Source organism: Nuphar pumila, chromosome 10 (assembly GCF_984573655.1).
Source record: "Nuphar pumila chromosome 10, dmNupPumi1.hap1.1, whole genome shotgun sequence".
In the NCBI taxonomy this organism is placed as follows: domain Eukaryota; kingdom Viridiplantae; phylum Streptophyta; class Magnoliopsida; order Nymphaeales; family Nymphaeaceae; genus Nuphar; species Nuphar pumila.
In genome coordinates, this window is record NC_143258.1 from 90,120,916 (window position 1) to 90,193,004 (window position 72,089).

The window sequence follows — 72,089 nt, forward strand, 5'->3', positions numbered from 1 at the left end:
TTTTTTATGAGGGAACCCTGTCGTGGGTTTTTTGGGGGCTCAAAATTATTTTTTTGGCCTTAAATACAAAATCGTTTCTTGCTTTGATGCACTCCATAATCACGGTTGTTGCCATATTTACTGGTGGTGCAAACAGCTCGTCGTTTTAGCCTAGGTCTAAACTGGATTCAACTCTCATTAACTGATCTAGATGTCTGAATTTAGTTCAGATCTTGGAATAAATAAAATCAGGGTTTATTCAGATTCTGAATAGAAACAGATAGGCATGTGTGGACGATTCTAGGTCATAATTAGGCCAAACTTGACTGGTTTTTTATTTTTCTTTAAAAATTAGTGTGTTTTATCCGTTTTCCTAGATCCAGTAATATAGTCTCATGTTTGAACTAGATCCTGAACTTTATTGTTCGATTCAAGCTGGACTCTGAAACCTAACCCACCCTTTAAAAGTTAGGATCGGTAGAGGTCTATCTTAACCTGACCCTTTAAAAGTTAGAATAGGCCAGCCCATTTTCCACAGTATTATTTATGAGGGTGTAACTAGGTTGGGACAGGTAGGTTCTTATCATAACCATACCTGAATTAGATCTAAAAACTACACAAAAAACCTACCCAATATGAGTTAAGTTTGGACTCTTTTTTTGGTATGATTTTGATATATTGAATGGATTCTGTTTTAATTAGACCCATTTTTCACATCACGTTTAAAAGTAAGCGTAAACAAACCAGAATTGATATTCAGCAGGTTTTGAACTTGGGTAATAGAAATGCTTAATGGGTCAGATTTTCCTATCAGTCTGAATCCGATCTGATCCACATTGTTATATCAAGATACTATATATATATTCAAATCCAGGATCCCAAAAAGCTGGAACGGCTGGGCTTGATGGGGCCCACACATGAGGTGCCAATTGTTTTTGGTAGCTAGGCTTGGTGGGGCCACCATTCTCTTCCCCTATTTTTAGTGATGCTTGAGGGGCGTGAAGCCTTGTTGAAGGTGGGGGGGTAAGTGGATAGTAAGAATGAAAAATTGTGGACAGGAGCTTGACTGTTTTTGGATGACGGGATTCCAAAATTAGTCAAATCAATTTGGTGTTCACGAAGACTTAACCAAAATTAGGAGCATCTTAAGTATTTCATGCAACTTGTGTCAAGAATTTATGAGGCTCTCCTATGCTTATATATGGTCTTGTATTTTTCATTGTTGAACATAAACTATAAACTAAGTTGAACTCGTGGTAACCTATTTCAGCCCACTTAAATCCTGGAGTTCCTGAAAATCAAAACTGACTTAAAAAAAAAAAAATCTCTAGTCCAAATTGTAAGGAGTTTGGTCCTAATTTTTGAATCCTATATACTTCATTGTGTCCTTGGTCAATTTTACAATATTCAGGATTTATTGAGTCCTCAATATTGAGCACCAAATTTTACAAAGCTTGAACCCTAACTTACTTGCTCCTGTCCTGTTTTGAATTTTTGAGCCACTTTAAAAATCTGTATCTCCATGTTCTCGTGTCTTTTGGCCTTGAAATTTGAACTGAACCTACGTTAAGGTGTCTAAAACTATTTCTCTAAATTTGAGATTTTTTTGGTGTACTAATTGAGATAATTAATTTTTCCCCCCCAAAGCTGTCTGAACCCACACACCCTATCTACTCAATTTTGACTTAACCCTAAACTATTTCTCTAAATTTGAGATTTTTTTGGTGTACTAATTGAGATAATTAATTTTTCCCCCCCAAAGCTGTCTGAACCCACACACCCTATCTACTCAATTTTGACTTAACCCTACCAATGTTCAAACTGCTTGAACAGGCTCAAACAAGCATTACATTGAAAAACTATGTGGTCATACTGGAAATAGATCAGGTCATGCTGAAAATGAGTAGAAGGTTCACGGTAAAATCGTGGCTGACCATTACACATTTTGAATGGTCACCACGTGGCCCTTAATGCTCTTCCTTTAAGTTTTGCTTTTTCATAAAGTTTTTTTTTCAAACAATAAAATATTTGATGGGACTATCGTACTAACTCCGAAAAGACATTGCTACTATCAGCATCTCTTATTTCGATTCTCGTTCTTTGTTCTCTCTCTCTCATAGATGACCTCGCCTCTTGGTCACTCTCTAGCCCGCCATTAACGAAGCTCGTCTCTTGTTCCCATCTCTCTTTGTCTCTCTTACCATTAACAATGGGAACGTTTTACTCTCTCATCTCCTTCCCCCTTCGTCTTCCTCTCTCTCTCTTTGCTTCTTGGTTTCTCATTTCTGTATGGGGTTTCGACTGAAAGTTGTCACCGACTGTTTTAGGGTCTCTTCATGCCTAAAACACCCACCGGTCAGTGACAGCTTTCTGCCGAAAGATCAAAAGGGGTTTCGCGCTCGTTGCGATCGACAGAGGTCACTGATTCCATCCGACTGTCCACGATGCTCTTGGCGATCACGAACAGTCAAGATCGTCCTTTCGCCAGTCGAAATACCCTCCGTCCCTTTGCGATAGTTAAAAGAAGACCATATTTTTTTCCTTTGAGAGGGGTAAACCCTTCGAAAGGTATGTCTCCTTCTCGTCTTCCTCTTTCCCATTAATGGTTCTTAACTTTTTTTGTTTGGTTCTATGTTTTCCTTCTTTAACTAAATCTTTAGAAAAAAAATGAAAAAATGGTCATATGGTTTTGGGTGGTGTATGTTCTCCCCCGATGATTCACTGAATCCCACGTCTGTGTTCGGGGGTCTGAATGAGCACCATGTATACAAGCACATGAGGCTCGTATTCCCGTGTATGTTGGCATCACTTAGCATTGGAGTCTGGTGTGGTTGCAAAGACTTAAGTACCCTTTCTTGTTATTCTTCTCATAAAACGATGGTTTAAGAAAATGACAAAAATGCCTTTCATTCAAAAAAGAAAAAACAAACAGTTCAAAAAAAAGGACAAACATGTCCTCCATCCAGAAAGTCGAGGATGATGTTGACCTGAGCCATAAAAAATGTCTGTTTGAACTTTTTATCGTCATTTTCTTCTTCTTCATTCTCCGTAAAACACTGTAAAACTCTCTCTCTCTCTCTAGAGAAGAAATCAAGGGAGGCAAAGAGTTCCCCCTGGAGAAGGCCATGAACATCAACCCTCTCACTCTCTCTCCCTTCTCTCTCTACTCCTGTGCACATCCAACAAATGATCCTACATTGCTTCATCAAACACGGATTGACCTGCACACTGACTGTAGCATCGTTCAATTTGATGAGTTGTGGAGCCTAATTCATAGTTTTTGCCCTTACAGAAGGGGGTTTGGGGGCTCCTCCCAGTGTGAATAACATCATTCAACTTGATGAGTTATGGAGCCTGATTTAGAGTTTTTGCCCTTACAGGAGGAGAGTCTAAAGGCTCCCTTGACGCGGATCCAACAACGATTTATAGTATTATCGGGCTTTCCTATAGTGATTTGTAGTATTTTTGGGTCTCCAACGAGCCCCACAACGATTTATAGTGTCTTCCGCAAATCACTATAGCGATTTATAGTATTTTTGGGTCTCCAACGAGCCCAACAGCGATTTATAGTGTTGTTGGATCTCACTATAGCGATTTGTAATGTCTTCCGCAAATCACTATAGAGATTTGTAGTGTTATTCAGTAAGCAAATCGATGTAAATCGCTAACCGAATTAGGACCAACTTGTCAGGGCCATATCTCCATAACCGGAGATCATATTCCAAATCCGTAAAAAATAGTGTCTTTGTTATTGAGTCCAGTTTATTCTTGTAAAATTTCAGTGATTTCTATTGTCATTTCATTCCCCATTTTAACTAAAAACCATACCCCTATTATTTTGTGTTATTTGAGTTGTACAACACCATTCTCGCTTGACATCCACATCTTGATTCGGGCATGCTCCTTGTTGAATTTTTCATTGATTTCTTCCAACCTTGCTTGGAACAAACATGTCTTTCTCACTGCGACACTCTGTGCATTTTTTGACCACGACACCCGGGACCCGTGTCGGGGGGAAGCCCCCGGACCCCCCTCCTGTAAGGGCAAAAACTCTAAATCAGGCTCCACAACGAATCAAGTTGAACGATGCTACCCACGCTGGGAGGAACCTCCAAACCTCCCTTTTGTAAGGGTAAAAACTATGAACCATGCTCCACAACGAATCAAGTTGAACGATGCTATCCACGCTGGGAGGAGCCCCCAAACACTCTTTATATAAGGGCAAAAACTCTAAATCAAGCTCCACAACTCATCAAGTTGAATGATGCTACCCACGCTGGGAGGAGCCCTCCGACTCCCCTTCTGTAAGGGTAACAACTCTGAATCAGACTCCACAACTCTTCAAGTTGAATAATGTTACTCACGCTGAGAGGAGCCCCCAAACCCCTCTACTGTAAGGGTAAAAACTCTGAATCAGGATCTATAACTCATTTAGTTGAATGATGCTACATACGCTGGGAGGAGCCCCCAAACCCTCCTCATGTAAGGGTAAAAACTCTGAATCAGGCTCCACAACAGTCAATGTGCAGGTCAATCGGTGCTTGATGGAGCAATGTAGGATCTTCTGCTGGATGTGCACAGAAGCAAAAAGAGAAGGGAGAGAGAGAGTGAGAGGGTTGATGTTCATGGCCTCCTCGAAGAGAGATTTCTTTCTCGGATAATCCTGCAGTGCAGAGACTGGGTCTTAAATAATCATCTTCGGGGCACTTAAGTCTTTACCATCACTTCTTTTCTAGAATCGATATTTTTTTGGCACCAATGGAGGAGAGGGTACTTAAGTATTTGCAATCACATCAAACTCCAATGCTAATTAATGCTGACAAACATGGGATACGAGATGCAAAGGCTTAAATACGTGGTGCTTTTTGGGACCCCCGAACATGAGATGCCCTATTCGGGGTGGGGAACATATAACCTGCTTCGCTTTTAAGTATCATTTTTCAAGTGGTGGTGTGAACTTTTTTTACCATTTTTGTTATGATGGGCTCAAGTTCTGCTAATGTCATATTGAGCTGCTAAGAAACTTGGAACTGAAGCAACAAAAAAAGAATTAGAATTTGCTAAGAAGATACAATCCAGTGATGCTAAGAACTATGATGCCTGGTCTCACAGGCAAGTAAGGTGTTTACTTTTTGAATTTCTTCTTATAATTCTGTTACTTGGTTTCTTGTTGAAGAATCCAGACTGAATGTTTTTAATGTGAAACATGCTAGTGTTGAGAGATTGATTGTGTCTTTTCTTGTCCCATTTGGTATATGTTTTTTCAAATTATCATTTAGTTGTCTTAGTCCTAATTCTTGATATTTCTGCGTTTAAGATATTTTTTGAAATGAATTTGTCTTTCATGCAGTGGGTTCTCTAAGCATTAGGTAGATACGGGTGTGGGTACGGTGCGGATGTGGCAATGCAGCACTTTAAAAAAAATTGGGTGCAGGGTGGGGGGAAGATATATATATATATATATAACAGTTTTAAGTCAAGACTATGTGTATGTGTGTGCATTTATGCATTTATATATATAATATAGATAAAAATATTGCTTATCATGGTTTCTAAGTTTTCCTCCAAAATGCATGAAGTTCCTTTGGAGGATTGGTTTTTATCCTGGAATTGCTAAGTATGGTGGCATACACATGACATATTCATCATTTTTTGGCCTCATACATATTTTAGTCTTAAAAATAAAGTTCAAACAAATGAGTTCTGTTGTGTTGTTGATATAATATGAACAACTTTTTCTGTCTTAATCGTGATTCTCATGTTCAAGATGTTGACAGAACTGGTGCATACATGAATCACACTGTTCTTCCTGAAGCATTGGAAAAGTGGAGTCAAGAGATCATGCAGAAGCTACTCCCAAGACATGTTGAGATCATAGAAAGGATTGATGAAGAGGTTGGTTATGACAATAAGTCTTAGCTCTTGCATGATTTTAAAACTTCTTTGTGTGCTTTCTTATTATTGTTATTAATTTTGTGCATGTCTTGCAGCTGATTGGTAGACTTGTTACAGAGTATGGGACAAAGGATCTTGAGTTATTGCAGAAGAAGATTTCAGGAATGAGAATACTAGAAAATTCTCCTTTGGATGTGGATATTGATGAGAACGGTTGGATGTGGATCTGATGCATGCATAAGGTTCTTTCTTTTATTTTTTTTATTTTTTGATAGGCGAGCTTGACTCTTTCTTTCTTTCCTTCTTTTTGAATGAATGCAAAGTGTTATACAAAATATAATCAGAACATGGTCGGTACACAGACTCAGTAACAAGAAATAGGAAACAAGATATTCTCAAAAAGAAATTAAAAGAAAAAAAAGGAACAAGAGAAACCATAAACCTAAACTACAGGTGCAATGTCACTAAACCCCTAACACCCAATCCAAGATAAGTCTTTTTTTTCTCTTTTATGAGCAAGCTTAAGAATAACCACGTGGGATTCGAACCGGACACCCCATGGTTATGGTTATGGCAGTACCACCTAACCATCCAGCTAGGGGTGTCAATGGGTCTGGTTTACCCGGACCAAACCCTATAGGATCCGAGTACAGTGACAAATAAGAAAAAACGATTAAGACTCTGTGGACCCAAAGATCCGATTAATACATAGACCTGGGGTATAGTTTGTGAAATTTTATAACAGACCTGGGCACGACCCGAGTTCCTTACCGGGTATGGTCTGGGTCTGGTCCATGTAGTTATTATCGGGTCCAGGTATGGTTTCTCTTTATAGTAGACCTAATTAGACCGGGTCTGGACCTGATATCATACCCAAAAATCTGATCCAAGTCTGATTCCACTTGAGTCCGAAACATACTCGATCCGTTGACACCCCTACATCCAGCCATCTCATTTAGCCCCTAATCCAAAATAAATTTTGGTCATCTCATAATGCACAACAACAGCACGGAGACTTTTTTTTTTCTTTCAGGGGTACTGGTTTCTCAATGCAAATGTACCTACAAGCATAAATTCTGAACCTCCACACGGAAAACCATTTCTTATCTACACTCGGAGAGGTAGAGCGCAATCATGTTTCACAAAAAAGTGTGATCCTCTGCCTCACGTTACAACACGTGTACAATTTTAACTCCCATCAACACGTGTCGTGCAGTTAGGCAAAGCATGATTTTTCTATGCGAAATGTAATTGCACCTAACGCCCCTTCCTAAGGGGTTGGATGTCGAAGGCTAGCAATAATTAGTGGTAAATAAATTATTTGTTTATGTGCAAAGATCTCCCAAGCATCCGCAGTTGGACTCACCAAAACTTGAGCAAAAACAAGGTTAGAAATAAATGAATTTGCTCTTAGATACTCTCTCTCTCTCTCTCTCTCTCTCTCTCTCTCTCTCTCTCTCTCTCCTTGTTCAGTTCATGGGCTCAACATTTTGTTGATCTTTATGAGTGGTAATGTTGAATTACTTTCGGCTCTCTCTCTCTCTCTGCGTATGCTTGTTTCAAGTTTCAACGGAAAGTGACAATTATACAAGCCCAACTTACATATAGATAATATATAAATCAATTGCCGGTGATAATTTAATGAAACTATTGAATCAGCAACACCAATTTGCTAGTCAATTAGCTTAATATCATACTGCACATCACTTTCTTCAAAATGAAAAATATTGCCCACCACCTTTTTCTTCTTCTTCTTCTTCTTCTTTCGTTACAAAGATCATACATCATACACTTTCTTCTTCCGAGGACCTTTTTTTTTTAATTTATAACCTGCCCGGCACGCGTTGGCTCAGCCTGCCGTACCTATGTTTGTCATGCTGGCAGTGTAAATCTCCGAGGCTAGAACCCCTGCCCCCGGGGCCCATGCTACTCATTGTCTACGCTCATGAGAATTTGACTGCCAGTCAAGAAGCCAAGGCCCCAACCCACTACACCAACAGATCAGGTTTATACAATTTTTTAGGAAAGCAGATCAGGTCATGATGAACATGAGCTTTTTTGCTCATGCCAACATCGTGGCCGTCCGTTTTGTATTTTGAAAAGTCAAAGGAAAAAGTTATATGCTAGGTGGCATTCATCCAAAGTGCAAACAGACGGCCACGATGTTGGCATGAGCAATTTCGAGGCTTGGTCCTCCCCTCTTGAATAATTTACCGAGAAACAAAAAACCAAGAAGTCATCCTTTTTAAAGTCTGCTCCCTCATGCTGCAAACGAATCTACCTCCTGTTATCACAAAACCAAGAGCCTTTTTTTGTCTTTCATAGAGGAAAATATGGTTCTCCTTGTTAGCACCTTAGTGAAAACCTTCTGTGCTGTGGTCAATCTGGCATCCATGGCCATCTTCAAATCAGTAGCTGCGTTGCTGGTCCTAGCAATCCATGCACTGAAGGTCCCCAGCTTTGCCATAGGTGTCATTCTCAAGCAAGTTGCAGAGATCCCTCAGTTTGCGGTCAGCTTCATGGTTCAATTCCTGTTGAATTTGCTCTTCAATATTGCCAACGCCCTTGTGGAGATCCTGCTGAACTCCGTCACCGGCCTGGCCGCAGCTGTCAGATCTGGCGGGACAGGGCTCATGGGGATGACCAAAAGTTCATTGGCAGATATAACATCGATGGTAACTGAGCTCATCCACGGCTTGTCTGGTGTGATTTACTCGATCTCGGTTGTGTGGAATAATTTCTTGGGGGCTGTTCAGTATTTCATGAAGAAGGCTTGAAGTTAATTTGTAGGTGCCTTTCTTCCTTTTTCAAACCATAACCTGTACAAGTATTAAGTTTTACAAGTATCATGTATTAAGTTTCATAAAAAATATTTGTATAAGTATGGCTCCTCAGTTTCTGAACTCTCTCTCTCTCTCTCTCTCTCTCAAAAGATTTAGTTGTACAAGGGGTCAAAGATATTGGTATTTTCCATTTATGTGTTTAGCACTCGGTATGTTCCCTACGGTTGGATGTGGATCTTGATGCATGCATAAGGTTCTTTCTTTATTTTTTATTCCTTTTTTTTTATAGGCCACCTTGGTTCTTTCTTTCTTTTGAATGATTGCAAAGTGTTACACAATATATAATCAGAACATAGCCGTACACAGACTCGGTAACACGAAATATAGGAAACAAGATATTCTCAAAAAGAAAAAAAAAAAGAAACAAGAGAAACCACAATCCTAAAATACAGGTGCGATGTCACTGAACCCCTAAACCCCAATCCAAGATAAGTCTTTTTTTTCTCTTTTATGTGCAAGCTTAAGAATAACCACGCGGGATTCGAACCGGACACCCCATAATGGTTAGGACAGTACCACCTAACCATCCAGCTAGGGGTGTCAATGGGTCTGATTTACCCGGACCAAATCCGATAAGGTCCGGGTACAGTGACAAATAAGAAAACCCGATTAAGACCCGGGTCTGAACCCGAAGGTCCGATTAATACATAGATCTGGGGTATAGTTTGTGAAATTTTATAACAGACCCGGGCCCGACCCGAGTTCCCATTAAAACCCACAATTTTTCAATGTAAAAATGATAAAAAATATTATTTTACCAGGTATGGTCTGGGTCTGGTTCATGCAGTTCTTATCGGGACCGGGTAAAATTTCTGTTATAGTAGACCTGATTGGGTCCGGACTTGATATCATACCCGAAAATCTGGTCCAAGTCCGGTTGCACCTTAGTCCGAACCAAACCCTGCCCATTGACGACACCCCTACATCCAGCTATCTCATTCAACCCCTAATCCAAAATAAATCTTGATCATCTCATAATGCACAAAAACACCACGGAGACTTTTTTCTTTCTTTCAAGAATACGGGTTTCTCTATGCAAATGTACCTACAAAATTCTGAACTTCCACAGGGAAAACCATTTCTTATCTACACTCAGCGAGGGAGAGCGCAATCATGTTTCACAAAAAAAGTGTGATACTCTGCCTCACGTTACAACACGTGTCCTATAATCCACCGTCTCAACAATTTTAACTCCCATCAACACGTGTCGTGCAGTTAGGCAAAGCATGACTTTTCTCTGTGAAATGTAATTGCACCTAACGCCCCTTGCCTAAGGGATTAGATGTCAGAGGCTAGTAATAAGTGGTAAATAAATTATTTGCTTATGTTCAAAAATCTCCTAAGCGTCCGCAATTTCTCTCTCTCTACGTTTGCTTGTTTGAAGTTTCAACGGAAAGTGACAATTATACAAACCCAACTTCCACATAGATAATATATATAAATCAATTGCCGGTGATAATTTAATGAAACTATTGAATCAGCAACACCAATTTGCTAGTTAATTAGCTTAATATCATACTGCACATCACTTTCTTCAAAATGAAAAATATTGCCCACTGCACCAAAGGCGTAGCTAGGGGGAGGCAGGACTGGGCTGTAGCCCAGTCCTGCCTCCCGAAACAGTTAATTTTTTTTTTTTTTAAAGCCCAGTCCTAGCCCAGCCCTGACTGCAGCAAATAGTTTGATTCGTCCATATGAAATAGACTTTTATTAATAATTATAGCCATTTTTTATTTTATCTCAAATTTTTTTTTTCATGATATGTCCCCAATCTAGCTTACGATGCTGTTGAGGAATCTCAAAGCTAGAAAATAAGAGTGGGAAAGCCAATTCTTAATGCAGAGGGCAAAGATGGTACTGTTTCGTAGTCCTATACCATCGAGTTATATAGTCTCGTCAACTCAGTCTTGGTCTAAAATATGTGGACTAGATTGCATATAGCTTTTACTTGGACAATGTACACAAAGATAGCATATTCAAATCCATCGCCATTGCTAAAATATTGACAATAAGCTATGAATGCTAACATCATTTATTTTAAATATCATAATTTTTCGGACCCACTTTTACCTAATATTCATTCAGAGACTCGATCTTACCATTAAAAAGACTCCAGTTTTCTGAAAAGTCATTTTAGGAACCTTTGCCTTAAAAATTATGGTGTCAATGGGTCTAATTTGACCCAGACCCGACCCACATCAAAGCCTATAGGGTCAGGGTTTGGTGATAAACAAAGAGTTTCAAATAGAATCTGGGTCAGACTCGAAAGGTCTGATTAATATATGGAGCTGGTATGGTTTGTGAAATTTCATACCAAACTCGGGCCTGAGACCCAAGTTCGGACTAAGATCTGCAATTTTTCAGTGTAATAAAATAATTATTATTTTACCGGGTATGGCCCGGATCTGGTTCATGTAATCCTTATAGGACCCGGGTATGGTTTGTCTTATGGTGGGTCCAATTGAACCTTGATCCAAACCGATACCAGCATCTCAAATAAGATCTGGGATTGGTCCCACCTGGGTCCAAACCAAACCCGACACATTGACACCCTACTTAAAAATGTGTTTAAACTATTTTATTATGCACCAGAAAGGTGGCCCCGTCCAAGGCTGGGCACTAATAAAAAAAAGTAGATATCTAACTATACATTAACAAAAGTTTAATATTTATTGAAATATAATAGTACGAGGTAGATAAAAAAATAAAAGAATAAAAGGGCATTTCATTAACTATCCCATCCAAATAATGTTTATCTTAAAATAAAGAGACATATAAATAGCATTCATTTTACAATTTTAGTATTACTCATCAAAAGAGATCTAATATAGAATTAATCTAACTTCAATTTCGGTTTTCTTTTTCATTCAAATGGGAATGTCTACAACGACATAATGGATATATAATTAAGTGAAAATGACTTCAAACTATGCTAATTATAATTTACCAATATTGGGTATCCGGTTCTTCTCAAATTGAATCGAAGCCCTCTTGGTGTGGAAGAGCTTGTCCTCCTACAAATAAAATTTGCATAATTTTCAAAAAAATAAGACACACAAACATGGATTTTTTATTATTTAAATGATTAAAAAATGTTTTATGTAGCATGTATGCAGAACTGATTTATTGTAACATATGTTTTCAACATAATAGTGAAAACATCAAAAAATGTGGTAGGGATATGGAATTGGGCATGAATTCACCTAGCCATAACCCATAAAAATATCAGCTTCATCTTGGAAGGATTTGGATGAAGATTGACCCTAAAGCAACCTGCCTAAATTCAATCCAAATAGGCAATGCCAAATTACCTATTTGGATGAAGGATTTGGAAGGCTTTTAGCCTATGTGCAAGTTACAACAATTCAATCCAAATAGGCAATGTCAAATTGGATGCCTAAATTCATATTTAGATGCCTAATAATTTAAATGTCAATAATCTCAACAAGCATAAATGAAATCTAGGCAAAAGAATACCAATTAATAATCGAAAGATATCACCATATTCTCTATTTAATAATGAAACCAAGGGCTAATTCAATTGACACCCCAAGTAGAATATGTATTGCTTTTCTCGAAATCCCCAAGATAGATACAAATAGAGACCTGCATCTAAATCAGATCATATCCGAATTTGGATAAGTAATTAAACGCATAATATAGAAAAAAGTAAAAAGGAACAGTCATATGGCAACATCACAAACATGCAAATTAAGTAACCAGATCCAAACTTGAATTTGATACAACACATCAATCCAAACTTGCCATGTCTCACAGGATCTAAAAGGAAATATCAGAATCTGATCCGTATAACCATTGAGTAATATCCTTAGAATATAAAACTGGAAAAAAATGTCAGTTCGTGGGTCTGATGAACTTGATCTGTCACCGCAAAATCACCAAAATTATACAACATTTGGTTTCCAATAATATATTAGCAGATAGAAAAATTTGGAAATAGATAAATATAAATAAAATATAAATATAAATACAAATAACAAAGCAAGAACAATGTGCATGTATCCCCCACATAATCATCATCCTAATAGTTGATTCATGTAAACAAAACAAGGCATACCTTGGACTTGCAACATGCAGGATCCAAACTAGCGACAGAGGGCTGTAGTTTGAACCAATAAATGAACAATGGAGGCTGGAAATAGAGGCCTCATTCTTCGGAAGATGCAGGACATAGGTAAGGACCAAGGAAGATGAACCAAATGGCCCCTGCAAGATCTTGGAAACCTTCTCAATGAGAAACTAAATAATTAACTACTATTAATTACTATTAATCTTTTCAATAAAAGCAATATAGTTGGCGGTTTTAGTATTAGCCAACCATTATCACAACTCGTCATGCATAAGGGACTGGCATGACCAACCCCATGCATAGCAAAAATTTTCTTATTTTTGGCCTGTAAGAGCATGAATGAAAGATAGAAAATGTTAGAAAAAATGACTACTTTTCCAACCATTCCAATTTTTTTGAAAAGAAAGTTTTTCCAAAAAGTGTGATTTTGATAGAAAAAATTCCTCCACCCAATTTTTTTCTAACAAAAATTCTTTTTTATTATGGCAACCATTTGCATACAACACATCTTATACCATGGCCAAGGTTGTCAAAAGCGTCGAAGCGAGGCAGCGCGTTACAGCCTCGATGAAGCGATGCATAAGTATCAAGGCATTGAAGCTCAAGCGTCAGAAAAATGAGTAGCACAAGATAAGAAAACATGCAACTATACAATAAAATACAAAATAAATAAATAATTATGTATTTTACTAACAATAACTTGTGAGAACATATAATTTTTTATGTAAAAAGATCACATTCGTACACACACAAAGTACATTCAAACACATTGGCATATGAAAGATTAAGAACTAAATTCTCAATTTTTTACATGTCATGAGTTTTGATTCAAATCTCAATTCATAAGTAAATTGAAAATATGCATAACTCATGTTGAGCTTTCAAAGATTTGGTTGATAGAAAAAAATCACAAGTGAAGTAGATGAGCATGTCATGGTTTGGGTTATAGTGTTTTGTATTTTACTTGAGCATATATATATACAAAAAATATATATATATATATATATTTGGTCAAGTTATTCTAATATTAGAGAAACTTATGTACATAGTAGATTCAAAATCACCATTTAAATTGCAATGCCTTGTGAGTCAGACAATGCAAAAAAAAGCCCAACCTGATAACCATCTACAACTTTCATAAGAAACAAGAAAAATAACATCCATTCGTATCTCAAATTGAAAGAGCATGATATGCAACATGAGAAGAAATCTCCCAAATTAGACTTCCTTTTAATGAACAATGAGGGACGTTTGAACCAAACTCAAAATTAGGGTTCGTTTGCTCGAAAAGAGAATCTCCAAAACTCACAAAATTTTGAGAATTGATATATATATATATATATATATATATATATATATATATAGAGAGAGAGAGAGAGAGAGAGAGAAACCCGTACCAAGAGGCAAGAAAAAGAAGCATATTTGACTTTTAGAAAAATGAAAAGGCATGTTGCCCTTAATGCACACAATTGCCAATGTAATTCACCTTACGTGAATGCCTAAAATATTACCTTTTTACATGAATGCCTTTTAAATATATGAGGTGTGCGCTCCTCCTCAATATGCGCCTCAAACACTAAGGTGCATGCCTCATAAACAACAATGCCTCAATGCTACACCTCAAGGCATGGAGGCTCACCTTGCACTTGAGGCATGCACTTCACGCCTCGAAGCTTAGGTACTTAACAACATTGCCATGGGCTGCCACAAGAAGAGTTACCATCATGTTAATCTTCCTTCCAGACACCACCACTCTCTCTCTCTCTCTCATTTTTCTCACATTTTTGTTCTATTTTTTTCAAGCTACACAAACAAGTGAAAAAATTTCATTTAAAAAAGTTATTATATCAAAACTTTTCATGTTTAAAATTTTATTTTCCTGTGAATTTTTTTTTATTCTAAACGTTCCCTAAGTAAGGAGAGAGAGAGAGAGAGAGAGAGAGAGAGAGATTACCAACTTAAATGGTGACTCCTCAATTTCATAGGGTAACTATTCAGTGCTTTTAGAAATTTAAGTGTCATAAGTAGTACTTGAAAAAGACACAAATGACCAAACAAATTTCTAATTACATTTCCAAACACATTATATAAGTGTCATTTTGGAAAAAATATTAAAGAAACAAATTTTGACACCTACTAGGCTACTCCCCTTGATAATTTAGATTTAAGAGAGAGAAAGAGACGTTTTAAGTTTTAGATAATTACGAATGGTTATGAAGATATTTTAAGAAAGAGAGAGAGACATGATTATTAAGAGACATGGAGACATTTTAGGAGAGAGAGAGAGAGAGAGAGATATGATGTTGTAAATAGTAACTCATGAGTTTTTGAAAAAATTACAATTTGCCATGTAACACTTTTTTTGTTTGAGAAAAAATGTATAGAGAGTCCGCACAAATTTTTAATTACATTGTCAAGATACATGGCCACGCAAAATTGTCAATTAAGAAAATGTTATGAATCATCTAATTTTTTGTCATTTCTTGCCCTTTGTTCCTGCTTTTATAATATTTAGGAATAGCGGTAGTTGACCAATTTTATGATGCATAACAGTGAATCCAATTGAGCTCTATGTTAATTAAGGACATGCAATAAACTTGAGAACAATTTTGTTCACCCTTGAAGAACATGCATTACCAACTTCGTAAGGACAATGATACTGTCTTTTAATAATGACACATTGAAATTTACATTTTCATAGACCTAAAAATGTATCACATTAAACTTCAAAGGAAGAGAATGGACTAATAAGAAAAGAGTACGCACATGCAATCAACTTCACACTCAATGTAACGTGTTTCAGTTCATAAAAACTACATCATTGACCATCTCCATTACAACAACTCACGAATTTTGCCTTCTCCATTAACATATCGTGAAGTTAGAAGCACGTACGCAAGAAACTTGCCACTCCCGTAGAGATTGGTTTACAAAAATTTCATGTTCAAATGCTAAACAAATGAGTCAACCTGATCACCCAATGGTTATCTTTGAGTTGGTCTCCATCCACCCACACACTATCCTTTAGGAAATTTCTTTGAGACGTGTTACCATCTTCTTTCATATGAGATATGATACCGTTTTGTCCATATGTCTGCTACAACTAGGAGGTTGGGTCCATTCTTTTTGTTTTTAGATAATCCCTCCACATCACCAACCGCACATTGGCTGCACTCCGGTTGGTGAAACCCATGAGGTCCCCCCTACCCATCGGAGAGTAAACCCAACGTCGACCTTACGGCAAGGGACGTCACCCATGAGTTTCGAACTTGTGACATCCTATCATTGCTGAGAACCGGGCCACTTAAGGTTATGTTTGATATAGCTTGTCCAAGATTAGACAAACGAATGAACAAAACAAACAGAACATAGGTTCAGTTTGTTCTGTAACAACTGTATTAAACTATACATGGAAGTTGTGTTCCAAAGTTCAATGTTTGTTTTAAGTTGTGCAGACAACAACATGAATACACATGGATACTGGGTCAAATAACTTCGTTTCAAATGGTACAACTCGATTCACCCAACCATATGAGTGTTATAACATGTTTATTATGGATTTTAACTTTGGATATAGATCTTATAAGATTGGATCTAAAACTAAAAAGTTATATTTTGGGTAATTTGAGAAAAATAAGAATTGATGTTTTTTTAATATATAAATACGTTATTCGGTGTCATATTCGATCTAATTATGAAAGTTTATAAAAAAATTATGGATTTTAGTCCCAAATATGGATCACAAACTGAATCGAAGTATGAAAAAATGTTTAAATTTTTGACTAATTTGAGAAAAAAACAAGAATTTAGATTTTTTTATACAAATGCAAAAACCCAAGAAAACATAAATAAATTATAAAACCCTAAAATGCAAGAAAATAAATCATAAATAAACCAAAACCCTAAACTGCAAGAAAAATAAACTATAAATAATCCATAAAATCAAAGAAACTATAAATAAGCTATAAAATCAAAGAAACCATAATAACAAATATAAAAAATGCTAATCCAAACCCTAATAAAAAAATCAAATAAAAACAACCCTAATCAAATATGAGAAAAGCCTTAATCAAATTAACTATAAAAATCCATAAATAAACCAAAAAAAACTAAATTTTAAGAAAAATAAAGCATAAATAAACCAAAAACCCCTAAACTACAAAACAAATAAAGCATAAATAAACAAAAAAAACCTAAACTATAAGAAAAATAAATTATAAATAAACCAAAAAACCTTAAACTACAAAAAAAAATAAATCATAAAATTAAATATAAAAAGCTCTAATTCAATCCCTAATCAAAGAAATTAAAAAATAACCCTAATCAAATATAAGAAAAGTCATAATCAAATTAACTATAAAAATCACTAATTAAAGAAATTTGCTTCAGACCCTAATAAAAAAATTATTTGATTCAGAGCCCTAATCAAAGCAAGAGGTAAAAGAAGAAGAATGAGAGAAACGAAGAAGGAGAAGAGAGAGAGAGAGAGAGAGAGAGGAACCAATGAAGAAGAAATAAAAGAAAGAGAAAGAGTGAGCAGCTTTTTGCCGTCAGACTCTCATTGTTCGGCCACTGCACATGAGAGAGAGAGAGAGAGAGGGGGGGGGGGGGGGGAGATGCACATCGAGGAGAGGGGACGAGAGCGAGAGAAATGACAGGGTGTAACTTCGACGCTCCCTCTTTTATTTTCTTTTTTGTGCTTTCCCCATGCCTTGTTCCCAACGTAACACGGGGGAGGGGATAGAACGGTGGATGCAACAGGGTTTCGCACGTCCGCTGCATCCATTGTTTGTTCAAGAAGGCATAATTTGTGAGCTCGCCATTCCAAATCACGCCCCTGGAGCGCCATCACACAAGGCCTAATGGGATCCCCCCCCCCCCGAGAGGCAAACCCCGGGTAGGCCCACGACTACCCTGCTTTTAGTGATTCACGTACCTTTGAAAGCTATCTGTCATCCTCATCTCAACACCCCCCGCTGGCCACGCAGGCTGCCCATTCAACCTATCTAGTCTGATAAAGACAAGATATTTTGACAAGTTCACACTGTCTAGCCGCCCCCAATCATACTATAAAAACAGAAGAGCGGGAAGAGAAGAAACAAAGAAGAAGATGATGATGATAAACGCTTCATTACCAATGAAGAGCATCCCAGGCACCTACGGGTTGCCACTTCTTGGTTCCTTCAAGGATAGGCTTGATTACTTTTGGTTTCAAGGCCAGGACACCTTCTTCAGAAGCAGAGCGGCCAAGTACCAGAGTACTGTCTTCCGAACCAACATCCCCCCTTCCTACCCATTTATCGACGTCGATCCGAGGATCATCGCCATTACTGACATTAAATCCTTCGAGGCCCTCTTCGACATGTCGCTCGTCGAGAAGAAGGACGTTCTCCGAGGCAACTTCATTCCTAGTGTTAGCTACTCTGGAGGGTATCGTTGTCTTGTTTATTTGGATACCTCAGAGCAAAAGCATGCAGTTCTTAAGAGCTTTGCATTGGATAGACTGAAGAAGAGCTCAAGGAATTGGGCTTCTCTGTTGCATGAGTGCTTGCAGAAGATGTTTGACACGTTGGAGAAGGAAGTGAAGGAGAAAGGGAAGGCTTCATTTAAAGCGCCTCTGCAGAGATGCTTGTTTGAGTTCTTGTGCAAGGTGCTGGCTGGAGCTGACCCCTCGTCATATCCAGAGATGGCAGAGAAGGGAGGGTCCATTTTGGACAAGTGGGTGACTCTTCAGCTGCTGCCCACTGTGAACACAGGGCTTCTACCTCAGCCGTTTGAAGAAATATTCATGCACTCCTTCCGCTATCCTTTTTTAGTGGTGAAGAGCGACTACCAGAAGGTCTACGAATTCCTCAAGAAAGAGGGTAACACTCATTTTCCTTTATGAACTCCACCTCATGCTTACTATGCTTTTGCAGTTTGTTTTCGAGAGAGAGAGAGAGAGAGAGATTCATCGTTCGAGTTTTTTTCTCCAAAATCCAAAAATCATGAGCTTCTTGGTTTGACTATCTGTGCTAAATTCATTCTCCCTAGTTAATTAACAAACATAATGTTATATACACTCATGATTATCACTTTTAATGTCATCACCTTCACCATGCACCATCATCATCCTCATTAGCCATTCGTATGGCCATAATTATTAGGTCTACTGAGATGCAGTTATTGTTTCTAATTAATCTCCTTGCAAATCACCAAAGGTAGCTGCTAACCACTTTTCTAGTTAACTGGATTTTTGAAGGGTTTTTTTCATGCTTTCCTTAAATTTGACCGTAAGATATGTTCAAAATGGTCAATTTACTAAGGAATACTACTTAGATCATGTTTTTCTTTAAAATATATATTTTTTATGCCTTAAACATTTATGAAAATCTTAGACTATCGATTTTTAAACCTTATAAAAACCTACCTTCATGTCGAAATTGAATGATTCAAGAACCGATTAGTATAAAATAAAGCATGTACAACACATGTACAGTCAGATTTAAGAAAAATATGAAAAAAGCCCAGTTAACTGGCGGTTAGATATAAATGTTTAGCAGCTCTCTCTCTCTCTCTCTCTCTCTCTCTCTCTCTCTCTATATATATATATATATATATATATATATATATATCGCATTGATTTAGAGAGTAACCTATATGCAGACATGTTGAACTGTTCTATTAGATTGATTATTCGGCTGATCTCTATGGTATGTGATTTACCTGATCAACTTATATATTGCCTTGCAACAGCCAAACCGATCGTAGATTCAGCTACGGTGGAATACGGCTTAACTGAAGATGAGATTCTGCACAATCTCATCTACCTCATAGGCTTCAATGCATTCGCTGGCCTCGAGGCCTTCCTCCCTAATCTGCTCAACACCATAAGCACAGACACCACTGACCTACAATCCAGACTACACTCGGAGGTCCTTCGTGAAGTGCAAGCTCATGCCGGTCAACTAGGCTTCCAAGCTGTGCAAGACATGGACCTAGTCAAGTCAACGGTTTACGAAGTGCTACGTCTTAACCCGCCAGTGCAGCTTCAATACGTACGAGCTCGGCAAGACTTTGAGCTTGAGTCCCATGATTGCAAGTATGGCGTAAAGAAGGGGGAGATTCTATGTGGGTACCAGCCCTTGGCTATGAGGGACTCTAGAGTGTTTAATAAAAGTGAAAAGTTCATAGCAGATAGGTTCACCAAGGAGAAGGGAGGACAGAGCCTCTTGGACCACTTGTTCTGGTCTAATGGACCAGAGACAGGGACTGCATCTATCCAGAACAAGCAGTGTGCAGGCAAGGACCTTGTGGTTATCACTGCATTTCTCATGGTCGCCGAAATTTTCTCGCGGTACAGATCTTACAAAACCGATGGTTCATACACGATCACATCACTCCAAGAGAGCACAGAGAGTGTCAAACCATGAAGCAATTCTGATCATGTATGTGTCATGCTCAAATGCTTTAGCATGTAGCTTACTTTCTATGTTTGGGAGAAGTATCCAAGTGAGTGTTGGTTAATGATGGGAACTCACTGTAAGTGCCCTTTGCTTGTATCTTATGGTTGTGAACATGATAGTCTAAACAGATTGATAATAATTCGTTGCCAGTGTCCATTTTAGCTCATTCTAGTTCACGTTGATTAATGGATGTGCAAACATCTAAGCAGAAGGGATGCTTGGACTTCCTCCATTGAATTTAGGGGCTCGTAATATATGTTCATTCTCTGCAGGAGGGATGTTTGGCCAAACATATCTTTTATGGATGTGGTTGAAGGATATATATATATATATATATATATATATATATATATATATATATATAAACACCTAACCTCAACTGTGTATATGGGATAAGGCTTCATATTAATGATGGTGATCATGATGGATGTGGCTGAGGCTTGATATAGTGTATTGCCGGTTTGGTAACAGCAAAATTTTGCACATACGTGGCTACACTTTTTTAGTGCAGATCAAGTAAAGCCCATGGACTCAAAAACTATGTCTCATGGATACAGACATAAACATGGGATGCATGATTTTTATGAAAACCAGGACACGAGAACACGTATTTTCTAAATTTTAATAGAAATATAATTTTAATAAGTATAAAAATGTGTACTAATAATTCAAATAATAAACATTTAAAATTTATTAAAAATAGGAAATACGGGTCGTATGGCCAGTCAAGTAGCATATCCACGTGTTCGGGAACCAAACTGCATCCTTGCGGTGAAAAGATAAAGTGCAATATGATTGCACAAAAATCTGTGCATTAATGCACACTTTTGTGCCTCACACCTGATCACCCTCCATCTTGGGGATAGACCTGTCAGGTGTGAGGCCCAAGACCTGATGGAGGGCGATCAGGTGCTTAATGCACACTTTTTGTGTATTCAGATTGCACCCGATCCGAACTCATCCTTGCGTTACAGTCTGACATACGTGGTTAAGTACGAGTAATGGTCGGCTAAATAGGATGAGTTTTATCATACATTCAATCATAACCATCAACTAGAATCATCTAGTTGTTGATTGGATGGTTAGGATTGAATGTATTATGTGATCCGTGTTCCTATTTCCTCGCGCGAGACCTGGTTTCACATTTCAGGTGGTGGTCAAGAGTCTTAAGATTAAGACAAAAAAAGGAGAGAGAGAGAGAGAGATCAACGGTTGGCAGCACTCCTTATCCAATAGGCAGCTAAGAGAGAGAGAGTAATCAACGGTTGGCTGCAGTCCTTATCCAATAGGCAGCTGAGAGAGATTCAGATAGAGAGAGTAATCAACGGTTGGCTGCACTCCTTATCCAATAAGAAGCTGAGAGAGAGTAATCAACGGTTGGCTGCAGTCCTTATCCAATAGGAATCTTAGTGAGAGAGAGAGAGAGTCATCAACGATGCACTCCTCCTTACCCAATGGGAAGAGAGAGAAATTTGAATGGTGGGCTGAACTTCTTGGCCAATGGGAACGAGAGGGAGAGAGAGAAAGGTCATTAGAGGTTTCCCCCAACGACGAGGAGATAAGTCTGTTGAGAGAGTAAGAGAGGGAATAAAGTCCATTTTGCTTTGGAGCAAAACAAAAACTCAAACATATTTTTCAAAAAAAAAATAATAAGTGCATATTATAAATTTGTACTTAAAAAATAAAAGTGACTTTTCGACTTAATGGTTACGCCTTTGAATAAAGTAAGCCTTTTGTTTTGAAAAAAATGTCAAATACATTTTACAAAAAATAAATAATATGCAATATAAATTTTATTTTAAGAAGTGAAAGTAACTATTTTTACCGCGAAGAGTAATTATTTATATTAAAAATATCATTTTTTAAATAATGCTTTGATCATTTCAATCGATTGATCATAAGATAACATCAGTATACCAAATTTAATGTTAAATCAATATGCACACATATATAGTGAATTAGGGATAATTTAGGTGCCAACGCCATATGGTCATGTTGCCACCAGAAATTCACAGGTGCAGGTTGTGTAAAACTGGATGCAAATTGATGCATAATAAAAAGGACCCAAAAAACGTTTTGGCTGAAAAATGAGTTTAATCAAATGATGGTATAATAGTTTAACAGTTCTCAATGATATTCAAGCTGAACAGGAAGTTGTGTTCATGCTTCACAGTCCAAGAATTGATCCCCTTCTATGATGATGGGTTCTGTGCATTGCCAATTAATTCTCATGTTACTTCTATTGATTCAGTTTTGGGTTTGAACAAATCGTTTCATAAGTGTGGCTTTTCTAGAGTCAATTTTAACACTCTAACCTGAAGTGGCTGACTTGGTGAATGAGATTCATCACATTAGCTCTGGCAATTAGAATGAGATTCCTGCAGCTGCAGCTGCAGGTGTAGGGTTAGTTTGGTTTTTTCACTTTTTTGGATTTATAACCTGAAGAAACCGCACCCGGCATGAAGACCTGGTCACGCTGGCTCAGCCTGCCATACCTACCATAGTTCAGGAAGTATTTTGGAAATTAAGTCATGCAAGGGTTGTTAATGTGGATTTGTAACCAATTGTGGCAGAGGAAGGTCCTAATGAAATTAATTAATTAGTGTGTGTCTAGAGGGATCTAAAATTTTAGAGTCCTATAGTGAAGGAGATGTATGATGTGCATGACCTAAAATCGTGAACCCCAAAAGAGGGTTTTCTAAATGGTTTAGTACACCCTCTCCTGAGAAAATAGTCCGGTCTAAGGGCCTTAAGAGGTTGGTGAGCAGAGTCGGATGGCAAATGGAGCCAGGGGCAGCTCAAGAAAAATTGAGGCCCTAGGCGAATACTCCAAATGAGGCCATAAATTTTTTTTCATTGTACATAAAAATTATATTATTTATTAAAGAAGTTGCATATTTTTTTCTTAAATTATTACTATCCTCCATATTTACTAATTGGGTTCATCTATATATACATATATATATATATATATATTCATCTTACTACACCAAAAACATATAAAATAGTTTAAAAAATATTATCTAAAATCCACATTTTTTGCTTTTAATGCTCCAAATGTATTGATTAAATCTTTATAGTCAAGCTTTGTCATTATATCTCTTTTAATAGATAGCATAGCTAATCCACTTAATCTTTCTTATGACATAGTTGTTCTTAGATATGACTTAATCAATTTTAATTTTGAAAAACTTCTTTCGGTGAAAGCAATGGTAATAAGTATGGTAAAAAGTATTCAATAAACAATATATGCATTTGAAAAAATAACTGATCTTTTTATGAAAGTTAGTGTCAATTGAGTTCTTTTGTCTTTTTTTTCCAAATTTTTTCTTAAGACTTTTAACTATAAAAATAAATCTAAGTCATCTATATCTAAATATATATTAAAATTTAAAAAATAATACGAATTTAACATAACAAGCTTTTAAACTTTCATCATCAAATGTTCTTAGTTTTTTTCTAAGTCAAATAAAAAACCAAAATAATCTTCACATTTATGAAATTATTCAAATCTAATGTCAATGGAGGGTATGACTTAATCAATAATAAATATAAAATAATTAATTCTAAAAGATTCTTCCACTGATTGCATAGATTCATCACTAACATTCTCAACAAAATGATTTTTCTTATAAATTTTACGTTTTACAGGAAAAAATATGTTTTATCTTCATGTTACTTGCAATCTCTTATGTTTTACAAGAATTAGTCATATCACTAAGTATTAAGTTAAGAGTTTGAAAATCACGTAAAATGCCAAATCTAGTATTCTTTTTTGTACACCTTGATGTTTTCTCTTCATATTAGATCCATTATCATAACTTTATCCTCTTACATTATTAATATCAAGTTCAAGAGTGTTTATTGCATTTATTAGTTCATTAAAAAGACCTTGTCAAGATGTGGCATCAACATCTAAAAATCTAAAAAGAACTCTTTCATTTGTAATGAAATAGTGAAAACATCAACACAACTTAAAATAAGTGTCATTTGTTATTGATGATTCACATCGGGTGTACAATCAAGTATTATTGAAAAATATTTTGCATCTTTAAAATAAGTGTCATTTCTTGATATATCTTCTTGTTACATCCACGAATTGTTAAGTTATTTTTTGCAAGAGTCTTAACAATGACAATAATTCTTACTAACTTTTTTCTAATATTTTTTTCTCTCTATTAATTTCTTCTTGAATACTCTATTCAATTGCCTTTTTTTTCAATTTTTCTTTTATCTAATTCAACCTGAGCATTAACGTTAGTAATATATATATATTCACTTGATGTTTCATGACTTTTTAATATTCTATTAGGGTTCTTTTAATCTTTACTTCTTTCATTAGCTAATTGAATTTTATTAGGTTTAATGTGAATAACTTACAACAAAAATAAAACACTTTATCATGATCTTTTGAATAAATTAACCATTTTCTATCATAATTTTCTCCATCTGGTAATTTTTGATAATAATGGAACATAGAAAAATGTCTAGAGTCTTTATCAAGAGAAAATTTTCTTTTATTTTCTCTAATTGAGCCTCTTTCAACTAATAATTTTCATAATTTTATATATATTGTTGGCCAATGTTTTGAGTCATAAATATTGATAGAATCATCGATTATTATTTGTGGTTCCTCTTCTAAATGTTCTTGAAGTTACTCATTTACTTTTTCATATTCTTCTTTTATATTTTCATTAATTTCTTCAGGTATTATTCTTGATTCTTCTAAATTATTAATAATTTCTTCACTTTCTTTCATTTTAACATTTTCAAATTTTCCTCATTTATGAATAATAGTATCATCATTCAAGTAATTTATATTTTTTCTATTAATAAGAAACTTATCAAGGGCACCCTTTTGAGAAGCAACTAATTTTTTGATTTTTTTTCCACATTTTTATGTTCAGATTTAAATTTTTTAAAAGATATAATAATTTTAACAAGATAAAAAATTAAAATATACATAAAAGAACAATAAAACCTGATAATATCTTGATAATGAATCCAACAGTTGTTACCACAACACACACATAAGCGATCCTAGTAAACCTGAACATTGAATACATAAGATTAAATTTTTTATTTTTAACCTGAGCATCAAATTAAAAAAAATACCTTATGGTCCATATACATGAACATAAATATGATAAGGCTGCCATTAAGTTATAGTGATGCATCTGTTATCATAGGAAACATGATAATCACAAAATGCATACGCAAACTTCTTCGTATACTTGAAAACAAAAAGGTGATAATCACAAAATGAATACGCAAACTTCCTCGTATACTTGAAAACAGAAGGCTAATTCACTACATATGACAGAAAGCACAGATTGTTAGAGACTAAAAAGTGTAGAAAAAACATTCCTTCTAAATTTAGAAGTGGCAACCATTTATTTTTCAGTTTTCAATGGTCATACCTTTGAGGATTTGAATGAAGACACATGAATACATGATCTAGTGGATTTCATGGCAAAGCTCACAATGGTATCTTGAAGCTTACCCATATGTATAAGAACAACTGGATCTATGATTGAAAAAAAAATGCCACTTGCAGTATCAGTCACAGATATAAAACACTACAGAAAAAGCATCGAAATTCACCTACATAGACTACTGACGACAGAAAAAGCACTACAGAAAGAGAAAGGAGACTATAAACGTTCATCCTACATAGATTGACGACACTAATAAAAAAAAACACCACAATTTCGATCAAGAATGTATGTGAGGCAAAACAAAGCGTAAACTAGAGAAAACAAGGCGTCAATTGCAAATAGAAACTATAGAAAAGCTTGATCTAGGGTCCAAAAGCAGGAATGCAGGACCCATGAACCCTAAATACTCATAATTAGGGAAAAAATTCAAAATAAATGAAAAGTTTGCCAATCGCATAGAGAAACAGAGGAAACTTCGCGATCTTCTGCTACCAAACAAAAAAAAAATACAAAAATTCACCGAAAACCAACAACAAAATTTTCACAAAATCAATCCCTCTGGCCTCAGAGTGAAATCCACGGGAAATTCATGAATTTTCAATTAAAAAAAACCTGAAAATTTCAGCCAAAAGCTGATATGAGGAAAGGCAAATCCTCTCTCTCTCTCAAATTAAAAAAAAACTGAATTTTGCGCTTGATCTGCTCCTAGGCCCTATTGAAATTAGATGATGCAAGCGGTGGAGACTGGTCTGAAAGACATGGTTGCTTACTACTTGGTGGTTTGTTTGGATGGCACGCAATGATGCTACTTTCCGTCAAATTTCGGTCATCCTTAATAATCTTGTCTATAAAATCCTGGTTGATGTATATGTGATTCTACATATGCATCTTAGAGACCTCTCCTTCCGTCTGAACAACATTCACTCATCGGTGGTTTCTTCTAATCCAGAGGATCCTGGTTGAGCTCGGTTCATGGGTTCAACATTTTGTTGATCTTCATGAGTGATAATGTTGATCCTCTCTCTCTCTCTCTCTCCCCCCCCCTCTCTCTCTCTCTCTCTCTATATATATATATATATATATATATATATATATATATATATATATATATATATATATATATATTCTCTGTGTTTTCTTAGCAAAGTGCTGGGACCCCTTTTTCTGGGTTTTTTCTCACATCTAACACCATAAATAGAAGCTATATGTTTTATTTAGTGGGAACCAACTTTGGATCACTGGAATCCAACCTGTATACAGGTTTTTCTGAGAACCCAACTTGAAAGAAATTCCTTGAATTTTTATAACCGCGCTATGTTTGCTCAAACTCTGCTCAGTCAGATGTTTTTCATTTGGTCACTCTCAAGTGGCCGGCAGCTGATTTGGCCTGAATTCATCCTCTGTTCGCTGGGTGCCTGAAACTTCTTGTAAAGCTGGGGGTCGATACCTCATCACCCTGAGCTCCTTTGCTTTCTCCTGTTTCTAATAAAATTAAGTTTTACTCTCTTTAAAAAACAGAAAATATAACAATTTAACAAGATTTTCACTCATTATTATGCAATAAAAAAATGTTTTTGCAATATGTGTATATCGCCCATTTGTTTACATGTATTTACTTGATAAAATGATAATTTTCTGACCCACAATATCACTTTCAGTTTGTTTTGATTTCAAAGTCGGGTCTAATGAAAGCTCTAACCAAATCCGCCCCAACCTGACCCGCTTTATACTAAAGGGCAGCCGATCCAGCCAAACAACCAAAGACCATAGTGACAAACGTTAAAACGGACAAATCTCGTTTTTCAAAAAACTCGTGAGAATTTAAAAGTTTTTTTTATATAAAATTTTGCATTTTTTGGGCAAAAATATTGGCAATAAAAAAATAAAACAAAAAATACAAAAAATGTTTTTATAAGAAAATATTAATAAAAATTATTTAAAAATAAAAACACAAGTTTTTCACGATAACTAGCCATTTAAAACATAAATATCAAGTTTAAATCGTGGTATTTATGTTTTTTTTTATAAATCTCACAATAAATTACCATTTTAAACTTTCAAGCAATTTCTCACGATATTAGCACTAGATTTTTATAAATCTCACGATATTTGTCACTATGCCAAAGACCAAACCAATATTGTCAAATTGGTATCGGTCATGGAATCGGTAGGCCAACGATTCAGGCCTGAATCTGTCAACTTTTAACCAGCAGTTTACACTTGACTCAAAAATACTAAAATAATATTTAAAAATATTGATTACATTAAAAAACTATCTTATAGCAATTTTATTATTTATTTGAAAAAAATCCGAGTCATTCTTGTATTGATTTTGTTGCAATTCAATACTATTCAGGCCTATTCGCAACGATACTGACATCATTAGACCGAGCACAAACTAGTAAGATATCTTAAATATCGGATATGGACATAGAACAACCTCAAGCACTAACCCGATTCCCACCTTATTACACAGTGACGGATCCGGAACAATTACAAGACCCAATCAACTAGTCCATCTCGGTTCATACTCAAAATAGAACCGATCCATTTGGAAGTGGATTAATCCTGAATGTAAACCGACGAAATCCCAATCCTTTTAGCCAGATTCAGTAGTCAAAGTTGGATCTAACCAAATCCCGCCTTCGATCACCGTTAGTAAAACAACTAAAATGCCTTTAAGGATGGCAGTGGACCGGGAAGAAATGGTATCTCGCTCCGCCTAGCCCCGTTTGGACCAAAGATGGAGGACATGAGGCGATGAATTATGATGGAGGTTAAAATCAAAACCCGTGCCAGATGGAGGCGAGGTTAGAGGGCGAAATTCTGAAACGGAGCGAGGGTGAAGACCTTGTTCCCCGCCCCGGTGCACTGCCATCCCTAATGAATCATGATTGATCCGAATAATCCGGACTCGGTAATGCTTAGATCCGACCCGTTTACATTCCTCTATAAAAGGCGCTCGGCTGCCCTAAGGCGTGCCGCGAATTCTGGTTGAGCAGAGAAAGCGGTGAGAGTCTCTCTCTCTCTCTCTCTCTCTGTGTCCAACTCCACTCCAACCATGTCGATAACCGAAGAGGACGACCACCAGAAGACGAAGAAGATGAAAGACAAGAAGAAGATGAAGAAGAAGGCGAATGGGGAAACCCTAACCCTAGAAAACGCCTCTGTTGTAGAATCCACTTCCCAGGACGACGAGAAGGAGGAGATGAAGAAGAGGAAGAAGGAGAAATTCGAGGCGGTGGACGTAATCGGGAAGAAGGAGAAGAAGGAGAAGAAGAAGAAGAAGAAGAAGAAGAGCCCGGGAATGGTGGAGCAGCAGGAAGATGGTGGGGCGGTTGAGGACGAAGAGGATGAAGATGGAAAGGAAGAAGAGGAGGCGGTAGAGGATGAGGCCAAGAAACGGAAGCATTCGGAGGGCGAGGAAGTAAGCGACTGTGACGCAAAGAAACAGAGGATGAGTGCTGGTTCGGGGATCATGAGTTCGACATCGTTCGAGGCACTGGAGTTGTCGGAGCTGACCATGAAGGCGATTAAGGGGATGGGGTTCACCAATATGACCGAGGTGCGTGCTTATGTTTGTTGAGTTGATATGGTTATTGGTGTTCTTATTGTGGAAGGAATTCGTTTTGGTGTTTTAATTGTTGTGATTTTTTTTGGGTTTTCTTCTGTATCTGACGAGGCTCTGTGTAGGTCTTTTAAACCTCGGTTGGCTCTGATTATGGTCTTTGTGTTAAAAAAATGTGGGTTGAAATGTATCCTCACCAACTTCTTTTTCTCCTTTTTGGTTTTCAAAATTTTAGTATCTTCCGCTGAAAATTGGGGCTGACAAAAGCCGAACGAATGGAATAATCTGGTCGAATGATGAATTTGCCCACCCCTATTGAAGATAGTTTGATTACCTATTGGTGATCTTGGATTCATTAATAGAGAAGTAAAAACTGATGCATCTTTCAAATTATTTTTCCCTTCAATTAGTATAATTGTTTCTGTGGTCTCTGAAAAGACCCTTAAACAAAAAGAAAGAAAGAAATATTTTGGGAACGCCTGCTGCTTATAGTCATTATAGTGAAAAATCCACTTCTGCTGTTGTTCTTCACTGCTTGCCAATGATATATTCAATCAGTTGCTTATGGTATGGGAAGGTAAGCATGTGCACGCAGAGGCAGGGAATAACATTTCTGGAGGTTAGCAGTGTCTTTTGACAATGTAAAAGTAAAGCGTCTTTACTGACATAAACCTCAACCTGAATGGATCTTTACTTTGATACCATTGATATGCAGATATCATAGGACTAAAATGGAGTTGAATTTGCCAACGGCAAATCAAATCAAAGATTTAATGAGGAGAAGAGGAGGAAGGAAGGGCCATGGCGACTAGATCAATGGTCTGTGACCTCGCTCACAATGGATTTTAATATATTTATTTTAGTAGGGATGGATTTGAGAGTATCCATGGAGGCTATGGTATAGGAGAAAGAAACGAAAGTGGAGAAAGGATTTTAGATTTTGGTTTGTCCTATGATATGATCTTAGCAAACACTTGGTTTAGGAAGAGGGAGTCTCACCTAGTAACATTTAAAAGTGGGGTTAATACGAGTCAGACAGATTTTCTCCTACTTAGAAAGAGAGATAGGGGTTGTTGCATCGATTGTAAGGTTATACCTGGAGAAAGTGTAGCTACACAACATAGAGTCTTAATTTTAGATCTTAGAATTAGACAATGCCGCAAAAGAGATAGACATAGGATAAATCCTAGAATTAAGTGGTGGGCACTGAAAGGAGCTAAACAAAGAGTGTTTGTAAAGCAGGTAGTTAAAGAAGCTGATTGGTGTCTCGAGGAGGATTCAGAATCAATCTGGAATAAGGTAGCGAGTGGCATGAGAAAGGTGGCTAAGGAGGTATTGGGTGAGTCTAAAGGCGGTGCACCGCTAGGTAAGGATACATCATGGTAGAACGAGGATGTCAAATTAGATATTAAGGTTAAAAGAGAGTGTTATAAAAATCTAAGTAAGAGTCGTGATAATGAGAATTTGGAGAAGTATATGATAGCAAAGAAGGAAGCTAAAAAAGTAGTTCAGAACGCGAGAGATAAGGTATATAAGGAGATTTATGACAAGTTGGATACCAAAGAGGGCGAGAAGGATATTTATAGGCTTGCAAAGATGAGAGATAGGAAATCGAGGGATCTGGGTATGGTTAGATGTATCAAAGATGAAACGCAAAGGGTTTTAGTCAAAGATGAGGAGATTAAAGAGAAATAAAAAGATTATTTTGATAAGCTATTTAATGAAAGTCATGCTCAAGATCTTGGAGACTTCTCCATTCCTTTTCATGAGATGAATCGTGACTTCATGCGCAAAATTAAAAAAAAAAAAGAAATTGCAGAGGCTTTGAAGAAAATGAAATCAAGAAGGACAGTTGGCCTAGATGGTATACATATCGAGGCTTGGAAATGCTTGGGAGAGAAAGGTTTAGAATGGTTGACAAATCTTTTTAAAAAGATTTGGCGGATAAATAAGATGCCTAATGAGTGGAGGAAGAGTACTTTGGTGCCTCTATATAAGAATAAGGGTGATATACATGATTGCACAAACTATTGTGGTATAAAACTCATGAGTCATACTGTGAAACTTTGGGAGAGGGTGATTGATGCTAGGTTGAGGAAGGTTGTCATGATATCTGAGAATCAATTTGGTTTTATGCCTGGAAGATCAACTATGGAAGCTATACATCTTCTTAGACAACTTATTGAGATAAATAGAGAGAGGAACATAGATTTGCATATGGTTTTTATTGATTTGGAGAAGGCATATGACAGAGTACCTAGGGACGTTCTCTGGTGGACAATGATGAAGAAAGGTGTTTCTCTCAAGTACATTAGTATAATTAAGGATATGTATGAAGTAGTAACCAATGTCCGCACTTGTGGAGGGGTGACAACCAATTTTCCTATAACGGTTGGATTACATCAAGGATCTGCTTTAAGCCCTTTCCTATTTGCTATAGTGATGGATGAGCTTACGAAAACAATTCAAGAAAATTTGTCGTGGTGTATGTTGTTTGATGATGATATTGTTCTGATTGATGAGTCTAGAGCTGGGGTTAATGCTAAGTTAGAATTATGGAGACAGACATTGGAAGCAAAGGGTTTTAAGTTGAGTAAGAGTAAGACAGAATATATGGAATGTCGGTTTAGTAAGCAACACAGTAGTGATGAGAGTGTAGTGAAGTTTGACGAGCAAGAAATATCGGTGGATGACTATTTCAAATATTTGGGATCTATCATTCAAAAGTATGGAGAAATTGATGGAGATGTAAATCACAGGATAAAGGTTGGGTGGATAAAATTGAAAAGTGCAACTGGAGTGTTATTCGATCGTAGAATGCCATTGCGGTTGAAGGGAAAGTTTTATAGGACGACTATTAGGCCCACTTTACTATATGGTACGGAATGTTGGGCTGTCAAGAGACATCATATTCAAAAAATGAGTGTAGCTGAGATGCGTATGCTTAGATGGATGTGTGGAAATACAATGAAAGATAAGATTCAGAACGAGGAGATACGTAAGAAGGTAGGCGTTGCACCCATTGAAAATAAGATGAGAGAGAATCGTTTACGGTGGTTTGAACATATTCGGCGAAGGCCTAATGATGCTCCAGTTAGAAGGATGGAGAAATGAGAAAATATATTAGTTAAAAGAGGTCGGGGTAGGCCTAGGAAGACTTGGATGGAGATGATAGGAAAGGATATGAAGGCTTTGAACCTCACCGAGGACATGGCATTAGATAGAAATGATTGGAGGAGAAGGATTCATGTGGAAGACCCAGAATGATTTTCTTTGTTGGTTCATATCGCTGACTCCAATTGTTTGGGATGAAGGCGTAGTTGTTGTTGTTTGTTGTTGTATTCAAATATTGACATGAAATACATTTTCTTAAATCTGATTAATGCAATTACCAGCTTTTAATAGCTATTACTATACTAGGAGCCTTGACCTTAACTATGCTTTGGCATGTATCTTATAATCCTAGGGATATTTGAGAAGAGGAAAAAAGTGGACTTTGCAGATTTGAAGGGAGTCAAATCCTAATGAATTGGTCTTACCTTGGCGATCCACCTGCACTAATAGTTTCCATTCTAGGACTAGAGCACAAAATCTCTAAAGTGGAGCACTTCATAAGGTATTGTGCACTGTAATAATAGTATACCTTCCTGGACTCTCATTTTTCATCTTTGTTGCTGGAAGTAGTGGGTTGCAAATACACATATTGATATTAATATGTAACATGGCATAAAAGTAAGCTAGTATGGAGGAGGAATAGAAAGATGTTAAGATTGTCTCCGACCCCAGTGTTATTTGTAGAACCAATCATGGCCCAGTGTAAAATGGTCTGCAATTGAATCGGCATTTGTCTCCTAAATATGCTTCTCAATAATGTGGGCTAATAATCTCTAGTTGTCTAACTAAGTTTATTGTACGGAATAAACAAAGCAGATTGTGACATTCAGTGAGGCTCGTCATGTTCAAACATAGATTGTAACTTTTTATTTTATATTCACTCTGTTGTTGTTTGTGGTCTTAATGTGTTCTTGCAGATCCAAGCAAGAGCGATTCCAGAGCTGCTGAAAGGTTCCGATGTTGTTGGAGCTGCAAGAACTGGATCTGGAAAGACCCTTGCGTTTTTGGTCCCGTCTGTGGAACTGTTGTATCACATCCACTTTACTCCTCGTAATGGAACTGGGGTTCTCATAATTTGCCCTACAAGAGAACTTGCAATACAGGTATCTTTACATATACTGTGTCTGGGCTCTGACGTAGCACGAGAGTGTTTTGGATTTTAAATATTTCAAGTTTGTTATTCATCTTCTTCATGCTTGCACAGTGACATGCCCTTACCATATGCTCTGCTGATACTTTGTAGATGACTAGGTTGAACTAATGTCATAAAATGTGTAGAGTTGATTTTGTAGTTCATGCTGTCATAAGATGTCTGGAGTTGTTTTGGTAGTTCATGCTGTTTATGTTTATTGAAATGATTTAAAGCCAAATTAATTGGTCTGTAATTGAGGAAAAAGTGCCCAAAATATCCAGAACTAATTCAAAAGCCTTTAAGCCAAGGGGGCGAGTTAAATTGTCGTTGGTTTTGGATTTGGCTTCAACTTTATTTTGTCCCGAAAGAATCTAGAAATAATGTGATGATGGACATGGAACTTATGTTTACTGAGGTTGTCTTATATGGTTTTTTTTTTCCTTGATGGCTCAAGGTTGACATTGATTATATTGACTGAAGTGTATGGTAAATTCTTGCAACTTAGGCAAGATTCTGTGTCAACTCTTACTCAAGTTTTCCTATGCACCTTGAGTCCACTTCGTTAGTTTTGTGGATCAGCCATGTGATGGACAAGGAATGTTTAGGTCATCTGATGCTTCTAAGATTTTTCTTGTGTAATAATCTTGCAAATCACAAGATGCCTGGGATTGTATTCCTATGCATTCATATTCTGGAAGAATATGCACCTATTACAGTGCTTGAGGTTTATTGCTAGATATGATTGTTTTGCTGGAATAGTAATCCAAGTGCAACTTTTATGCACCTATTACAATGCTTGAGGTTATTGCTAGATATGATTGTTTTGCTGGAATAGTAATCCAAGTGTAACTTTACTGTTATATCTAATAAATAGCTTGAGATCACATCTCTCTCTCTCTCTATATATATATATACATAGCCACTAGAATTTGTTAACTAAAAATATGTGAACCGGAATGTGAACTAGATATTTCTGATGCTTTTGTCACAAATCCAACCCTGCAGATGTGTTCGTCAGACTATTTTCTAGGAATCTACTGTTGGATAGTGTATTTTTGACGAAAAATGTGATTTTGGATGCTAGAATATTTGCAAAAATTCTGAGTTGTTGATTTTCGAGCCTTAGAAGATCCTGCTTATGCATTGTAATTGGACGATCAGAGAGCCTGTCCCCATAAAACCAAGCATATAGATCTCATCTTACAGTGAGATTTAAAAAAAAAATTAAAAAACCCCATGAAAATCTCAATTCATGCTCTGGTTCACATATTTCCAGTTAACATATTTTTTGGTTGATCAGATCTTATTGATATGAACCACATGCATTTTAAGTAGAAAACAAGTTTTGGATCATGTGATTGTGATGTCGGTATAGATTTTTAAGACCTTAAAACATCAATAACCCCACAATGTACCAAAGTTTTACGATTAAAAAAATCTTATTTTATGTCCAAAAGACATGATCCAGGACATGTATCAAATAAACTATGTTGAACACATCTATGAAGCCTGATTGAGAAGATGCAACCTGCATCTAGGATTTCTACCAGTTTTGTAGGTGCTCTCACTGTAGTATTACTTTAATTATATATAAGTTTGCTGTTGTATATCAAATAAATAACTTAAGACATATGGTCCGCTGATCAGTATATTAGGAAGTTACTGTCCACCAGTTTGCAGATTGTTGTCTCTGTTTGTCTAAGGCTCTTTTCAAAGGGAAGGTTGATTTCTATTGACTTCTTCTTTACTTTACCGATTGTTGGATGAGGAGTAACAAGCATGTGAGAATGCTTGTGACTTAGTAAGCATTGTCCCTGATGGCCTGACCCCTTCAAAGCTACGTAGAAAGCCTTGTTCTTGTTGATGTTGTCCATAGAATTGGGGTGAAAAGAATCATAGCGAGGTTGCCATATGCAGATGATGCTGGCAGTCTCTGCCTTCCTGTGAAGGTTAAGGGCTGTAACAATGTGAGGAAAGAGCATTTATGATCATTGCCCTTTTTTTTGTTCCATCTATTCTTGAATGTTCTTCCAACTTGCCATTTTAGACAATCATGATTGGGGATTAGGCAAGAGATCCCACACAGACCATACTTGCTTGCATAGTTTGATAGAGATATAGAAGAGGAAACCTGAAGACACGGTCCATTTGGAACAAACAATTGTAGCTGTGCCATTGATCCATGCGATGTAAGTCCTCTTTGAATTATTGTGGCCTTCAGACACCTTTGGTGCTTGATGCCTGTAAAATTTTTTAACCTTAAAAATATGAAAGAAGAATATTTGTGAAAAGACGTGCGTGCTTCTTTATAATGGGTCACGGGTCAGGGGATCCAGACCTGTAATTATGCTGTTTCATTAATGGCATGCATGTAATTTATTCTTGTTGTAATAGGGGTATTTTAGTACCCTAAAATTTCTTGTAGTGATTGTATATAAATGAATAAGAATAGCAGCCGACTCCTGTGAGTGGAATCGGGATTTCTTTGTAGCTCCTTCTCTCTCGGTTCCTCACTCTTCACGCGTGGTAGAACTCAGGTTTCACAAATCTAACATGGTATCAGAGCCACGCTAGAGCTGGATCTGGGATTGATTCCAAAGGTATGTCTAAAAAGATCTGAATCTGATCGTTTTACTCTTCCAAGTAAAAAAAAAAGGAATTTTGATTCTCAATATCTTTTCTATCTGCCTTCTCATCTTGTCCCCAATATATCTCTCGTATCTCGATCTTGATCAGTTCTGATTAAAATCAGATCTGATCAAGTTTTCTGTCAAAGCCGATTCTGTCTTGGTATCTCGATCTTGCTATTCTCAACTTTTATCACTATCTTGATCAGATCTGATCAGATTCATATCTGATCACGCTTATGCGTTGCCTTCTTAACCTTTAATCTGGTTCTAACCTATTTTGTTGATCAGTTTCGATCAGAGTCTGAATCTGATCACGTAATCGGTTTTTTATTAATCTTGTCATATCCCTTCCTGACCAGATCTGATCAGATTCAGATCTGGATTCTCCTTTCCTTTGACATCTTCATTCCTTTCATTCTTTTCATTCTTGAAAGGCTTTATATCAATATCGGATATGATTTCTACTCATATGTTCTTTTAGGTTTTCGTATTCAATGGTTAACTGTTTATTCAAATCTTGAAAATCAAAGATCTGATCGACATTCAATATTTAGTTTTAAATTAGATATTGAATCAGTCTTTTTTTTATCTATTGTCTAGTGTTCCTCACATAGCCTTATATAGTGCACTCTGCAAAAAAAAAAAAAAGGAGGTTGCAGGAATTGCTTTTACTTTAGTCATCTGTGTGATTGTTCTGTCTGCAAAAAAAAAAAGGTTGCAGGAATTGCAGACAGTGTGCTGGACACATTCTTATTATTGTGAAACATGGATTCATTTCTTACTCAGGTCTTTCTTCAAGCTTCCTCAGTCAACTCGTGTCCGAAAAATTAAACAATTCTAATTTCTTGACTTGGAAGAGGCAAATCATTCCTTTCATTAGGAGTCAGGATCTTTCTGGACATCTGGATGGATCTTTTCCAGTTCCTCCAGAGTTCATATCACGAGAAGAAAGGGACAGTAAAGGAGCATCTTCCACAGTATATGATAGAAATCCTGAATTTGTAGCTTGGATGAAAAGAGACTAGGCGCTAGTTGCTTATATTACCTCTACATTGTTACAAGAGGTGCTTCAGACGACTATATTGCCATGCAACTTTGGGACACACTAGTTCAGACATATTCACAGGTTTCTCAAGCAAGGATTGTATTTCTTAAAAGGGAATTTTATAAGTTAAGAAAGGATTCCATGACTATCATGGAGTACTTGAACAAAATGAAGATCATCACAAATCAACTAACAGTTGTTGGGTGTGCAGTGACTGATAAAGATTTGGTACAACAAACTCTAAGCGGATTGGGGCCTGACTATCATATGATTGTTACTTATTATGTTTACCTGAGCTGCCCAAATTTGAAGACCTGCGTGCAAAACTATTTCAATATGAGATGAACTTGAAGGGATTTTCTGAAGAATCATCTATGCATACAGGGATGCAAGATGTTCTTGCTACAGGGGTAAATTATGGACGAGGACAATGAAGTTATGATGTTAAGGGAAAGGGAGGACAAGGAAGAAGTGGACAAGGAGGCCGTGGACTATTGCCTACACCCAACATATAGCCCAACCCACAGCGACAAAGCCCAATTCCTACTTGTTTTTTGTGTAGTAAAAAGGGGCACATCAAAGCTAACTGTTGGTTTAATTCCCTAAATAAAGGAAAATCAACACAGACTGAAGCGCAAAAAAGAACATATAGTACAAGGGCCAACGGAGAAGTAAAGGAGTTATTGTTGTCAGCTTTAGCCGGATTAAATCTAAAACAGAATGAGCAAGGTACTTGGTACGTGGACTCTGGGGCAGCGACTCACGTTACTCGTGATGCTGGTAAGCTCCTAAACCTTGTTCCTTACATTGGTAGAAATAGTATAGTTACTGGGGATGGATCCCACTATTCTATCTCTCATATTGGAAACTTCGTTATACCTGTCAAAGTCCTCTCTCAACCTTTCAAAGGTTCTCTATGCTCCTAACATTAAGAAAAACATTGGTTCTGTTTCTAAACTTGACAGTTGAATTTACTCCCTTTTCTGTTTTTGTCAAGGATCTCTGCACGAGGGAGACGTTCGCTAAAGGAAAACGACAAGGCAATATGTATGTTTTCCAAGAAGATCATTCGACTTCCTACATGTGTCTTTAATGTCTCTGAATCAAATAAGTCAAATCTTTGGCATTGTCGTTTAGGTCATTGCAGTAGTAGTTTCATTGAGAAGCTTGTCTCAAATAACCTCATTCCCAGGTCAAGTTTAAGAATAAATGTTCATGACAACAAATGTTGTAGTTGTCTCTTATGTAAGAGTCATGTTTTACCCTTTCATTCTATCAATAAAAGAGCTTCAAGACCTTTTGAGATTATCTGTTCTGATGTTTGGGGGCCTGCCTCAGTTTCTTCTATATCTCGAACTAGATATTATCTTATATTTATTGACAGTTATTCTCGTTATACTTGAATTTTCTTCATGAAACACAAATCTGAGACTTTCAAGTTGTTCCAAAATTTTCACTCCTTTGTCAAGAATTAATTTTCTGAAAACATTATTTGTTTCCAATGTGACGGAGGAGGTGAATTCTCTTCAATTGACTTTACTAACTTTCTTCAAAGTAATGGGATCATTCTTCAAAGTAATGGGATCACACACCTCAGCAAAATGAGATTGCTGAAAGGAAGCATCACCATATTGTTGAGAGTGCAATGAGTATGATGCATGATAGTAATCTTCTGATTACTTTATGGACATAAGCTTTTCACTTCGCAGTCTATGTGATAAACCGATTGCCCACAACTATTTTGGAGAACAAGTCTCCTTACTTTTCTCTATTTGAAGTTCATCCTAACTACTATGATTTGCGCGCGTTTGGCTGTTTATGTTATGTTCATATTGATAGTTCAATGAGACATAAGTTTCAGGACAAAGCCTTGAAGTGCAGATTTGTGGGCTATGCAGATGACTATAAAGGATACAGGTGCTATGACCCCATGAGCAAGCACATCAAAATATCAAGAAATGTTATCTTTGATGAATTGGGTTTTGATTGTCGATGCATTAGTGCTCCTAAATCAAGTTCCAGAGTTGAGGTTTATTATCCTTGGTTGAATTCTGAACTTTTCTCTGGTACTAGCGATATTTGTCCTTCAGATTGTGCTCAAAAGGATAAGGAATCTATGCCTGCTGATGAGATGGTTACACAAGAGAGTATAGAGCCATCCTTGGACCCAAAAATGTATAAAGGTCTTGTTTACACCCGATGAGGAAGAGAGGCGCCCACTATTGTTAATCAGGAAACATATACATCCTCTACATCCACTTCTACCTTTGATGCTAGAAGATCCACTCGCCCTCGTCATCCGATAGAAAGATGGGTCAGTTATGAAAATTTCTCACTGGATTTTCAACTTTTTCTAACAGCTTTGATCAAGGAAGATGAACCCACAACGTTTTCTCAAGCATCAAATTCTAAAAGATGGATTGAAGCAATGAATGAAGAAATGAAAGCTTTACATGAATGTGGTACGTGAGATGTTGTACCGAGACCACCTGACAGAAATGTAGTTGGGTCGAAATGAGTGTACAAAATAAAATATAAACCAGATGGGACTATAGAACGGTAGCCAAAGGATTTACACAGGAACAAGGACAGGATTATGATGAGACCTTTAGTCCAGTGGTGAAGATGAGGACAATTAGAGTCATACTTTCTTTAGCTATTGAACATCAATGAACTATTAGTCAACTTGATAAAAAAATGCCTTTCTCCATGAAAATTTGAAAGAGAAAGTATACATGGAGCAACCCACTGGTTATGCAGAAGGCAATCCTACAAAATACGTATGCAGATTAAAAAGGACGATATACGGATTGAAGCAGGCATCCCGTTCTTGGTTTGATAGTTTCTCTCTTGAAATACAAAAATATGGTTTTAGGAGATCTCTCCTTGACCATTTCTTGTTTATATTCAAGAACCAAGACATAGTTACTCTGCTGTTGATATATGTAAATGATATTATCATCACAGGTAACTCCAATGCGTATATTGAGGAGGTCAAACATCTCCTGAATCAGAGATTCAAAATGAAGGACCTTGGTAAACTACGATACTTCCTTGGAATTGAAGTTGACAATACTTCTGAAGAAATGACTCTCACTCAACATAAGTATACCATTGATGTCCTTAATAAGGCATGTATGAAAGATTGCAAGCCCTTGGGAACTCCTAGTGTTCTTGACCAGAAACTTAGTTCGCAAGATGGAGATCCATATGAGAATCCCACACAATATCGTAGCATAGTGAGCATGTTACAATATCTCACTTTCACTCTACTTGATATTGTTTATTCTGTAAATCAGGTATCTCAGTTTATGCATGCACCATGTGAAGGGCATATGAAAGCAGTTAAACGGATACTTCGGTACCTGAAGGGAACTATTGGGGATGTTCTTTTGTATAAGAGAAAGACAAATGAGCAAAATGCACATGAAATTACTGTCTATACTGATGCAGACTGGGCGGAAGACCTAGATGAACATGGATCAGTATCTGGCTATTGTGTGTTTGTTGGGATGAATTTCGTCTCCTGGAGTAGCAAGAAACAAAAGGTTGTTGCTAGATCAAGTATAGAAGCCGAATATAGGTCAATGACAGCCGCTACTGCTGAAGCTACCTGGATTAGGCATTTATTGACAGAAGTGGGAGAGTCGATCTCTCGATCTATTCTTTTATGTGTCAACCAAAGTGCCATTAGTATGTCATTTAATCTCATTTATCACAGCCGTGCCAAACATATTGAAATAGATCAACATTTTGTGAGACAAAAAGTAGAAGAGAAGGAGATTGAGCCCGAATTTGTCCGAACTACAGATCAAGTGGCTGATATATTTACCAAATGATTGACAAAAGACAAATTTTGGATGTTGAAAGGCAAGTTGTTCATGGTTCAGAACCATGCACAACTTGAGGGAGGGTGAAAAGACGTGCGTGCTTCTTTATAATGGGTCATGGGTCAGGGGATCCAAACCCGTAATTATGTTGTTTCATTAATGGCATGCATGTAATTTATTCTTGTTGTAATAGGGGTATTTTAGTACCCTAAAATTTGTATTAGTGATTGTATATAAATGAATAAGAATAGCAGCCGACTCCTGTGAGTGGAATCGGGATTTCTTTGCATCTCCTTCTCTTTCTCTCTGTTCCTCACTCTTCACGCGTGGTAGAACTCGGGTTTCACAAATCTAACAATTTGAACCAGAAATGATCCTTTCTAGACATTGGTTTGTTGCCATAACTGTTAACTCGTCCCAGCTGTAAAAGGACCGCCATATATGTGAAATCAATCAGATTAATATTTAGAAATTCATTTGATTCAATGTTGTATTGAATTTTTTTTATGTTCTGTGCATAGCCCTTGTGATGGTCCAAAAGTTTAACTATTTTGGAGGCTAACTAAATGACTGTAACAATGTTTGTTTGCATATGCCCACTTGACACTATAAGCATACTATTTCATGTGTAGTTAATTTTCCTGATATATAGATGTAACCTGTTTTTTATATGGTGACTTGTTTGCTGTTCCAATCTCCAATATTTTATAGTATTGTCATTTCTTACTGATTTATGGATCAATCATAAAAGGGTCTGTATGCAACTGGAACTTCTTTAAATCTCTAGGTGTTGTACAGGAATAAATAGTTATTACTGAAGATCTGTTCTCTTTTCTGGTAATAACAGACCCATGCTGTTGCAGAGGAGATTTTATCACACCACAAACAGACCCATGGTGTAATTTTTGGTGGTACTGCTCTAAGGGGAGAAAGAGAGCGCCTTGTGAAGGGTGTAAATATTTTGGTAGCCACTCCTGGTAGACTCCGTGATCATCTTGAAAACACTTCAGGGTTCATATATAAAAATTTGAAGGTATGTATTCTATGTCTTCCATCATGCATTTTGAGTAATTTATATATCTTACATGTCTTTTTTCCTTTTTACAAATCTGAATTATTATCACTTGCTCACTGATTGTGCTATAGGGATTTACTGAATTAGGTAATTTGCAAATCCTCCCTCCCTCTCTCTCTGCTCTCTGGAAACCCTCAACTCTCTCTCTTCTCCCTCACTCTCTGCTCTCCCAAAACCCTTGACCCTCTCTCCCTGGTCTCATTCTTTTTTTATTTTGTTTTCGTGATTTCACCCTTGCCCCCTTTTTACCTTCGATTGCACGAGGAGAAGAGGAAGAAGAAATGGAGAGAGAGAGAGAGAGAGAGAGAGAGAGAGAGAGAGAGAGAGAGAGAGAGAGAGAGAGCAACATGCCCCTCCTCGTTCTCCTTCATCATCTTCTTCTCCTCCTCCTCCTCGTGCTCCTTGTTTAGAGAGAGAGAGAGAGAGAGAGAGAGAGAGAGAGTCTCTTTTCTTTTTATTCTAAAAAGAAAGAAAAAATATCTCAATAGCCACTCTTTTCAAAAATTTCATTTTAACTTCTTTTATATTCAAAATATCAAATTACTCTTTTTCAAAAAATTCATTTAACTTTTTTTATATTCGAAATATCAAATTCTCTTCTTATATATGCATATATATAGCCGTGTCCCCGTACCCACATTTTTTGGAATTGCCGTGTACCTTCCGTACCCGTACCCAGGTGACACAGCTTTTATACATGCTATTTCTGCATCTAGGTCTGATTGCACTTTAATGTGACCATAGCCACCTGTATCATTCTCAGCATGGTTTTTCTTGGGATTTTTTTCCAAAAAGTTGTTTTTCTCGAAAAATCTCTTGAAAATATCGGAAGTTTTAAAATTTGAAAAATATAATAAATAACAAAAAAGATAAGAAATAATAGGTTTTATATTATTTTTCTTGTAAAAATAAAAAAATAGAAAAGTTTTTAAAATATAATAGAAACAAAATAGATACTTGAAATATATTAAAAAAAGATGGTTTTTGAAATCTGAGGAATATATTGGGAGAATATCGCGGTATTTTTGGTTTTGGCAATATTTTTAAAATCTTGCGAAAATATTGTCTGACCTTGAAATACCGATAATATACAATATTTTCAAAATATTTGCAATGTCGGTGACTATGAATGTAACTGAGACCATTTTTACAAGATTTCTTTTTTTAGAGAGAACCTTTCTTTCCACCTAAAACACTCCTTGATGTTGCATTTTTTGGGTTTGATTCAAATGAAATGGATGAGGGGCACTTTTTTCATTGTGTGGGAGAGTTTAGAATCATCCTTATGCCATTCTTGTTGGTTCTTTGGGGTTATTAGCTACTGTAGCATGTTGATTAGGAATTAGATCCTTTCAAACTTTTCTAGTTTTTTTTTCTGGTTTTTGTGCCATTTTAGAATCTTGCAAATATTTGTTGCTTGTTACTTTCCTAAGCCGAATTTTGCCAATGTTGCAGTGTCTTATAATTGATGAAGCTGACCGGATACTGGACCCTAACTTTGAGGAGGATATGAGGAAGATTCTTTCACTCCTACCTAAGGTATGCTTATGCTTCTTTGGCATTTCGGCCTGGAAAACATTTCCTTCACTCATGCTATGGCCTGATCTAGATCTGAATGTTAATCCAATTTTCATGCATGTGGATCAATAATGCCTCAATTTGGGGTGTCATAGTTCTATCAAGGTTGGCGCTAGAGTGTCTAAAGCAAGGTTGCAGACTAGGAAGCGGAAGCAGGAAACAGTATGGAAAGCGGAAGCGAGAAGCAATGCATTTTAAAATGTATAGGAAGTGGGAAGCGAGGAATAAAAAAAGAAATATAAGAATTAAATGAGAATAAAAATGAAACTCAAATAAAAACTAAAATAAAAGTGACTAATATTAAATTTCATGATTTTTTAGTGTAAGAATTAAATTTTAACAAAATCTAAAAATGATGACTGCCAATTTAGAGAAAGCACATGGAAGTGAGTGAGAAGAGAGAGAAAACACATAAAAAACATGAAAAGTTGAGCAAGAGAACATATAAGAAGAATAGATAAAGCGTGTGAAAAGCATAGGAGAAGCATGGGGGAATCGAGGTTCTCATCAAGTTTCGGAAGCATGGAGTATTGCGCTTCCGAATTGAGTTTCCGGGAAGCGAGCTTCCCACCTATATAAGAAGCTTCCGGTAACTCTGGTCTAAAGCCCTCTATACCAGTGAGACTGATTTTCTGAGTGGTTCCAATGAGTGGACCTGGCTCTCAGTCGTGGAGTTTCCTTGCTACCTTCAATGCTGGTAGAACATTTGTTGGGACTGCTGAAGGTCAAACAGTTTATTTTTCGGCCTCGATTGGAATCGTAAATCCATTATTCTAAGTTATGAACATAGCACTTTGCATGTGCAGTGTGTGTGTTTGTGTAGTACAATGAAGGGTTGTATGCTGTGCTCAGGAATGATGAAATCTCTTGTTTGCGCACATGTGTCTGTTTGTTCATGTCTGCATACAGGCATACCTGATTTTGAATCATAGCCACAGATTCAACCGATAAATTGAAAATGTGTGCTACATAAATCTTATCTTTTAGAGAACAATTTAAAAGGTAAAAATATCGTGATATTTTCACAAATATTTTCAGTTACTTTTTTACTCTTTATTTCTTTTCTATATCTTAAATATGTTTTTTCCTTCTTTTATACATGTGTATTTTTTATTGAAACATATTATTTTTTTACTTATTTCTGTTATTTTATATTTCAAAATTTTGTAAGTCCTGAGACTTTTCTAGATTTTCCTGAGTTTTATATACCAAAACCTATATTATCACGAGATTTGCCTTGGTGATATATTGCCAGGACAGGTATTTGTAACTATGGTTTGAATTGGTTCAACCGAATATCCCAAACCGCAGTATGGTGTTTGCTGGCCCGAGCTGGTATTTTGGTACTGGCAAACTTAATTCATTATACCTTGTTTTAAACAACTCCTTTTGGGAATGTGTTGAAAATTGTGTGTTAATGGTTTTGTGACATTGATAATGTGTTCTGTATTAATAAATTCTTTTCTTTTAATTTCCCATTGCCATTTCTTAACAAAAGGCAGATATTAAAGTAGTTAGTCATCTTCTTTCCATTGATTGCATTTATTTTGGATTAAACAATCTGTATTAGGTGAAGTTTCAATTATTTTAGTTTAAACCATATATATTAAGTGAAATGTCTAACACATCCTTTGTTTTGTGTGTGCAGACAAGACAAACTGTTCTTTTCTCGGCCACTCAGACTAAAAAGGTTTGCTATCGTCACTAATATTGCTTTTGGATTTTCAACATTTTGATGTTCCTGGAGGTAATCATGTAGTGCTGATGGTTTACAACAGGTTGCCGATCTTATAAGTTTGTCATTTCAGTCTACTCCAAAATATATTGGTGTGGATGATGGGAGGGTTAAGGTAAATGTTTAGATCGGTTCCATATCATGGTTCTATTTCCTTTTTCTTCTTTACTTGTTCACTTGATTTATCAAGCCTGACCAACTTGATGTTTTCATTGTAGGCTACTGCTGAAGGCTTGCAGCAAGGATATTGTGTGGTGCCATGTGCAAAAAGATTTGTTCTTCTATACTCTTTCTTGAAAAGAAATAAATCAAAGAAGGTTATGGTTTTCTTCTCTTCTTGCAACTCGGTCAAGTTCTACTCTGAACTGCTTAGATACATTAACATTGAGTGCTTTGATATTCATGGAAAACAAAAGCAACAAAAAAGAACCTCTACATACTTTGACTTCTGCAAAACAGAAAAAGGTTTTCTTCTGTGCACAAATGTTGCAGCCCGGGGACTTGATATCCCTTCTGTGGTTGGTTCTTTTCTTCTTCTTTTAGCAGCTTAGTTTTTTTCATTATCCCATTTGCTGAGCTGGACACTCGATTGATACTGTATTTTTGGTTTTATTTGTAGGACTGGATTGTCCAGTATGACCCTCCTGATGACCCGAAGGTGCATCTTGTTGTCATGATCCACTGGCTAAATATGCTCTTTTCTTCTCCTCCTGTAAAGTTGTGATTTATTTGCTTTCTCTGTTTCAGGAATACATTCATAGGGTAGGTCGAACTGCCCGTGGGGAATTCGGGAGTGGCCACGCTCTGTTGTTTCTATTGCCAGAAGAGTTGCAATTTCTCTCTTATCTGAGGGTCTGTTTTGAGTCTTTATTCGCTGAGTTATGTCGCCATTGCATTAGAATTATTACTTTATTACATAAATGTAATCTCATATACTTCGCTGTTTCCAGAGAGAAAGGATTCCACTAAAAGAGTACGAGTATAATGAAAACAAGCTGGCAAACATTCAGGCTGCTTTGGTATCCAACTTTCCTAATGATCATTGGCTGCTTATTTATTGAGTCACATTGTAATGCAAAATAACCTTAATCAATTGCTTTAACAGGATAAGCTGGTAGCGAACAATTATCACCTTCTCCGCTCGGCAAAAGAGGCATATAGTTCTTATATCAAAGCGTATGCATCTCACTCCATGAAGGAGGTATTCAATGTTCACCGCCTAGATGTTCAGGTAATTACGGTTATGATTGGACAAGGTTTCTTCTGATTGTTACTTTCGCAACAATTACTGCTAGTTTCTCCGTCAAGTGATTATACTCATTCATTTGGGTACAGGCTGTAGCTGCTTCCTTCTGTTTTGATTCTCCTCCTATGATAAATCTGAACATTGACAGCAGTGCTTCCAAGTTCAAAAGAAAGATGCATAAAGATGGATGGAATCGACATGGAATTAGTGAGCTGAACCCTTACGGTAAAAATAGTTACGAATGATGACACAGTACATAGTAAGAAACTAACTAAAGATGCACTTGATAATGTTGTGCCTACATTGTATAAACAGGAGGGAGGCAGCGGAGATGATCAGACTCTACGGCATGTGGATTGGTGAGGAAGTAGTTTCATGGATCTAATTTATTTTAGTAACTATTGAATAATTAACCTTTTGTATTTGTCCATCAGATACATCAAAATTTTGGTAGTTAGGGGGTTCATGTTACCTGTTTCGTCAGTTATCATTGTGAAGTGCAAGTACTCAGTTTTCATGTCTATATAGCAAAATATTGGGTATGTTGTGCTTTTTCTTTGGAATATCCATTGAGACTTCTTTTGTCAAGCGAGGGCTGCATTGGGTGCAAAAAGAAAGCATATCAATTTTCAAAGACAGGCAAATGATATCAGAATCTGTGAGTTTGTGACCGTCACTAGCATGGAACCGATTTATCTTGGGTTGAATCATTGCAAGTAGGAAATGGATCATGTTATGGGGATAGTGTTTATACCTATCTTGCTATTATCTGTGGTATGAACAAGTTGAATACAGCCTGTATGAGCTCGCTTGTTTAGGTCTGGACTCAGCTTGGGCTTGTGATGAGCTAAGCTGAGCCTAAGCTTGTGATGAACCCGAGTGGATCTAGCTGAGCCCGGTCTGTCTACAACAACAACAACTACGCCTTCATCCCAAAACAATTGGGGTCAGCGATATGAACCAAAAAAGAAATTCATTTTGGGTCTTCCACATGAATCCTTTTCCTCCAATCATTTCTATCCAATGCCATGTCCTCGGTGTGGTTCAAAGCATTCATATCCTTTCCTATCATCTCCATCCAAGTCTTCCTAGGCCTACCCCGACCTCTTTTAACTAATAAATTTTCCCATTTCTCCAACCTTCTAATTGGAGCATCATTAGGCCTTCGCCGAATATGTCCAAACCACCGTAAACGATTCTCTCGCATCTTATTTCAGAAAAAATAAGATGCGAGAGAATTACCCGTTTGTCTCTTTCAGAAAAAATTACCCGTTTTATAGAGCAAAAACGGTGAGTTTCTTTTGCAAGCCATGTACCATTGCCAATCTGTCATATGCTGTTTTTTGAAGCATGTTGCACTTGGATCATCTAATATTGCATCTACACAAGCTAAGCCTGACAGCCTCTGTTCATTTATGTTAAACGAGCTGCTCATGGCTCATCTCACTGAACCCAGTTGGCAAATCTGACCATGAGCCAACCCAATCAGAGCCATGATCATCATCAAGGTTCGTTTCACACACCTGCCAACACTAATTTTATTAGATAGAATGATGTTGTAGCTTCTTTGGTGTGACCGGATCGTGAATGAGTCAAACCATACACATCCACCTGTTTATCATGCAACGTTCCATGCTGTGGCTTGTGGTTGGGGTTGTGTTTTCGTCACCAACCGAGACAATTCATGGTGCTGCAGTTGTAATTGATTCAACATCATAAGCACGTCAACTTACCCTTTCACTCGCCATCTATTATAATCAATTATATGGATGCCAAGAGCAGTCCAACACGCAACCAGTTTGAAATCTTTATTCAGATTAGATTCTTACATGCTTCGAACTCTTTAGTTTGGATAGAGTTTCAAATCAGTATCTTTTCAATATCTATACTTTGATCCACATTAAATCCTATCTGTTTATATTGTCCATGTGATGGTTGGCATTTTTGAGACTCGGTATGGTATCGGCTGCATGTAACTGGGCGACTCCGGCAAGTCAAGTGGGTGACTCGAGTCAAAGTTTTTTGTTTAATTTATTAAAACATAGATAACAAACATATAATTTATAATACAAAATTTTAAAAAATTAACATATGAGTGATTTATTATATATAATAATACATGTAACTTAGATTTTTTATATAAATATAAATATAGTAACAGATTAGAGATATTTATAGACTTGCTTTTTTGTGAGAGAAAAATTGAAGCTATATGTATTATGAAATATTGCTGAAAAACATGATATGTTAGTTCACTATTTTAAATTGTAAAATGGTGTGATATTTACAAAATATTATTATATATATGATAAAATGCAAATATCACAATTTAATCACGATGTTATTCTAAAGATGAAGTTTCAAAAAATTGCATGGGTGATTTAAGATGCATTGAATAGTGCCATCTTTGTTAAAATCTCCCTTATCTTGATTCAATTATTAAATGTTAATATTTATCATTTAATTCATTAACTCTCTCTCTCTCTCTCTCTCCAATGCTATTTAAGTTCCTCTCATCCACCGGGAACCATGACTAATAATAAAAAACACTTTTCTTGGAAAGTGCCAGGAGGAAGTTTGAAAAATGGAAAGATTTAAATGCTTTTAATTAATAATTTAAAATTTTAAACCAAACCAATTTATCCTCTATGACAATGAAAAACTGGGCTGTCAGTGATAAACTTGACCGACTCTTGATTGAATTCCGGCTTAATCAAAGCATTGACTGGGCCGAGTTTGGTCCTAACCGAGTTATATTGTTTTTCTGACTCGGTTAAAATCGAAACCAAGCCAAGTTGACTCACTGATTTTGCCAACTATGGTTCATATATGTAGGAAGCTTATTTCAAGCAATTTTTCTTCACTAGATAATGCATTACCATATGAAAAAATAAATATTAATTACACTAGAGTTCGAGGGGATCTTGTTCAGAACTGGATTTGGATCCAGACCAATTTCTTAAAAACTAAATTTCATTTGGGTGTTTCTCTCAAGTACATTAGTATAATTAAAGATATGTATGAAAGAGTAGTAACCAATGTCCGCACTTGTGGAGGGGTGACAACCAATTTTCCTATAACGGTTGGGTTACATCAAGGATCTGCTTTAAGCCCTTTCCTATTTGCTATAGTGATGGATGAGCTTACGAGATCAATTCAAGAAAATGTGCCATGGTGTATGTTGTTTGCTGATGATATTGTTTTGATTGATGAGTCTAGAGCTGGGGTTAATGCTAAGTTAGAATTATGGAGACAGACATTGAAAGCAAGAGGTTTTAAGTTGAGTAAGAGTAAGACAGAATACATGGAATGTCGATTTAGTAAGCAACGAAGTAGTGATGGGAGTCTAGTGAAGCTTGGTGAACAAGAAACACCGGTGGATGATTCTTTCAAATATTTGGGATCTATCATTCAAAAGTATGAAGAAATTGATAGAAATGTGAATCATAGGATAAAGGTTGGGTGAATGAAATGAAAGAGTGCAACTGGAGTGTTGTGCGATCGTAGAATGCCATTGCGGTTGAAGGGAAAGTTTTATAGGACGACTATTAGGCCCGCTTTACTATATAATACGGAATGTTGGGCTGCCAAGAGACATCATATTCAAAAAATGAGTGTAGTTGAGATGCCTATGCTGAGATGGATGTGTGAAAATACAATAAAAGATAAGATTCAGAACGAGGAGATACGTAAGAAGGTAGGCGTTGCACCCATTGAAAATAAGATAAGAGAGAATCGTTTACGATGATTTGGACATATTCGACGAAGGCCTAATGATGCTCCAGTTAGAAGGATGGAGAAATGGGAAAATATATTAGTTAAAAGAGGTCGGGGTAGGCCTAGGAAGACATGGATGTAGGTGATAGGAAAGGATATGAATGCTTTGAACCTCACCAAGGACATGACATTGGATAGAAATGAATGGAGGAGAAGGATTCATGTGGAAGACCCAGAATGATTTTATTTGTTGGTTCATATCGCCGACCCCAATTGTTTTGGGATGAAGGTGTAGTTGTTGTTGTATCAACCTTGATCATGGCCGTATCCATTTGTTTGCACCAACCTCTATCTTTAAATAGTAATGATACGGTGCTCCCGGAGCACCTACTGCTTTATCTATACCTTTGGATTTATTCTAATTCAATGGTTTAGATAAGGTTTAAATTTTGAGGGTTTTCCATGACAAACTATTTTCAAATAAATAAATGAGGTAGGAGTGACGGTTTTCAAAGGTGAAATCAATGAGAAGAATTGCAGTTTTCAAGGATGAAATCAATGAGTTCCTCTCTCTCGTCCATATAGGTATGAATGCATAAAATGGATGGATGATGGATATGCATGCATGCATCCATGTTGATCAACTAACTTTTTCTTAAATTTCTAGAAAACATGCTCTTTTTCTTTGTCTCTTCCTCTTTCATGTTTTATAAATGGATGCATGAACCGATTGTAGACAAAGATGTAAGCATGGCTTGAATGCATGATGGATGATGAAATGGATGCATGTCATGAATGCGTGATGGATGATGGAATGGTTGCCCAAGTGGAACAAGGTGCTGACCCCTTCATCCCAAGTTCTACTCCCACCAGGATGTGTGGGTGCCTTTAACTGGTGGGCTCTGTAAAGGCTTAGGTATCAGTGGCCCCACATGGGGTTTATATGGCTGAAAGACGGGTCCATTAAGTGACCAAGTTCTTGGCCAAGGTTCCTCATTATCAAAAAGAAAAAAAAGGAAAAATACTAAAAAGGCAAAACATAGCATGGCCGCTTGTTTAGTAGGAGCTGTTGATGCATGTCACCATGTGTTGGGACGTTGCAAGTTCAAAGCCCAATGGTATGTTGTGTAACTGATGGGGTCTACCTAACCCTAGCTTTGCCTATCAAAAAAAAACCGGAGGAGCCTAAAAGGACACCACATTGTGATGCTCCCTACCCACAATAACGACCGTGGATATTGGAAAAGTCACCATTGATGGTGATTTTCAATATCACCTGACCTCAACTCCTGTCCCTCAGCTAGGCAAACTCCCATGGCTACACTGCATTATGTGGCTCAACTTGGAAAGCTACAAATGAACCCCTACACTAACGGGGTTCGATCTAGCGCCTTCATCTCAATGCCTTCACAGCACCACCAGGCTGGCTGGCCATGCAGACATTTTTTCAAAAGTAATTTCTGCGTTTGTCATTTTGCAAGTCACAAATGGATGGGCATTTGACAAGTCCAAACAGCTGAAGCTGAATGGACTTGGATTGATTGAAATAAGAGATAGAGATTGATAGAATTTTCTGCGACCTAAATGACTAACAGATTGATTTTGACTACAAACTAACTCTGTGGACCCAAATTAATGAGTCGAGAACCTAAAATTGATGGATTTCATCAAAAGAAAAAGAAAAAAAAATTGAGTTCATAGTTGCAGTTCCCAATGCCTATATTTGAAAACTAAACAATATGAGCAACCAAATTAATGCTATTTTCCTTAATGTCCTTCATGTTTAATCTTGAATAATTAGAATCAACACCAACTTTATTTGGAATGATTATGCAAAGGACCAATTAGAGACAACCTAAGTCAAATTATTTTAACTATTATCAAGTCATTATCAACTTGCAGACTTGAGAGTTTCCCATGAAGATTATCAGGTACAACCAACTTCCTAGACAACTTAGCTATTATCTAACTTGACTTTAAGCACAAGGGTACTTTGGTATTTGAAATATTTGAAAAGTAGGCCAATCTCGTATCCATTATCAAGGGTCGACTCAACCCACTAAGAAAGGCAGTAGAAGAACAAGTTAAGAACTAGCTAGGGTAATTTACATATAGGCGCCTAACGTATAAAAAATTTCTGTTTAGCACCCTCAGATTTCAAATACTTAAGGATTAATGCTTAACTTTCTAAGAAATTATTCAGATCCCTGTCCGAGTTACTTATTATTCCCCGAATAATTCTTAAAATTGATAATTTTCACATTCTCTTCTAAATTATAGAATGTTACTGTTGTAGCTTGTCATTTTTGCACCTACAGATAGGGTGCAAATATTTAGAAAGAATAACACAACTGCCCAACCGAATAATTTTTGAAAAAGTAGGGCGTTTCCTTAACATATTTAAAACACAATGCTGCTAAATGTAGATTCACATGTTGGGTGTCTATATGTAAATTAGCCTTGGAAATAAAGTTGTCCTTAGCCTTCAAAACTGCAAAGGTGGAACGTATGAATTTTGACGAACAATCTCTCTCTCTCTCTCTCTCTATATATATATATATATATATATATATATATATATATATATATGAGTAACTAGAATATAAGAACTGAAATATGAAAACTAGAAATATAAGCATTGATGACGATGGACTCTAACTGAGTAACTTCATAGACCTATTCCCCTGCAAGGTAAACCCCGGGTTGAGCCCCACGACCACCCTGACTTACGTGGCCCACCTCTAAAAGCTATGGACACACTCTTGCGCCAGCAGGGTTTGATCTGGTGCCTTCATCTAAGCACTCTCATAACCACCCTGCTGCCCATGAGGACCCCACGTTGGTTTGTTGGCCTACTTTTGACAAGCAATATTTACACCCATGAAATTCCAAGATATTTCTTGCTTGGACTTATGTAAAACATGATTTTGATGCGTTTATCCGTTTTAATTAATTATTAGCCTATGTGGATCTGATTTTGTATTCTACGTGACCTTGTGTAGTCGTTGAAGCATTCAAACACCTTATTTAAATTTCACATGTAGATTGGCCCACACTTTTAATTATGTCTCTTTTGCAAGTCAACTGTGTTTGTCTACGTACGTACAATCCAAGGCACAGTGGTATCTAAGTCCATCTTGATCCATTACTCGATCTATTTGTATAAGTAGTAGGAGTAGGGGTTTTGGGGAGGCTTAAAAATGGAGTATGGGCCTTGCACTTTAATACATACACCCTCCTCCATTACTGCAGAGTCAATTGCATCCACAAGGTTGAGTTCCCAACCAACTCTTCTACATCTCTCAAACCTCATCCTTCGTTGCTTTGCCTTGATGGTATCCTTCTTGGCTGCTCTTTCTCTTGCTCTTGCTGCTTCACCATCCAATGAGAAACCTTGTATCGGCTTCTCCCGCTCGTCCACGTACAGGTATGTCTCTACATAGCTCTAGACATATGTTGACTCGTAGCTGGTCCGATTGAAGATTGACCTACAAGCATTCACCAAATCTATGAGCTTTTTAAATTAGACTCATCTTTGGGATGGGTCAAAGTGGGCTTGGCCCCAAGTGTGAGTTTGTGAGCTCAAATATCGTTGATACCTTATTGATCAGTAGGTCAATAAATGATGAGCTACACTTCTAGCTTGTTGGCAAGGAATAGAGGAAAAAGGAAGTGTTCTTGTGTGCTTGGTGCTCTAGGGAACTGGCCTTTTGAGGCTCTTGTGAGCCAAAATTTATGGGTGGCTCTCAAGTTTTGATTGGACAGCATCTTTGAGATGGATGGCGGATTGGAGGGTCTCCACAAGGCAATACCATCTAAAGAAAATTTATAGTCCCATTACTCGCACAAAATTTTACTTCTTTCCTCTCTTTTTTGTTGGCATCCAAGCTTATTCTTTTGCATATTTTGATGCCTAAGTAATTTTGAGTTAGGAATACTCTAGAGAGAGAGAGAGAGAGAGAGAGAGAGAGAGAGAGAGTTCAAATCATGTAAAGTGAGAGTTGCCAATACAAATCATCTAGGGGGCGTTTGTGTTCGGCGGAAGAAGACTCTGCTAAGGGTTTCTGCGGAGTGTTCTTCCGCTGAAATAGAATCGGACCCCCTCCAACGGGAAAGCTTTCCTCAGAAACGGGGTGATCACGCTGAAAATGATCCTTTCTTTCCATGGAAAAAGAGAGGGCAGTGTTTGCTTAGCAGTTAGCACATTAAAAGAAATGACCAGTCTAAGGATTAATTTTATCATTATTTTCCCAACTATCATGTCACAAGTTCCCAAGTGCAATAGTTTAGGTGAACATTCCATACACATTTCTCAAATGAAATGAATTTTCTGTTCTAGTCAGCAGGTTGGGAGTTAGCCAAATCCATAAAATAACCAATCAGGTGGTTTATCCATCTTTTTGTCTGGTGCACCCTTCACCTGCCCAGACCAGTTAAACTTGATGGCTACTAGAACTGGGGTTAAAAAATAGAGGAAGTTGAAGGATGGTTGGAGGGAATGCATCCATATGCCACTCATCCCTATATTTCCTTAAAGTCATAATATTTAATTATACATTGTGATCCATATATCTATAGCCTTGCTTAGCAGCAAATGATTATCAGAAATTTACTCATTCAAGGCAATGGAACACAGGAAATTCTTAAATGGGTTATATATATTTTAATGAAAGTGGAAGGGTAGTACAAATGTCTGGCCTCCGGTTGGTATAACCCTTGAGGTTCCCCCTTGCCCACCGGGGACTACACTAAAATTCATTAATTGAGGATGTTCTGGTTATGTGCTAAAAGCAAAGACCATAAGCATAACGTATTAGAAATTTACAATATAGGAGAGCTGATCCAAATGTGACATATCTTTTCGAACATGGACCCATTAAGTAAAATCCGAATGTGGATTAGGATTGGACTCAATCGGATCATTTTCGGATTTGGATCAGCCTTATAAGTTGGATTTGGAGTTGATCTGAATCAAAATCCGACCCAAATGCATTTTTTTACATGTAAATAACTTGTTTTGTTCTATTTTTTTTTATCCAGTATTACCACATGTATTTCAAATTCAGATTTAATCTAACCTTCTCCGGTCTGATTCAGATTTGGATCTACTGTTTGCATTTTAGGTTCGGATTCGGATCTGATCCCGAATCAAACCCTACTAATAGGTTATAGTAAACCATTCCTCATTTTTAAACATATAAACTTTTCATCATGATTAATATTAGCTTGGGGAAGCTACTAACATGATCTTGCCATTGATTAGGTACTCCATAAGTATTGCTGTAATTGGGGCGGTGTACTCAGCCTTCCAACTTTGCAAGGGTATATGTGATATTGCTTTCAGAGGTCAACTAGTTTCTGAAAAGGTCTCAGAATATGGTACCTTCATATCGGACCAGGTAAAACATGTGTATCCATTTCATGTTTTTGAGACCGGATCCGGTCAGAGTGTTCTGGATGCTGTTGATCTTACGATGAACGGCATCCATAACCTGTACGAATAAGATACCCATGACTCGGATGAGCCCGTCTATTTATTTTGATGCCGTTCATGTTTCGGATGGACGGTATCGGAATGGTTTTAATTGAACGGCTCACAATGAGCTTGTTAACTGCATGTTTTGATGGGTGTCCTTCATTTTTAAGATGAACGACATCCAAGGCAGCTCTGAGGTGATTCACTCTCCATGTTTTTTTGTGTACATGAATGTGGGTATATGTGGATGTACTGTGTTGGTGTGTTCATGGTTAACTGTCCCAAGATTAGAGACCTAATTGTGCTGGCTTTGCCTGCTGTACTTACGGTCCTAACACATGCCTGCCATACTTACTATCTCTGACACATCATTTTTAATAAAATAGAAAAATAAAATAAAATCCTTATTTTTCAAATAATTGACCAAAAAATGCACTTTTGGAGGAAACCTTTTTAGAATACCAAAAAGTTTATTTAGAAAAATACTTTTTGAAAAAACTCAATGATAGATTTAATTTTACTAGATCTTGGATTAGGGTTTTATTGGGTATTGAATTTGAGTCCTGACTAGACCTTCAAAATTTGTTTGCCACATTGTTCATTGCCATGTTTCAGTGCTTACAAAGTAAAACTCCACAAGTACTCTCCCCTTGTCTATTAGGGATATAGTTCTCTGTTGGCTTTGGCCTTGCGACAAGGGATACACACTCTGGGTGTTGCTCTGACCTTAAACTTGAATGGCTTAAGCCTACTCACTTAGCCAGGTGTATGGAGCTTATTTAGACCTTGTATGTAAATAAAATTAAAACTAAATTAAATTCATAAATACAGTGCCAACTTTTTCTAGATTATAGGTGCATGCTGTTGAGCTTATTTGGCAGTAATGAAGGTACGTAACTGTTGAGCTGAAAATTATAGGTGCATGCTGTATCGACACTATCTGACCACATAGATGTGTTCAGAAGGTTTATTTTCTGAACTAAACCTTGGATCATGTTCTTTCAAAATATAAGTATAACTTTGTGCTGCGAAACTTTTGAACATTGTAGGCAATTGATCTGTGAAGCGCTTGACAAACCTGCTTGCAAAGTTACAATCACATTATTTAAATCTCATTTTCTACTAAACAAACTTAGTAGATCACATTCATAAGGTTGGATCCAGAAGAAAAAGTCTGAAAAAACCAAAAAGAAGATAATTTCTACTCAATTGTTCGGTTCCTTCATTAATACCAAAGATATTTACTTTTATTTTTAGCTCATTTTTTACCCCATTTATTTCCATCCATCTTTTGATTGCAAAACCTTTTGTTCTTGTACTCATTATTTAATAAATTTTTTTTTTGCTGTTCATGTATTGCAAACTGTATGTCTCTTGGAGTTTGTAACAGGTGGTGGCCTACCTCTTCATATCTTCATCTTCGGCATTGATACCCACAGCTAATGATATTGTGGTGTTCCCTTGCGGAAAATTGGCAGCAACTTCAGTGGGAATGTCCTTTTGTGCTTTCCTGATCGTTGCCATATCTGCTTTGCAATCTGGCTACACACTTTGCAAAAGAATCATATGGTAAAAAAAAAACTGAATATTGAATTTAACAAAGGTGGTGCACAAGGGTCATGTTGTAATTAGAAGAGAATCATCCATTAAACCATGAAAGGTGGATCATTGTAATTCAAGATGCAGTTTGAAGTGAGGAGCAATTGTTCAATCTATTCGCCTGCGTTGCGCATCCGGGCCAGCTTTGACATTTATTTGCGTTTGGATGAAATTTTTTCTCTCTGAAATGTTTACCCCTCATCGATTTTCTGTGTTTTGTGTCCCCCGAGTACTTGGGCCCGATCACTGGATCTGCTCTGGTGTACAACTTTTACAAAATTTCAACCGGAGGGTGTTTTGGGGTGTATTCAATGTTGTCAGTATCGGTATCGGCCCTGAATCGTTTGGCCAACGATTCAGGTGAATCAGGCCGATACCAATTCTCAAGTGAATCGTTCCGAATCGGCTAAAAAATAATTAAAAAATATTTCTTGTCATTCAGAACGTGATACGCGTTAAAACCATTAAAATAATATTAAAACATTTTAATTTTAAGTATTTTTTACATTTATTAAAAAATAGCGGATTCAGATTAGTATAATTTTCTGTTGATATTAGGATATATACAAGACCGATTGAGGCCTATACTGACAACATTGGGTGTATCTAGGGGTGTCAATGGGTCAGGTTTGGTTCGGAACCTGGTGGAACCAGACTTGGACCAGATTTTCGGGTATGTTATTGGGTCTGAATCTGGGTTTAATCGGGTCTACTATAAGAGAAACCATACCTGGACTCTATAAGAACTACACGAACCAGATCCAGACCATACCCAGTAAAATAATATTTTTTTATTATTTTTACATTAAAAAATTACAGTCTTAATCAAAACTCAGGTCCGGCCTGGGTCTGGTATAAAATTTCACAAACTATACCCGGATCCATGTATTAATCGGACCTTAGAATCCGGACCAGTGTCTTAATCAGGTCTACTTATTTGTCACCATACTCGGACCCTATAAGGTTTGGTCCGGGTAAAACCGACCCGTTGACACCCTTAGGTGTATGTATCCTTCCAATTACATTCGGGGATGGGTAAAAGGCCAATTTGGCCAAACAATGCACCCGAGTATTGTTAATTTTCCTTACAAAATGAAAATTGAATTGCCTAAACCTGAGAATTCTCAATGAAATTGCTGTGGGAAGGAATTCTGTCCCTTTTATTGGTGTCTATAAATATAAAATACAAATTGGATTAATTCCACAACTACACTCTAATTGGGATCTCCAGTCTAGCAGACAGTACAACATGCAGCCACACACCGTATGACATAATATGGCACCTGTCCAACATCATTTGATTTTCAAATTTTGTTTTGATTAAACAATAAACTATATTTTATGCAACATGTATTAAAAAAAACTTGATATGCTAAATATTTAAAAATTTTGTCGCATGCCTTGTTTTTCATAAAATGATTTTCACATATCTCTAGTCTGGATGCTATCCATCCATATCAGTATCCATGTCTATATGCGATGCAGGAGCGCAGCGAGACACTACCGGGTCCATGAGAGTTAAAATTACATCTATTTGTATTTTGGATTTCTGTTTGTTACTTTAGTTTTTCTTATATTTGGATATCTGATCCACATTTTATGATAGGTTTCATCTTTTTAGAAGGTTATCAAACAGGTAGTTTATTTTGTTTAAAATTAATAAACTCTTATCTACTAGTAGATGAGAGGATTGGTAGTTTATGGGTTCGGAGTTGAGTTTAGATCAATTGTCATTTAATTTCTAGTTTTATTGAAATTTCTTATTATCTCCAGCTTAACCTTATAATTTATAGTTTTCTAAGATATTTTTAGCTATTCCTAGATAATTAGTGTAACTTCAAGGTTTTGGTATCAAATCTGTAGGTTAGAAGAATGTCTTTCCTGAATGACTACATCGATATGACACAAAGGGTTCTTAAAACCCGCGCAATGGGTAGGTACTAACCGCACCAGTAGAAGAATGTTTGTACCTATATATAGTGATTTCTGACGACCAATTTTCTGTTTAAAACCGAATTTTGTGAAATTTCATACCGAACCCGATCCTGACCCTAGTTCCAACTAAGATCTAGATTTTTTAAATGTAATAATGATAAAAAAATATTATTGTACTGGGTATGGTCTGGGTCTAGTTCATGTAATCTTTATTGATCCAGGTATGATTTCTCTTATGTTGAGCCCGATTGAATGCGGGTCCGAACCCGATACCAGCATCTCAAATCAGGTCTGAGTCAGGTTCCACCTGGGTCCGAAACAAACCCCACCCGTTGACACCCTGATTTTGCAGCCTGGAGCCACGTGTTCTGGACCCGTTAAGATACCATACTTCTGAATGGCTTAATATAATAAGGAAAAGCAAATGAATGACTACAATGCTTTTGAATGTTATATGAACCTATACATTGCATGATCATGCTAGGAAACAATCAATGTGCCCCGTTACATTATTGAGGCTTTTATAGTTTATATGAAAAGGTCCACATCAAGAGCTCATTTAAAGGGCATCCGTTATAGGTTTATGTAATCACAATTCACAGGGTAGGTGAAAATATGACTTTGAATACTTCTTTGTTTTTTTTAAACGGCTTTGAATTTGAGGCAATGTTTTTGGTTAACTATATGTGCATAGATTTTTTTTTTTTATAGGCAAGCTGGGGTTAGGCAGACCCCTACCAGATATCTCTTAAGCCCCATGTGGTCGAGGGATTCGAACCTGGGCCTTCAGCTTGGCACATGGGATACCACAAACAATTACCAGTGGTATACAACAAGAAAAACCTTGATTAGCGACGTATATTTGCGATGAATTTTTTCCATCGCAAATTAACGACGAACTTAGCGAGAGAACATTATCCCTCGCCAATCTTTGAAATATTTTTGAAATTAACGACGGTACAAATTCTGTCTCAAGTCCGTCGCTAATTATCGACAGATCATCGACAAAAAAATTTCGTCGCAAAACCGTAGGAAATTAGCGAGCGAATTTTTCCGTCGCTAATTAGAGGCAGAAAAATTCTCTCGCTAATTCCGTCACTAATTTTCAATTTAAACCGTCCCACCTAAGGCGCAAAATTTCTCCTCTCTCCCTCGTTCAAAATTTAAACTGATGTTCGATTTAAACCGTTCCCAAACGAGCGTTCTTGTGAGCAATTTCCTTGCCTCCATCCTGATCTTCTCCTTCGGCCCCATCGGATCCCTGGCGTCGAGGAGGTCAAGCGACCACTGGCAAGGCTTGCCGGACGATCCCGTTGGCCGATGTCGACCGCCGCGACTGTCATCGAGCCATCGCCCAACTCCAACGCAGCAGAGGAGGGCGGGGGAATCTCGATGAAGGGCGTGCAGATCGCGGGGCGGCCGCTGTACCTGGACATGCAAACGACGTCGCCGGTGGACCCGCGATGCTGCCCTTCTTCACTGGCCGCTTCGGCAACCCCCATTTCCGCACTCACCTCTACGGATGGGAGTCGAACGAGGTGGTCGAGCGCGCTAGGGAGCAGGTCGCTTCCATGTCACCTACCTCCCCGTCGGCTCCGACGGCCTCCTCGACCTCGACCACCTCCACGACGCCATCCGCCTCAACACCGGCCTTGTCTCTGTCATGGCCGTCAACAACGAGATCGGTCTATTCCAACCTCGGTGAGACCCAATCAGAGATCTTAAGGCCGAGGGAGTATGGCTTGCTGGGATCCGATGGTGGGTCATCTTCCTCCTTCGTTGTCGTCGACGAATCGGTCCAAGTCCGGCCTATTGCTGCCGGAATACTGCCCGGCAGGGAGCAAAAATTTTTATTTTTTTTAAATTTAGCGACGGATTAGTGATGAATTTTATCCGTCGTTAATTTAAAATAGCGAAGGACTCATGACAGATATTATCCATCGCTAATTTAAAATAGTGACAAACTCGCGATGGATCATTTTCGTCGCAAATTCATTGCAAATTAGCGACGGATAAGTTTTGTCGCTACTTAGTGTCCAAAAATTCGCGATGAAAGCTATCTGTCTCTAATCTTATGCTAATTCGTCGCTAAGCTGTTTAGCGACGGATTAACGACAGATTTAGGTCATCGCTAATCCACAGGTTTCTTGTAGTGGTATAATCATGTTAAAAAGCTTGAGGTTTCAATGTTTTCTTTTCAAGGGGCAATTTATTATGGCCGTATTTGTAAATCAAGATATTAGAATGATTGTTGATTTTGATTATTTGTTGCAGTGGACTGTGTGATTGACTTGACACTTTTTTTTGGGGCTAAATCTAAGCCTACAAATGTGACCTACATGGTCCATTTAGAGGGGATAAGCTTTTGCAACACTGGTTCTCATGTGTGCAAATTTTTATGTCCATTCAGAGATCGATGGTCGAAAATGCATCAGAATTTTATCACTTAAAAAATAGCTTTTTTTTTGTTGAAAAAATGCAATCCAAGAGTTGTTAGAATTTCACAAATTGACTGAACTCTCAACTAGGAGATCTTAAGTTACCACATTTTTTTGCAAATCCGACATTCAGATGCATTTGGAAGGGTGAAATTGCTAAGAATAGACCATTAGATCGTGCATTTTTTGTATGAAAAATGTGATTTTTGGATGTTTGAATATTTATGAAGATTTTCAGCCATTGATTTTAAAGTACTAAAAAATGTAGCTATTGCATCATAATCGGAGTTGATCCCTGCATGTAGATCACATCTTTACGGTTGGGTTTAAGAGAAAAAAAAACATGACAATACGAGAACGAGAAATATGAAAAGACTAGATTATGAGAATTGAAATGAGTGAACTGAGAATTTCCAACACTTTTTTTGCTAATCCACATATGATATATATATATATATATATATATATATATATATATATATATATATATATATATGTATATATTAGTATTGATAAGGTACCCTGAGCACCTACTCCCACCTAATAGCCTCAAATTTTTCAAATTTTGAGTGCTTTTTTTGGTTGATCAGACCCATAGATATGATCTACAATCATTATTTAGTAGGAAACAAGTTTTAGATCATGTGATTGTGGCATAAATGTAAGGTTTTCACCATCTTCTAAAATCAATGATTCACAATGTACCAAAATTTTATGACTTAAAAAAACTTATTTTGATGTCCTGTGCCAAGTACAACTATAAGGTCTGATTGAGAAGATGCAACCTATAACTATGATTTCTAGTGGGTGGGAATAGGTGTTCTTGAGCACTGTAGCATTACTCTATCTTTCTTTTCTCTCTCTCTCTATATATATATATAGAGAGAGAGAGAAAGAAAGAGAGAGAGAGAGAGATTAAACATGGAGCATCAGCCTTCTACACCGCAAGGAACGCCCTCCCCATATGTGGCAACACCTTCCCCCTTTGCACTGTCCATCGTATCCACAAGGATAAGCACCAAACCTCACAACCTTCACCTATCAGACCTGATCCTCAGGGGATTAGCCCTGTTGTTCTCACTGGTAGTGGTGCTGACACTTGCCCTTGCATCTTCACCAAACAATGGCAAAGGAAGCCCCTGCTTCACCTTCTCCCATTCATCTGCCTACTGGTATGCCCCTTTACTTCACATCCTTAATTAATTTGCATGTTAGATTTGGGACCCCGAATGGTCCCCAAGAAGGTCGGTCACTATGTGAACACTTGACCCATGTTTGTCCAGGCTGGGCAGGGCTAGCCAGGTGCAACTGGGTCCGTATATTCGCCCCATCATGCTCTATAAATCATGTTGGTTTTGCTGTTATACCAGGGACAACTTTGTTTCAGTAGTAGGTGTCAACTGTAAGATCCTGTTCCAAGACTCATTCAGTTAGCGAGTGTTTGGATGCACCCCACAACCTCGAAAATCCAGGACAAGTTGGAATATTGCACTTTGATGCTCAATACAATATCCCAATTTATCCCCTATATCTGGATAAGTGGGTGCATCCCAACACTCCTTTAGTGGTTTTGGCTACAAGAGAATAGTTGGTTTGTGGCAGAACATTGGTTCTTGGATTGGCTTTCTTTTTTTTTATGAGGGAAAAGGAGTTTGATTCTCAAACCATGCAAACCCCCACAAACCCTTCTCTTCCTCATGGCTACCTGCTTTAAATAACCCCAAATACCGCATCCGTCATAATCCCCATGAGTTCATGGCTTGGAATATATCCAAAGTCCTATGGCCTTCCTATGGAAATATCATCATATTCTTTTTTGTTTTTTAAATAATGGAGTATTTTCCTCAAACTCATCTCCATACCTAAGAATCAGAAGTTTGGGGAGGATTTTTTCTTCAGATTATTCATCTTTTCTTTTATCCTATCTCTTCTAATGGAGTAATATGACAAGGGGGCCTCTTTACATTTTTTATCGGGCTAGGCCGAGGGAAAACTCTTCCATAAATGACCAAACATGGCTGGCCTCCGATTGGTGAAACCCTTGAGGTCTCCCAGCTTGCCTACTGGAGAGTAACTGAACTATGACCTTGTGGGTTTCGAACTCGTGACGTTCTGTCAACTTGGACATTCACAACTCGCCCCTACCTGATGAGCAGAGCCCGTGTGGGCCGATTAAGTAACCTTTAGAAACACATAAGAAGTAATGGAGAACTTATACTTAGGATCACCACATTATCACCCTATGTAGAACTAATGAAAGAATATGGGCCCCACTGATTTACCCCAGTGTGCGTTCGTTTCACCACTCATGAAAAATAAGCCCACCGTCCGGGCCGGGTGAGACAAAATTGTCTTGGTGTTGAAAAACCAGCTCGACCAAAGTTTACTTTCACATATGAAAGTAGTCTTCAACTTTGTGTTTAACCTGAAATTGTTCATTAAGGGGGCACAGCGTTTGATGTGCGGGTTCCGCACTTGTCCGCGGGATGCTCAGCGTGTGGGCCCCATGCACATCGGTGAGCCCACGCAAACGCGGGATGCAAGGATGCTTTTTTGGAGTGTCCCAATGAACGCTAAAACAGCATCCTCCGCTGTTCTGTCTTCAACCAAATAGCGGAGGATGGACACTGCCGGACACTTTAAAAAAACAAATACATTTTTTTTTGGGCACGCGAACAGGGTGGGACGGCGCGTCTTGTCACGCCTCCAACCAATATAAGACAGGACAGTGTGTCCCTGTCTACGTGCATCAGCGCATCAAACACACCTTAATTGGACAAATTTACTTTATATTATATTGCATCTTTCTTTTTCCACTCTTCTTTCCTGAATAACCAAGTTGGAGTTAACACCCACTAATATTCAAATTAGGCATCACTCTGCAATATTTTTTTGGGGGTGACGAATGGACACATGTCACTTAATGGGCCCACCTCCCTACAAAGTAAAACCTTCGTTGGCAGACTCTGCAATATCTTGTAGTTTCCTAATGTTATAAACAAATGTTGTATATAATAGCTGTATATATAGTCTAACCTACTAAAAAAGCCAACAAAAAAAGATAGAAAAATGACATTTTTTATGATGTAAACGTCACCTGACAAAAAAGTAACCCATATACATAGTCAACACAAGAAAGGGTCATAACTAGGGGTGGCAATTTCTGACACGACCCGCCAACCCGCCTCTTAGGCGGGTTCGGGTTGGGCTTAAGCCAACCCGTTTAATAAACGGGTCGACCCGTGTAACCCGTTTATTAAACAGGTCGGGTTCGGGTTGGGGGTATGCCAACCCGCCAACCCGGCTGACCCGTTTATTAAACAGGTCGGGTTCGGGTTGGGGGTATGCCAACCCGCCAACCCGGCTGACCTGAAAACCCGTTTACCCGACCCAACCCATTTATTAAATGGGTTGGCGGGTCGTGTTACCCGTTTATTAAACGGGTCGGGTTCGTGTTTGCCACAGCCGACCCATTTAATAAACGGGTCGGGTTCGGGTTGAGGTATGCTGACACGCCAACCCGACCCGATTGCCACCCCTACCTAACAAGTAGTAGGTAGTATGTCTTGTAGGTCATGGTTTCAAAATTGTTCCTTCCACCCTTTAAAGCGCAAGCTCTTTTTTCTGATTATGGATCGAGTCCAGCTTTTATTTTCTTAAGGTGTGTTTGGATTCATGGATCAGTTGGGTGGAATCAGGTGCACATTGCACACTCCAAATGTGCCGCTGTACTTAAGCACCCAACATCTGTTGTTGGCCCCCACAATTGACTGGCTGCATGGAAAAGATGGAGGGTGCTCAAGCGAGCAGCACATAAAAAATGTGCAATGTAATTGCACCTGATCCAACCTCGGTGCTATGACAACAAAACCCATACTTTATTGTTTTGAGAGGTAAATAAATGTTGGAGAGTTTTTTGTCATTCTATTTAAAGAAATCATAGTCAACTGATTGACTTTAAAATCCTGGGCAGTTATATAAATGTACAAATAACGTGTTGTTGGCTTCCTTTAAGTAGGTGGCAATCAAAAGCAACGCACTTAGGGATGGCAGTGGATCCGGGGAATACCTGGCCCTGCCTCGCCCTATTTGGACCGGGGATGGAGGACATGAAATGGGGATGAACTTACACTTCCCCCCATCCCACCTTGCATTGCCCCGCCCTGTTCTCGATCCCTGTTAGTAAAATGCTAAAATATTCTTTAGGGATGACAGTAGACCAAGGGAAAATGAGGCCCAGCCTTGCTCCGTCCCCCATCCCCATTAATAAAATGCTAAAAATACTCTTTAGGGATGACAGTGGATCGAGAGAAAATGAGGTCATGGCCCTGTTTCACTCTTTTTGGACCGGGGATGGAGGTCGTGAAATGGAGATGAAGGGCAAAATTTTGAGACGGGGTGAGGGTGGAGACCTTGTCCCCCACCCCTGTGCACTGCCATTCCTAAAAGCAGACTCTCTCTCTCTTTATATATATATATATATATATATAGAGAGAGAGAGAGAGAGAGAGAGAGAGGGGGGGGGCTCGCTCCGCACGCGAGAGGCACGGGGTTAGATTCTCCGCACCTCCACCTTTAAAATTGTTTTGGGATGAAGGCGTAGTTGTTGTTGTATATAGAGGGGGGGCGTAGCTAGGATTCATGTGTGTGTGTGGGGGGGGGGCAAACAGGGTTGTAGCAAAAAAAAAATTGGTATGATGGTTTGGGGTTCGGGGGCAGCGCCCCGGGAAAAAAATTTGAGATAAAATAAAAAAATGGCTACAATTATTAATAAAAATCTATTTCATATGGACAAATCAAACTATTTGCTGCAGTCAGGGCTGGGCTAGGGCTGGGCTACAAAAATGGATAAAAATCTATTTCATATGGAATCAGGGCTGCTTTTAAATTTTATTTTATTTTTTAACTGGGCCGGGAGGCAGGACTGGGCTACAGCCCAGTTCTGCCCCTCCCCCACCCACCCACCCACCCACCCACCCACCCACCAGCTCTGCCTATATATATATATATATATATATATATATATATATATATATAATCCATTGAACTAAGAAAGAAGATCCAGTGATAGGGTCTGATTACTTTACAAAGTACCTCTCTCTCTCTCTCTCTCTCTCTCTCTCTCTCTCCATTGAGCTAAGAGAGCAGATCCAGTGATAGGGTCTGATTACTTTACAAAGTACTTGGCCCGCATAAAAACAGAAAATCACAGCCCACGTAGTAACTTTTTCTGTGTTTGTGTTATACACAGAAAATCACTATATATTGTTACTGATTTTCTGTATTTTGTGTAGACCGAGTACTTTGAAAGGTACTCGTCCCGACCATCTAACCACAACACTTGAATTAGAAGTTGGCCAAGTTCTAAGTTCGTGGTGTTGGACCCGAGTCTCTAAGCAATAGCTATATCTTCAGTGAAACTCACTGAATTTAGAATAATCTCTATAATGATCTGATTGTATACGTGACCATATGACAGGTACTCGGTGAGTGTGGCATTCCTCTCCTTAGTCTACACAGCATTGCAACTGTTCAAAGGAATAATTGACATTGCTTTAAGAGGCCTAATTCCGGAAAAGACATTGGAGTATGCTGCTTTCATTATGGATCAGGTAAAACCACAAGAACTCAATGAGAGAGAGAGAAAGAGAGATTTTTGAAAGGCAAGCTGGGGTTATAAGGCAGACCCCAACCAGTTATTCTGGGGTTTGATCCTGCAACGTCCCACCACAAAGAGACGTGCACTGACAGCTCATACCAACCAGTCGGAGCCCACGTTGAGAGAGAGAATTGTTGCATATGCATCTTGTCCATTCATTTTGGCTTTGTCTGAGAGTGGGTGTTAGGAGGGAGATAGAAAGGGTGATGCATAGGGAGATGAGAGGAGATGGGATCTTGACGTCCTCGTGAAGATGTAATTGAAATCGGATGGGATACCGATATATCTCCCGTCCGATTCGCAACCCTAGACCATAAACAGTGGAGATCGGTGGGGCTATGGGAATCCTCATCACCCTCATCTCTCTCTCTCTCCCAATCATAGTTATAAATATTGGTAGGGGTATATCTCGAGGAGGCTATTTCTTGCGATATTATAGGTTAGGCGATAAATCTTAAATATAAAAATAAGTAAGAAAATATCATGTTTAGACAATAAAATACATATATAATAAAAAAAACATGTAAAAAATATGAAAGAAAGAAAAACAATATTTAATATATAAAAGAATAAATAAAAACAGTAAAAATAATTGATAATATTATTGCTATATAATTAAATTGATGATATTTTCAAAATATCACGATACTTTACCTTTAAATTGGTTGCTGAAAATACAAAGATAATACTGTGATTTTTGAGAAAATATCGCTGATACATGTAACTATGCTCACAACCATAGTGACAAACATCTTTTTTTGGCAAAAACCTCGTTTGTCAAAAACTCGCTAGAAATTGACAAATTTTCATAAATATTGCATTTTTTGGCAAAATCTCGTCAATAAAAAAATAAATTTAAAAATATAAAAATTATTTTTTATAAGAAAATATTAATACAAATTTATTTAAAAATAAAAAAAACGCATTTTTTCATGATAAATAGCCATTTAAAATGTAAATATCACGGTATTTATGTTTTTTTTCATAAATCTCGTTATATTTTGAAAATCTTGCAAAAATTTGTCGTTTTAAACTTTCAGGCAATTTCTCACGATATTATCGAGAGATTTTCATTAATCTCACGATATTTGTTACAAAACTCCCAACAAAGAGCAGATGGGACAAATCAGGGTGGCAAAATGCTCTAACATCACCACCAACCACTGTTGTGATCAACGGCCACTATCATGGCCGCCAATGATGATGTCATCAGCACCTTTGTGGTGGGCCCGGCCACTTGCACGGAAGATGGTTGGATGAGATCGATAGATGGTGGGGATGTTAGAGTGATTCCCACTCCAACCAACACCAGCTCTCAAAGAGAGTGTTACTCTCGCTGGTATGATGATACTGACCCTTCTGTTATTGGAACATGCAGTTAGTGGCATATCTTCTGCTATCTTCATTGTCAATCCTAGTGTATACAACAATCAATTCAGTGGCAGTTGGCTGCAGGAAAACCATAAATGCTTCGGTGGTAATGTTCTTCCTTTGTTTCTTGGTTGTTGCTGCCTCTGCTCTCATTTCAGGCTACAAGCTTTGCAAGAGGCTTATATGGTGAACCACTTGGAGCAATGAATCATGTAAATAGTGTGTGCTTTTATTAGGCAAACTTCTTGTAATAAAAACTTCTCAACTTCATGGATGATTAAAGCGCAGGCTTGCAAGCATTCTCGTTAAACACAAGTGTATAGGCTGCAAGTTCTGATCGGAAACTAGGAGATGAGAAATCTATTCCTCGAATGCACCTGAAATCTTGTAAGAAGAAAACTAAAAAAAAAATCACAAAGAATTTTGGGAAAAATGAAAGCAGGGTATTAGTACCATCTTTTCTTTCATATCCTTCACAAAATTTTCCACCTTTGATAAGATCCTTCTGTGTATACTAGTGGACACCCCGTATATTTAACAAGGTTAATTATACTTTCTTTCCCTAATTAAAATAGGATGTTCCTACTACTTAAAAATGCTAGATACTTAATTAGATATGCTACAATTACAAATTACATGGGCTACATCCGACGGCAAAAAAAATGATCTAATTTCAATATTAGTCGCTAAAATTATGCCTCATAGAAGTTGCATCTATCACTTTGCGATTCTAATGGACGCGAATACTAATCCAATTTTTCCAGATTTCTCCTGCATCCACACGGATCAAAAGCTAGTGCCACATGCTACCATGCATTCTTCTCAAGGACACACTCAATCTTGCATGAACGACATTCTTTTTTCGACAGAGAAAGCTGGGGTTAGGATAACCCCTACCAGTTATACAACCATATACCATTGGGATTCGAACTTGCAACGTCCCAACACAAGGTGGCGTGGGCTAACTGCTACTGCCAGACAAGCGGAGCCACCCGTTGGGACACAGTCAATCTTGCATGAAAGATGGATGACAGAATTACCATGTAAGATGGAGAATAGAATTGGCAAACCCCAGGAAGTTTCTGCTTAATTAATCCATAACTCGCAATACTACAAATAAAAATATTATTGCCAGAAAGCAAGTTTAGAAGATTTGCCCCAGGAGCTTTCTAAGTTTGTGGTTGTGGTTTTGATCGTGGCAGTATATATATATATATATATATATTATGTGTGTGTGTGTGAGAGAGAGAGAGAAATTGATAGCCGCTCACGTGTTTAGTGTTAAATGGGTTTTTCTGCCCTTTCCGTATTTTTTTTGCAGAACTGACCCTATAAATGTGTTGAGTATGGTCGATTTACTAGGAATCCACACCTGGATCATGTTCTTTTGATAAAAAAAATAATATTGGAGCCTCAAATTTTTACAATGATTTTAGACCATCGATTTTTTGAACCTTATAAAAACCAACTCATGTGTCGAAATCGAACGCTTCTAGAGTTGATCCCTATAAAATCAAGCACATAGATCATATCCCTATCCGTATGGTCAAAATTTATAAATAAAATAAAAAAGTCTAAAAATCCATTTAGCACTAAACGTGTGAGCAGCTACCAATCACTATATATATATATAGGAGAGAGAGAAAAACTAGATGGTTTGCATCAACATTCCACCTCTACCACCGGCTTCCCCACCGTTGTTTCTTCCCTGCCACCCTTCCCTACTGCCCTTCCCCGACCTCCACCACCATGCCACCATGCTCCGATAGCCAAACTCTCTCTCTCTACACCCCACCCACCCCTACCCCGACATTGCCCCACCCTCCTCCACACCACCCACATTCCTTTTTTCGACGAGCAACCACATGACCATCATCAAACACGACTTGCCTCCTCCACACCACCTACGACCAGCTTGATGCACACCATCTATCTCTCTCTGCCACCACCGATGGGGCAGCAGAGATGCTTTGTTGCTAGGGAGCAGCGGTGACCACGTTTGCGATATGAGGCCAAACTGAGATGATGATCACGATGATCTCTTGTCGATTGACCACTTCCTCGCCACCTAGATGCTCTTCAAGGCCTCTTCTGCTTTAAACTCGACTTCATGGCCGCTAATCTCGCCATCCTCGACATTGTTCGCAACAGACTGTGCAGGGAGGCCGGTGGGGACGAGAAAGGGAGGGAAAATAAGGGAAGAAAAAAAAAGAAATTACACAAGAGCTAGACCGGACAACTCATGTTGGTGCAAACAACAAACATAGTTTGTTGCATTACATATTCTAAGTTTCATATATATATATATATATATATATAAAGAAAACCCATATCTTTGAATGACTTGCTAAACTAACAAAATATGTAAACTAGTATGAGTCAAGATTTTCATAGACTTTTTGGAAATCTAAACTTGCAGACACTACAACAAAGCAGTAGATTAGCGACGACCACATTCCGTCGCTAACACTGTTAGTGACGGATTAGCGACGACGATGCGACGGTATGCTTACGTCATGAATTTTTCGACGCTAACTGGCGACGGAATAAATCCGTCGCTAGGTCCGTCGCTAAGTGCGACGGACTAACGAGCGTTGTATTCCGCCGGTACTAAATGACGACCACTGCTTGGCGACGGATTTACATCCGTCGCTAGATTTATATGAATAGCGACGTATGGTTCCGTCACAAACACGAAAAAAAATTAAAAAAAAAAATTGAAAATTAAATACCGAGAACAGTACAATTTATATTTCCTGTACAATTTATATTTCCTGTAAATAAAAAACAAACCACACAAAAAATTCCATATAAAAAGAATCTACAACAATTAATCGTTCCACCTTAAAATTAACAAGTTTAATTATTTACAATTCAACAATTACAATTAGGAAACATAAAAAAATAGAACTTCTTCAACACAGTTCTCTAATCATCGCCAAGATTTTGTGCGTCTTCTTGTTCATTGCCTTTATCTGTCCCTTCAGCTCCGCTACGCTGATTATCGCTAGCAGCCTACACAAGAAAAGAACAGTCAGTATTGATAAATAAAATATAATAAAATAAATTACACACTATATGTGATTCTATCATGTGCTTATGTGTGCTCTAAGGCAATAAAAAAACTCTAGATGTGCTTCTATCATGCTTATATGTGCTCTAAGGCAGGCACAAAGTTATATATGTGATTCTATCATGCTCATATGTGTGCTAAGGCAGTAAAAAAATTGAATATGTGATTATAGCATGTT

General features: G+C 37.5%; 4 protein-coding genes across 5 annotated transcripts; all 4 read left to right on the forward strand.

Moving 5' to 3' along the window:
- Positions 1 to 17,908: 17,908 nt before the first annotated feature.
- Positions 17,909 to 20,391, forward strand: LOC149827294 (fatty acid 13-hydroperoxide lyase, chloroplastic-like). The gene is made up of 2 exons (XM_090019259.1): positions 17,909 to 18,671; positions 19,543 to 20,391. The coding sequence occupies exons 1-2, from the start codon at positions 17,918 to 17,920 to the stop codon at positions 20,217 to 20,219; spliced, it is 1,431 nt and encodes a 476-aa protein (XP_089875385.1). The 5' UTR covers positions 17,909 to 17,917; the 3' UTR covers positions 20,220 to 20,391.
- An 8,273-nt stretch (positions 20,392 to 28,664) lies between these two features.
- On the forward strand, positions 28,665 to 47,183 carry LOC149827295 (ATP-dependent RNA helicase HAS1-like). Of its 2 annotated transcripts, XM_090019261.1 has the most exons (14): positions 28,665 to 29,255; positions 33,290 to 33,475; positions 41,857 to 42,042; positions 43,540 to 43,623; positions 45,311 to 45,352; positions 45,441 to 45,512; positions 45,616 to 45,915; positions 46,017 to 46,055; positions 46,145 to 46,249; positions 46,348 to 46,416; positions 46,503 to 46,628; positions 46,733 to 46,868; positions 46,959 to 47,002; positions 47,078 to 47,183. In XM_090019261.1, the coding sequence occupies exons 1-13, from the start codon at positions 28,752 to 28,754 to the stop codon at positions 46,976 to 46,978; spliced, it is 1,869 nt and encodes a 622-aa protein (XP_089875387.1). In that variant the 5' UTR covers positions 28,665 to 28,751; the 3' UTR covers positions 46,979 to 47,002; positions 47,078 to 47,183. The 2 variants fall into 2 exon arrangements, with proteins under 2 accessions (XP_089875387.1, XP_089875386.1); XM_090019260.1 differs by having other exon boundaries at positions 46,959 to 47,183.
- Positions 47,184 to 53,543: 6,360 nt separating this feature from the next.
- Positions 53,544 to 57,549, forward strand: LOC149827296 (CASP-like protein 4A4). The gene is made up of 3 exons (XM_090020286.1): positions 53,544 to 53,787; positions 55,624 to 55,759; positions 57,227 to 57,549. The coding sequence occupies exons 1-3, from the start codon at positions 53,561 to 53,563 to the stop codon at positions 57,407 to 57,409; spliced, it is 546 nt and encodes a 181-aa protein (XP_089876412.1). The 5' UTR covers positions 53,544 to 53,560; the 3' UTR covers positions 57,410 to 57,549.
- A 5,180-nt stretch (positions 57,550 to 62,729) lies between these two features.
- Positions 62,730 to 69,088, forward strand: LOC149827297 (CASP-like protein 4A4). Its single transcript, XM_090018486.1, has 3 exons — positions 62,730 to 62,980; positions 67,288 to 67,420; positions 68,846 to 69,088. The coding sequence occupies exons 1-3, from the start codon at positions 62,730 to 62,732 to the stop codon at positions 69,026 to 69,028; spliced, it is 567 nt and encodes a 188-aa protein (XP_089874612.1). The 3' UTR covers positions 69,029 to 69,088.
- The last annotated feature ends 3,001 nt before the right edge of the window (positions 69,089 to 72,089 follow it).

Bases quoted from the DNA above. Each gene is read 5' to 3' on its own strand.
- LOC149827294 (XM_090019259.1), top strand. From the start codon at position 17,918: ATGATGATGATAAACGCTTCATTACCAATGAAGAGCATCCCAGGCACC. The intron at 18,672-19,542 runs GTAACACTCATT...GCCTTGCAACAG, and splicing joins CGAATTCCTCAAGAAAGAGG to CCAAACCGATCGTAGATTCA.
- LOC149827296 (XM_090020286.1), top strand. From the start codon at position 53,561: ATGGAGTATGGGCCTTGCACTTTAATACATACACCCTCCTCCATTACT. The intron at 53,788-55,623 runs GTATGTCTCTAC...GCCATTGATTAG, and splicing joins TCCCGCTCGTCCACGTACAG to GTACTCCATAAGTATTGCTG. The intron at 55,760-57,226 runs GTAAAACATGTG...AGTTTGTAACAG, and splicing joins GTACCTTCATATCGGACCAG to GTGGTGGCCTACCTCTTCAT.
- LOC149827297 (XM_090018486.1), top strand. From the start codon at position 62,730: ATGGAGCATCAGCCTTCTACACCGCAAGGAACGCCCTCCCCATATGTG. The intron at 62,981-67,287 runs GTATGCCCCTTT...ACCATATGACAG, and splicing joins TCCCATTCATCTGCCTACTG to GTACTCGGTGAGTGTGGCAT. The intron at 67,421-68,845 runs GTAAAACCACAA...TGGAACATGCAG, and splicing joins CTGCTTTCATTATGGATCAG to TTAGTGGCATATCTTCTGCT.
- LOC149827295 (XM_090019260.1), top strand. From the start codon at position 28,752: ATGTCGATAACCGAAGAGGACGACCACCAGAAGACGAAGAAGATGAAA. The intron at 43,624-45,310 runs GTATGCTTATGC...TTGTGTGTGCAG, and splicing joins TTCTTTCACTCCTACCTAAG to ACAAGACAAACTGTTCTTTT. The intron at 46,056-46,144 runs GTGCATCTTGTT...TCTCTGTTTCAG, and splicing joins ACCCTCCTGATGACCCGAAG to GAATACATTCATAGGGTAGG.